This window comes from Rattus norvegicus, chromosome 11 (assembly GCF_036323735.1).
Source record: "Rattus norvegicus strain BN/NHsdMcwi chromosome 11, GRCr8, whole genome shotgun sequence".
In the NCBI taxonomy this organism is placed as follows: Eukaryota; Metazoa; Chordata; class Mammalia; order Rodentia; family Muridae; genus Rattus; species Rattus norvegicus.
The window spans coordinates 1,671,995-1,744,083 of record NC_086029.1 but is presented as its reverse complement, the minus strand read 5'-3'; the positions used below and the strand labels follow the sequence as shown (position 1 = coordinate 1,744,083).

The 72,089-nt window shown below is 41.3% G+C and overlaps 1 protein-coding gene and 1 long non-coding RNA gene across 2 annotated transcripts; one reads left to right on the top strand and one right to left on the bottom strand.

Moving 5' to 3' along the window:
• Positions 1-20,018: 20,018 nt before the first annotated feature.
• On the bottom strand, positions 20,019-22,011 carry LOC134481112 (Y-linked testis-specific protein 1-like). The gene is made up of 2 exons (XM_063270955.1): positions 21,876-22,011; positions 20,019-21,162 (listed from the first exon to the last, which is right to left on the bottom strand). Exon 2 carries the CDS (start codon positions 20,680-20,682, stop codon positions 20,323-20,325), a length of 360 nt encoding a protein of 119 aa, XP_063127025.1. The 5' UTR covers positions 20,683-21,162; positions 21,876-22,011; the 3' UTR covers positions 20,019-20,322.
• On the top strand, positions 20,217-37,578 carry LOC134481113 (uncharacterized). Its single transcript, XR_010056342.1, has 2 exons — positions 20,217-20,444; positions 37,308-37,578. It is a non-coding gene; the product is annotated as an uncharacterized LOC134481113 (long non-coding RNA).
• Positions 37,579-72,089: the final 34,511 nt, after the last annotated feature.

Here is a 72,089-nt window from a genome sequence, read left to right as displayed (position 1 = left end):
CCTGTAGGATAGGGAATGAACATTTGAAACTCCTTTGGACACTCTGTGGGAGAGAAAGCTGATCACCCAGAAGAGTGGGCAATACTGAGACCTCAGTCCTGCACCTAGATCTGAACTGGTTCAAACAGTATTCTACACCCAAATCTCATGTGGGGTGGGTAAGTCTTAGACCATCAGAGGGGCAGAATCCCCTGAAAACTCTGCTCACATTCCTGACTCAAGAAAAAAACACCTAGCTCCACCTGGGCCTCCTGTGCATAGGGACCTAGGAGCAGTAGGGGCAGGACATTTCTGGTTGCCGCCCTCATGGAAAGCTGAAAGTCAGCCCAAAAAGCAAGTTCAGGCCTGAGACCAGAGGTGAATCCAACTTTTCTGCTCGAAGTGAGCTGACTGGTGGACTCAGGACACGCAAAGGCAGAACTCCTCTGGGACCAGGCACTTCCAGCTTCTAGCTGACTCCTGAACCTCCCTGATCCCGGCCCAGAGCTCCCTGATCCTAGACGCTGTGGGAGAGAGAGCTGATCACCCAGGAGTGTGGGCAATACAGAGTGTACAATGCACAGAGACTGACACTGCTGCCCAGCATTGCCAACATCTCTGGCCCAAGACAAAATTGCATAGTGTCTCTGGACACAGGAATATAGGAGGAATAAAGCTGCAGGACCACCATGTTCCAGACTTTGCCTGGATCTGAACTGAACTGGTCAAACAGCTCCCTGTACCCATATCCTGAGAGTGGGGGAAATAGACCTTCAGAGAAGCAGACACTCCTGGGAAACCAGAGGAGACTACTCTCTGCTCAGATTCCTGACACAAGAGGAAAACAGTTTTTTGCCATCTGTGCACCCTCCCCCCAATAGAGAGACCTAGGAGAGGTATGGGAATTTCCTTCTGGTTCCTGCCCACAGGGACAGCTGAAAGCCCGTGAACAGGATAACCTACATGCATGAAATTCTCTGTTCCCATAACTGGGTAAAGAAAACATGAAAACAGGTCTACAGTGGTCCTGACACACAGGCCTACAGGACGGTCAAGCCACTGTCAGAAAGAGCAAGACAAGCTAACTCCAAAGACAACCTGATGGCTGGAGGCAAGCACAGGAACACAAGCAACAAAAATCAAGACTACTTGGGCTAATCAGAACCCAATTCTCCCATCACAACAAACACTGGATATCTAAACAAATCAGAAAAGCAAGCTCTAGGTTTAAATTCACATTTCATCATGAGGATGGAGGATGTTAAGAAGGTCATAAATGACTTCCTTATGAAAATACAGGACAACAGAAAATACAGAAGTAAACAAGTAGAATCCCATAAACTGGGAACAAAAAGGAAACTTAAAGAACTACTGAAAAAACAACAAAACAGGAGAAGGAAATGAACAAAACCATCCAGGAGTTAAAAATGGAAATAGAAACAATAAAGAAAGCACAAAGGAAGACAACCCTGGAGATGGAAAACCTAGGAAAGAGACCAGGAGTCATAGATGTGAGCGTCATCAACAGGGTAAAAGAGATAGAAGATATAACCTAAGGAGCAGAAGATTCCATAGAAAACATTGACACAAATGTCAAAGATAATGGAAAACAGAAGAAGCTCCTAGCCCAAAACAGGAAATCAAGGATACAATAAGAAGATCAAACCAAGGATAACAGATATAGAAGAGATTAAAGACTGCCAACATCAAGGGACAGTAATATCTTCAACAAAATTAAGGAAGAAAACTTCCCTAATCTGAAGAAAGAGGTGCCCATAAACATACACAAACCCTATAGAACTCCAAATAGATTGGACCAGAAAAGAAAATCCTCCCATCACATAATAGTCAAAACACACAATGCACAAAACAAATAAAAAATATTAACAACAGTAAGGGAAAAGGTTAAATAACATATAATGGCAAACTAATCAGAATTACACCAGAATTCTCACCAGAGACTAAGAAAGCCAGAAGATCCTGGACAGATGTCATACAGACACTAAGAGAACACAAATGCCAGCCCAGGTTACTGTATCCAGCAAAACTCTCAATTAACATAGATGGAGAAACTAAGATATCCCATGACAAAAAAAAATTTACACAATATCTTTCTACATATCCAGTAATACAAAGGACCTTGAAGATAAACACACAGCTAGTGTTTCGCAAATTAAATTGCCATTACTTGTCGAATAAGCTTAGTTTTAAGTGGTTATAGAGGGTAAAACATATACTTTTCTATACAGACAAAGCATGTCTTTCCCAGTTTGAATCTCACATTCTTTGGCGAATTCTGTACAAGTGGGAAAAGATTGTCGGAAGTTTCCTTTGAAGATAAACACACAGCTTGTGTTTTGCAAAGTGAATTGCTGTTACTTGGCAAGTAACCTTACTTTTAAGTGGATCCAGATGGAAAAAGCATACTTTTCTATACAGACAAAGATGCGTATCCCAGTCTGAATCAGACATTCTTTGGCAAATTCTGTTCGACCCAAGCAGGAAAAGCTGGTCAGAAGTTTAGTTTCAAGATAAACACACACTTAGTGTTTTGCAAAGTGAATTGCTGTTACTTGGCGAACAAGCTTAGTTTTCATTGGTTCAAGAAGGTAAAAAGCACACTTTTCTTTATAGATAAAACTGCGTCTCCCAGTCTGATTTGTACATTCTTTTGTGAATTCTGTTCCTTCCAAGCGGGAAAAGCTTGAAGGAAGTTTACTTTGAAAATAAACACACAGCTAGTGATTTGCAAAGTGAATTGCTGTTAATTCGCGAATAAGCTTAGTTTTAAGTGGTTCTAGACGGTAAAAAGTATACTTTTCTATATAAACAAACCATGCGATTCCCAGTCTGAATCAAATATTCTTAGGTGAATTCTGTTCGTTCCAAGCGGGAAAAGCTTGTAGGAAGTTGACTTTGAAGATAAACACACAGCTAGTGTTTTGAAAAATGAATTGCTCTTATTTGGCAAATAAGCTTAGTTTTAAGTGGTTCTAGACTGTAAAATGCAGACTTTTCTACATAGACAAACCATGTGTTTCCCAGTCTAGATCACACATTCTTTGGCGAATTCTGTTCCTTCCAAGCGGGAAAAATATGTAGGAAGTTTAATTTGCAGATAAACACACAGCTAGTGTTTTGCACAGTGAATTGCTGTTACTTAGCAAATAAGCTTAGTTTTAAGTGGTTCTAGACGGTAAAAAGCATACTTTTCTATATAGACAAAACATCTTTTTCCCAGTCTGAATCACACATTCTTTGGCAAATTCTGTTCGTTCTAAGAAGGAAAAGCTTGTAGGACGTTGACTTTGAAGATAAACACACAGCTAGTGTTTTGCAATGTGAATTGCTGTTACTTCGCGAATAAGCTTAGTTTTAAGTGGTTCTAGACGGTATAAAGCAGACTTTTCTATATAGACAAAACATGCATTTTCCATTCTGAATCAAACATTCTTTGGTGAATTCTGTTTGTTCCAAGCAGGAAAAGCTTGTAGGAAGTTGACATTGAAGATGAACACACAGCTAGTGTTTTGCAAAGTGAATTGCTGTTACTTGGCCAATAAGCTTAGTTTTAATTAGTTGTAGAGTCTAAAAAGCTTACTTTTCTTTTGTGGTTTGCCTTGGATTTCTCTCTGAATTTGTAAAATAAAGGCAAGAGTGAGAGCTTTGGGCAGATGGAGGAGTCGGGAGCGAGAGGGAAAGAGGTTCAGAGAATAGGGTGAGAGATGACAGTTGGTGACAGTTGAGCCAGTAGAACCTGAGGAGGGGGGAGAGGATTGGACAGTTGAGAGTGTTGGGAGAGGAGGAATGAAGATAGGTGGGAGAGCGAGAGTTTAGAGACATGATGGGGAACTGAGAAAAAGTTAGAGGAGTCAGGGGAGGAAAAGGAAAGGAGCGAGGAGAGAGTCGTCATGGGAGAAGGAGAAGCTGGAGACCTGGCAAATAAAAGGTGCAAGGGATGAGGGATTTGGGAGCTAGGAATAGGACAGTGTAGGGTGGATCTGCCCAATCTAGACGCTGGATTGTTTTCACATTAATTGAGTTGCGTTTTCTTTGTACGGGCCGATTCGTGTTGGAGAGGAAACTGCAAAAACTGGCACCCAACGTATCCATTAGAACTCAACTAATCTGAGATAAAAGTTTACTTCCCTCTCACCCCCAGAATAGGGCTCTCATAGAGATCTAGGCAGGAGTACTGGTGGATTAGAAGTTGAAGACTGGGTCTGAGGGGTCTAGGAAAAATTGAGAGGTCTGCACGTGTTCTGAAGTGGAGGGAGAAAAAGGTACAAACGGCTTCGGATCAGGTACTACTTTGATGTAAGAGAGATATATAACTTTTTGATACTTAAAGATGAGAAACACAATGAATATCTTTTGGGCCTTATGGAATGATATTTTGAATGGTCTGACGGTTGTGAATTTTGAGGAAAAAGACACTTTATCATTTATTCATTCTTTTGATTTACTATATCTTCTCAAAAGACAGCGCCCTAAATAGCAAATTTCTAGCCTTAGGAAAGAAATTACAAGTAATCCTAGAACAGAAATTTCTGAGATATATAGATGACTCAGAACAACAGAGAGATAAGCTTAAGTTTTGGCAACAGGAGCTAGAAGAGACACTAGAAAAAAGAATTCGACAATTCAAAGATCAAATTGAACAGCAGGAAAATAGAGATAGAATCTGGAAACAAAGTCTAGAGGATAACTTACTAAAACAAGCAAATCAAAATAAGGCAGAGGCTGCAATATCAGAATTACAACATAAAGAGAAGCTAAAATTATGGAAGCAGGGCTTAGAACAGAAGATACAGGTAATTATGGAACGACATGAAAAACAGAAAGAGAAAATTAAATCTTGGCAAAGTAGCCTAGAAGAAACACTAGAACTGAAGACACAGGAAATTATAGATCAGAATAAGAGACAGAAAGATGAAAATAAAAGTGGTAGACAGGAACTAGAAAGGATGTTAGAACCGAACATACAACAGCTCACAAGTCATACTGAACAGCAGAGAGAAAGTAATGCGGTTTTGAAGCAAGACTTGGAGAATTACTTTTTAAAATTAATCAATCAAAAGATAATGGATAACAAATTATTAGAAGTACAATATAAAGAAAAATTCAAAGTGTGGAAGCAAAGCCTTGAACAGAGAATTCAGGAACTCAAGGAACAGGGGGGAAGACAGAAGGAGAAATATGAAGCATGGGTACAGACTTTAAGAGAGGAATTTAAAATTACAACTAAAGAAAAAACTCAAGTAGAGACAGAAGATAAAATTAGGGAAAGCCAACCTAAGGTTATTAGGAAACAAACTTTAGTCTATCCAGTTAGTGTACAACAAAAGCCTCCAAACGATGATCATCCACAGGGTTATGAAGAATTTGAATGGCAACTCATGGATGTGTTAGAATTAAGGAATTTTAAGGAAAGCGTAACTAATTTTGGAATGCATTAACCATTTTTAAAACAAATCTTGATTTCTTGGGCTATTAAAAATAGAGTAATCCCCAAAGACTGGAAAGATATGGTAAGAGCAATTCTAGAGCCTGCTGAAAATTTACAATGGATTTCGTAGTGGAGAGAAGAAGTGAGGGAGATAGCACGACAAAATAGTGCTAGGGGCAGAGAGATTTCCACAGATCAACTGCTTGGTGAAGGCCGCTTTGCTGAAGTAGAGGTGCAGGCTGTATGTGATGAAGAAACTCTGGCATGGTGTCGATTGTCAGCCTTAAAGGAATGGGACAAAGTCGCAGAATCAGGGAAAAGACTTGAAACATTCACTCAAGTCATACAAGGTCCTAAAGAAACCTCACCTGACTTTTTACAAAGTCTTACCTCAGGTGTGGAAAGGAGTGTATCACATTGAGCAGCAAGAAAGGTGATAATTGAGTCTTTAGCCTTTGAAAATGCAAATACAGAATGCAGGGAAGTAATCAGACCACTGAAGGCGAGGTCCGCACCAATAGATGAGTGGATTAGATATACAGCTATTGTTGGATCTTGTTCTCCTGATATGACTGTGATAGGAGAAGCTACCACTGGGCAGCTAGAGATGACCCAAGATTTCAAATGTTTTAATTGTGGTGAGCAGGGTCATCTCTGATATTACAGAAAGAAAAACCAAAGTAATACCAAAAGGGGGACGATGCCTCCTGGAATGTGTCAAAAATGTGGCAGAGGTGGACATTCGACTAAGGCATGTAGAGCAATAACAGACAGATGGGGCCGCATCCTGCCAAAAAACTCCTAGGGGGGCCTCTTGCAGGCCCCAATGCCAGGCAGGAAGAGTTCTCTTCCTCAGAACAATTAAATGGCATGACTTCAAAAATAGATGTTCTGGGACCAGAGGAGGCTGAGGGAAGTCCTATGGACAATCCCAAAAGCCTCAAAGGGAGTGAAAAACGAATATTTTGGCAAACGTCTATAGAGGACCAAAGGTCAAAATGAACAATACTGGTAAACAATATTGAAAGTGAAGGAATGATTGACACTGGAGCAGATGTAACCATCATCTCTCCAAAATCTTGGCCCACTAGTTGGCCACTTCAAGGAGTGGATATGCAGCTTCAAGGTGTTGGCACTTTATCCCAAATAAAACAAAGCAGAAGGTGGCTTAAATGTATGTGACCAGAAGGTCAGGTAGGAAAATTAAGGCCATACGTGGCTGATATAGCCATTAACTTATGGGGAAGAGACCTACTACAGCAGTGGAAAACCCAAATTAATATCCCCTCAGTTTCAGGGTCTGGCCCTGAAATTCATCAGGCTCCTAATAAAAACTTTAAATCAGTCAGGTAATGTTATCAAGGATAGTTAGAGACGGTCCAAGCTGTCCATAAGCAAGATACAGCAGAGGCTGACAATTTAGTGCTACCACAAGGAGCCACTGCTGTTAAGTCAACAACAGCCTTGCCACTAAGGTGGCTGACTGACCAACCCATCTGGATTGATCAGTGGTCTATGACAAAAGACAAACTACAGGCATTAGAACAGCTAGTCCAGGAGCAGCTGGAGGCTCAGCATATAGAGGAGTCCACCAGCCCTTGGAATTCTCCAGTATTTGTCATTAAAAAAGGTCTGGCAAATGGAGGGTGTTGACAGATCTCAGAGCAATTAATAAGATTATTCAGCTGATGGGTTCCCTGCAGCCTGGGATCCCACTGCCTTCTTTGTTGCCTAAGGAATGGCCTATTATAGTGATTGACTTAAAAGATTGTTTTTTCACTATTCCTCTACATGAAGACGATAAGGAAAGGTTTGCCTTTTCAGTGCCTTCCCTCAATAGAGGTCAGCCCATAAAAAGATATCAATGGAAAGTCCTGCCGCAGGGAATGTTGACTAGCCCTACCTTGTGTCAATATTTTGTACAACAGTCATTGGAGAAGATTCGCAAACAATTTCCCCAGTCTATTATTTATCATTACATGGATGATATTTTATTGTCTGATTCAGATATAAATATCCTGGAAAGAATGTGTGATGAAGTGAAAAAAACCTTATCTTGCTGGGGATTACGAATCGCTTCTGAGAAAATACAAAGAGGGGATTCTATTAATTATCTAGCGTATAAAATAAGTCTACAAAGGATTAGGCCACAAAAGGTGCAAATCAAAAGAAAGCAATTAAGGACACTTAATGATTTTTCAGAAAATACTGGGAGATGTTAACTGGTTGAGGCATGTGATTGGTTTGACCAGTCAAGAGTAGAGCAATTTATTTCAAACGTTACAAGGTGATAAAGATTTAAATAGCCCAAGGAAACTATCACCTGAGGCTGAGAAAGAGCTAGCTTTGGTAGAAAGGAAATTGCAGGACACACATCTAGATCGTATTGATCCAAAGGTGGCCTGCATATTAGTCATCTTACCCTCTACTCATTCCTCTACAGGAATTCTCATGCAGAGGGAAGATTATATCTTAGAATGGATATTTTTAGCACATAAACAGAGTAAGAAACTGAAAACCTACATTGAGAAGGTCTCTGAATTGATACTTAAAGGAAAATTGAGATTTCGACAATTAGTTGGAATGGATCCGGCTGAAATTGTGGTACCTTTTACTAATGCAGAAATTGCCTCTTTGTGGGTACAAGTTGAACATTTGCAAAGAGCATGCAGTAAGTTCTTAGGAGAGATTAACAACAGATACCCTAAAAGCAAGCGACTTCAGTTCATAAAACGAACTAACTGGATCCTCCCTCGTATAATAAAGGGAACCCCAATATCTGGAGCCCCTACATTTTACACTGATGCCAGTGAGTCAGGAAAGGCAGGATGTAAATCAGAAAATGTAAGCAAGGTGTCTGAGAGTCCCTATAAGTCAGTTCAAAAATCTGAATTATATGCAATACTCATGGTGTTGTCAGATTTTCAAGAGCCTCTTAATATAGTAACTGACTCTCAATATGCAGAAAGGGTCGTTTTACACATAGAGACTGCAGAACTTATTCAGGATTATTCTGAATTGACATCACTATTTATTCAGCTACAACAAAAGATCAGAAATAGGAGTTACCCACTATATATAACACACATAAGATCCCATACAGGTCTGCCAGGCCCCCTGGCGCAAAGTAATAATGAAATTGACCAGCTCCTGATAGGAAGTGCACTAGAGGCTTCAGAATTCCATAAAAAACACCATGTCAACAGCAAAGGCTTAAAGAAGAATTCTCTATCACTTGGTAACAAGCCAAGGAGATTGTGAGGCAATGTCCTACTTGCTCGTTATATAATCAAACTCCATTGCCTACAGGAACTAACCCTAAAGGCACCCAAAGAAATGAAATTTGGCAAATGGATGTTCGCCATTTTACAGAGTTTGGTAAGCTGAAATACATACACCGTACTATAGATACATACTCAGGATTTCAATGGGCAACTGCCTTAGCGTCAGAAAAGGCCGATTCTGTAATTACATATTTGTTAGAAGTTATGGCTATAATGGAAACACCCATACAAATTAAAACGGACAATGTTCCAGCATATATCTGTAACAAGATTGAGCTCTTCTTTGAATATTATAATATAAAACATGTTACAGGTATACCACACAATCCTACGGGACAAGCGATAGTGGAGAGATCTAATTGAAGTCTAAAGGTGATGCTTAACAGGCAAAAAGGGGCAACAAAAACTACCAGAGGTAGGCTACATAGTGCTTTATTAACCTTAAATTTTGTAAATGCTGATGAACAAAACAGCACAGCTACTGAAAGACATTGGATTGTGGAAAAGACTACTGAACTAAACCAGCCTGTTTATATTAAGGATATTCTGACATCAGAATGGAAAATGGGAAATGTGTTACGCTGGGGAAGGGGTTATGCCTATGTTTGTACAGGAGGAGAAAAGCTGTGGGTTCCCTCCAAGCTGATAAAAATCAGACATGACATGGGGAGACCTCCTGAAGTCCTCGGCAACACAGAAGAAAAGGGAGACTACGACAATCAACAAATAGGTGATGTATATATGAGGATGTTTAGGTCTCCATGTATGAACTGGCTGAGACTAAATGACTATAAACAGCCAGTAACATTTTGAGTACGAATTTCTCAAATAATTACTTGTTATTACATGAATCCTGTAAAATGGCATGTATTACAAAATTATGTTACGGTTTGATTATATGATCCAACTAACCTGAAGAAAGGCAGTCACCTTTCTTTGTTGATCTTTATTAACTAAGCTGTGCACCCTGCTTACTCCATGTGGATGCGCTCACAGAACTATATGATGCTTGTAAAGTTTTGTGTGCTGCAGGAGGAAAGAAGAGAAAGACAGCCCTGAAATGACACACACTCTGGAATGCTGAGATTCCGGGACCTTCCAGTCCAACTTCGTGTTTGATTCTCCCTCCATTACACTGAAGCTTCTTCATTTAAAGGCCTGCTTTCAGGACTTTTCCAGAATGGCCATCTTACTTATCCAGCCCTTCAGACTGTCTTAGTCAAGAGGTCAGCTAAGAGATGAACTTTCTCAGCACAGAGTGACTGGCAGGCAAATCCCAGCTACATCTACTCCAACAAAGCCAACTCTTCCTAATTCCCCTTGGGCCCCAGAAGGGAATTCTTCACCCCAATTCAGCTGGAAGAAGACAAGGAAGATTATCTTCCCAGTTCCTTATGTTGGGGTGGATGGTTCTGGTTATCCTAAGAACTATAGATACGTTTTCTTTTAAGGGATAGTAACAAATGTAGCTTTGGGCAGGGGGAACTAGAGAATTTAAACTCAGGGATTGCTATCTTTCCTTCCTCTTTTTTATTCTTCTCAGTTTAAAAAAAGGGGGGGGTGATATAGTAATACATAGAAGTTCGAGAAATAGACAAACAGGGATAGATTAGCAAACTTACTCTTAAACAAAATTTTAAAACTATATCTTACATTGATAGAAATGTTTGTAATTGATAAAAAGTTGAAGCTGCAATCTTTTCATTGGTATAGAATGCATTATACACAAATGCGAGGTTTTCATTGGTATACTTTCTTATTGATTTATAATTGAGATTAATATTGCTACTTTAACATAAGCATTGTGCCTCCACTATGCATCTAAGAATACAAGTCTTAGATACAGTCCTATAACTGCTATTATACATTATTTTTAGTTGATTAACCAGAACCAGCTAAAGACCAGGTTGCAAAGTCCTGGTTCTGAGTCAGTTTAGATGGGTTTTGGAAATACTTCGATTAGAGAGGGCCAACGGTAGTCTATGCTTAACAGTTCAGAAACACCTATGTAGATAGGAAATCTTCAAGGGCGTCAGAAGTCCATATAATAACCCATTTATGGACATTTCTTTGCCTAGATCATTTGACAAGAGACCTGTCTGCCCTTGACAGGACCCCTTAGACTCAAAGAAGAAATTGAGCATCAATGGTGTTGCTCAAATCGTGGTGACACAGTCACTGAGCAAATTGCTTCAATTCATCTACAGACAAAACACTGTCCAGAAAAGGACAAATTATGCAGAAGAGTCGATTGATAATCTCTGCCAAGGCAGGGTGATCAGCCCTTGAAAATCTGCATTGCAAAGTCTGTCAGATGATCCTGAGCCAGAAGGCTGAAGACTGATGCTTCGACATATTGAGGAATAGGGGGACTGTCCAGGTGATCAGCAGTCTGTATAAATTGGCTAAGCTTGGAAGCCATGTTTTGTGCTTCCCATATTTTCAGGTAATATTAATCATTCTTGGATTTCTGATGTGGTTGGAGACTGGTAGTCTCATAGACAACCCAAGCGGTTTAGTATTGAGAAAGATGATAAATCTGTTAAGGTGGTTTTCAGGTGACATAGGATCTAGAACCAGGATATACTCAGGTATAGTTTTTAGTATAGATGACATGGTTAATGAACAAAATTGTTGCACTGGGTGATGAGTGTATTGTTGGTTTTATAAATTGCAGAATGGTAATACTTAGTTCACATATATATAGGGAAAAGGTATTTTAAGTGGAGAAAAGGGGGAAATATTGTGGTTGGCCTTGAAATTTTCTCTGAATTTGTTAAATAAAGGCAAGAGCGTGAGATTTGTACAGAGGGAAAAGTTGGGAGTGAGAGGGGGATTAGAATCAGAGAATAGGGTGAGAGAAAACAGTTTGTGACAGTTGAGCCAGTAGAACCTGAGGAAGGGGGAGGGATTAAACAGGGGCGGGGAGAGTTGGGAGAGGAGTAAGGAAGAGAGGTGAAAAAGGGACTGTTTAGCACAAGATGGGGAACTGAGAAAAGTAAGAGGAATCAGGGGAGGAGAAAGAGAAGAAGCGAGGAGAGAGTCGTCGTGGCAGAAGAAGAAGCTGGAGACTTGGACAATAAAAGGTGCAAAGGATGAGAGATTTTGGAGCTAGGAATAGGATAGTGTAGGGTGGATCTGCCAAATCTAGAGGCTGGATTGTTTTCTCATTAATTGAGTTGCTTTTTCATTGTATGGGCCTATTCGGGTTGGAGAGGAAACTGCAACATATTAACATCAAGGCTGGAGCACGACAGCATCTTGGCAGGCATGTGCAGGAGGAGCTGAGCGTTCTACATCTTCCTCTGAAGGCTGTTAGAAGACTGAATTCCAGGCAGCTAGGGTGAGTGTCTTAAAGCCCATGCCCACAGTGACACACCTACTCCAACAAGGCCACACCCACTCCAACAAGGCCACACCCCCTAGCAGTGCCACTCCTATTTGGCACTATTGTCTTCAAACTTGAAACTTATCCATAAATCTGTTCAATGGACAACAGGTAACTTTAATGAAATAAATACAGAAGTATTAGAAAAATAGACAGAAAGATGTGTGCCTTAGTTACTGTTCTATTGCTGTGAATAGACACCCCGACCAATCCAATTCATGACAGGAAACATTTAATTGCAGTCTTACAGTTTCAGAGGGTGAGTCCGTGGACCATCGTGGTAGACACCATGACAGAAGGCTGGCAGGCAGGCAGGCCTGGCTGGAGTAGATCCTGAGAACTCACATCCTGCTCCCCAGAAGAGAGAGAGAGAGATAGATAGAGAGACAGAGAGTGAGAGATAGATAGAGAGACAGAGAAAGAGAGAGAGGGGGAGATGGAGAGGGAGAGAGAGAGGGAGAGGGAGGGAGGGAGAGAAAGAGAAGCCTGGTGGGCTTTTGAAATCACAAGGCCCCCACCTCCCATTGACACATCTCTTTTAACAAAAACACAACTCCTAATCCTTTCTAAACAATCCACCAACTGGAAACCAAACACATTCAAGTATTTAAACCTGAGGGTCACACTTATTCAAAATCCTAAAGTATGTTTTTTTATTTTTTTTCTTTTAAAGAAGTCAAGTAATGAGTGTCCATCCAATTTGATAGTATATTTTATCGTTACATTTCTTTACTCAGAGGATAGGGTTATTTGCATAAGAGGTTTACAATCAAGCCATCACTCCCTCATTAGCCAAAGGCATCATACCCCCCCCCCCCTTTCTACTTGATTATACACATTGGCGTTACTTCTCTACATGGAAACAAATCACCTCATCCTGATTTAGTTCAAAGAATGGGGAGCAATTGATGTGCAATTAATTGCTATTCATAATGGTATAAAACAGAAGCCAACATGATTGAATTTATTTTTTCTGGAACTGAAGATTTCCCTCCATTTAATAAAACGTGATAAATATGATTTTAACGCAAGCCTAGAAACCCCAATGAAGCCTTTAGTTTATATTTTTTTTCAGTATTTCCAGATCATTCTCTGTGATACACAGAAACCTAGAGGAGGAGAACTGTGTGGACTCACTGACAAACACTCAAAAAGCATTCGTTTGCACAATAAGGAGATATACTGTGTACTCTGAGAGTTGGCCCCAGGATTCCCAATGATCTAAAAGTCCTCAGGATCCTTGGATAAAACGACACTGCATTTGCATATAACCTCTGCAAGCGTCTCGTATACTCTAGTCATATTTATATGTGTGTGTGTGTGTGTGTGTGTGTGCATAGAGACATGTAAGTGCAGAGGCTGGGGAAGGGTAGAGGGTGTTCTGCTCCTTCACTCCCTACTGTATTCCCTTGTGACAGGGTCCCCTGCTGAACCTGAGGTGAGTCTCACTGCCAGGAAGCCCCGGTCATCCTCCTGTTTCTATACCACACACTGGTGTTTGCATGTGTGACCACACACTTGGCTTTACCCCTCTCCCGTCTCCCCAGATCCTCCAACATTTTAAATAAACTCTGAATTACTTTTGTACTTAATGAAATGAAATCATGAGGGGCTGTTATTTAGGAGATGACAAGAAAAATGGTTTGTATGTGTTCAGTACAGATGTGGTATTTATAAACCACTTTTATTAGTTCGTTGAGAACTTTGTACATTTTATAATGATAGAATTTACTTCTCACGTCTCTTCCTAACTCCTCCCAGATCCATCCCCACCTAATCCCTTCTCCCAACTTCAAGCTCTCTTTCTGCCCTCTGTAATAACCCACTCAAGTCATTTATGCTGCCCATAAATTCATGGGCCTTGGGCAAGCCCCTGGAGCCTGGCCAGCTTGTCACCAGCTATATCTTTGTAGGAAACTGACTCTCCCTTTCCTGTCAGCTAGGGCTGAGGGATAGTGGTCCTGTCGTGTATAGAAGACACTGCTTTGTTCTGGTTCTCGCTGACAGCTGTATCTTATATTTCCACTCCCTCTTCCTTGAGGGTTCCTAAGACTCAACTCCTTCCCTTTTTGCCTCTCTCTGTGAGTCTGTGTATATCCATGTGTGTCTATATGATAGATTTCCCATTTTACATTCAAGCCAATGCATGGTGGGGCGTCTTTACAATTGACTGCCGACGGTATCTCACCCCAGACAAAATGCTGCAATGCAGACATGGTGTAGCTCAGTCCCAGAAAGAAATAGGGGATGTTGAGAAACCTACCCAGCTGTTTCTAGTGTGAGGTGACGTTTAGACCTCTGACACAACCTTCTGGCCTACCCTATGGGTTTAAGATACACATTGTCCCAGTACAATGTTCAAAGGTGGGACTATGAAAGGCGATTGGACCCTGTGGGCTGTAATCAATGAGTTCATCTGTTGATGGATGTGTATGAAGGTGGCAGGAAACTAGGAGATAGGAAATTAAGGGACGTGGTCATTTGGGGCATGTCTTGGAGGGTGTTTTTTTGTCCTTGGTCTCTTCCTTTGTTGATGCTTCTTGGATGCCAGTGAGGTTAGCAGTTGAGCTCTATCATGCCCCTTTCATGGTCATGTGACCATGGACCGAAACCTATGAAACCATGAACCAAAATAAGTTTGTTAACTATGGGAGTTGCTAGGCAACGTGTAAAAGTGATGAATGGATTAACATGAAAGTAGCAAAAAGTGATGCTGACCATACCAGGTCAGGTCTGGATTTGATGTAGGAGGATCCATGACTTAACCCTTTAAACTCTTTGTCTGGAGGCTGCACGCTAAGAGAAGACCCAATGTTTCCCAAGTGGTTTTATCCAGACGATTCTGCCAATGAATCTGTCGTCTTAGCAAATCAAGAACCTCCTGCTTCCCGCGCTGGTCCTTCTCCTGACTTCACTTCTGTGTTTTTAATAGACTTCGATATCGTATGAACTAGTGGGAAATGAGTATTAAAAAGGGATGGAAGTTATAAATTTTGCTGTAAAATCATTAAATTACACACTTAAAATTAATGGATTTTTTAAGTATGTAAATTATACTTCAATAAAGCTGCAGAAAAGGCTTGGCCAACTGTGATGCTTGTCAGGTGATTTGCTATTTGTCATAATTCCTGTGACTTTGCTATTAATAGTAGTTGGTTTTATTACAGATGACTCAGACACCAGGGTAACCATGCAGGGAGAACACTCCATTCCTTCAGGGAAAAAAATCAAGTCAAATTCATTGGCTTTTTTGATGAGGGTTTTTCTGGTCACAGCTGAGTTGGCTGGAAGTTGGACAGCGATTTGCTGAGAGCAAAGATGGAGAGAGCACAATGTTTATGGGGATAACTGAAGGTTGTGCTCACTAAAGGGGCTGAGTTTCACAGAGTGCAATTGCAGAAGCTCCAGTGGCTGATGGAGTTGAGGCCTAGGAGCCTTGCAAGACGGCCATTATATGTTTTGTGATGTCATGGCGGAATGTGAGATAAGGCTAGATGAAGTGGGAAATTTTTGGTTTCTTTGGAAACTCACTTGTGTCACAGGATGTTTTTCTGGAAGCTATGTTAGGAGAGGATGTTTTGCTGAAGCAGACACCTGAGAAGGCATGTGATATTTAGCTGTAGCACACGCTTGAAGGGGGACAGGATGTTTATGGAGAACATAAATGTAATCCCACAGAGCGGGAGAGGACTTTTTTACATTGCTACTCCTTGCAAGGCTTCGATGGTCTTTGCTGGTCTTCGTTCCGTAATGAGAAATGCACAAATGAACCTGTGCTATTCGGGCTGCTTCTGGCTGCTTCTGCTGCTTCTTGTTGGTTAGAGCCTTGTGGTCTAAGCCAGGTCAAGGCACTCCTACTTATTCATGTTTTTCGTATGCTATTGGACCGTACTGCACAATGAAGTTTGAGGTTGCCCCAAAGAATTACTTCTAAATAGGTCCACAACTCTCTCCCTTTTCCTATTAACTTTCTCTCTCTGCTACCTCTGGTTGGTGGGCTAGAAGGGTGGTTGAAGTGTGTAAGAACCCTAAATAAAGTAGATTTTGAAAAAATCTAAGTCTACAGATAGATTCATGGGTTTTGAGAAAGGGCTTTGTCTCCTGCTGGGAGGAGATGATATGTAGGTTGTGACTTTTTGGTTCTGTTGTCTACTCTGACCCATTAAATGGCCAGTGACTGACAGTCTCCCAGTAAGTGCAGCACACACTAAAATGCTTTTGCTTGACGTTGGGAGCTGTCGAATGTATTCATTTCTTGTCACATATCCTCGAGTATTCATGTTGGTGACAGTAGTTACTCTTCAGTTCTGCCATACAGGGAAGTAGGTCTGTACACTGAGAGAAGAGAGTGGCTGGTGGTGAGTATGTAACATGGAGTAAGAGAATCATTATGGTGCTGGGTCTCTCTTTCCTTTTTTTTCCCCAACTTGACAATCTGGAGCCAACTGAGAAGAGAGAACAATTCAAGAACTGCCTCCATTAGATAGACTTTCGGCAAGTCTATGGAACATTTTCTTGATTAATGATTGTTGTGGGAGGGCCCACCATTGTGGGCAAGTTCATCAGTAGTCATGTGTAAAAAGAACAGCCTTTTAGGCTGTAAGAAATAGTAATGGAGCAAGCCATGGGGAGTGTGGCGGTTTGAATAAGAAAGGCTCCCGCAGTCATATATTTGAGTATTTAGTTAACAGGGAATGACAGTATTTTCAAGGACTAGAAGGATTAAGAGGTGTGGCCTCACTGGAGGAAGTGGGGGTGTCGACAAGGGTGGGGTTTGAGTTTTCAAGAACCCCATGCTTTCCCATAGTTTCTCTCTCCCTCTCTCTCTCTCTGTCTCTCTCTTTTTGTCTCTCTCTGTCTCTCTCTCCCTCTCTGTCTCTCTCTCTGTCTCTCTCTCCCTCCCTCCCTCCCTCTCTCTCTCCCTCTCTCTCTCTCCCTACTTCCCTCCCTCCTTCTCTCTCTCTCCCTCCCTCCCTCTCTCTCTCCCTCTCTCTCTCCCTACTTCCCTCCCTCCTTCTCTCTCTCTCCCTCCCTCCCTCTCTCTCTCTCCCTCTCTCTCTCTCTTTCTATCTCTGTCTCTCTCTATCTCTGTCTCTGTCTCTCTTTATCTCTCTCTGTCTCTTTCTCTGTCTCTCTCTGTCTCTCTGTCTCTCTGTCTCTCTGTCTCTCTCTCTCTCTCTCTCTCTCTCTCTCTCTCTGCTTACAGAGCAGTAGCTCTCTATTGATCCTGTGTTATGCTCCCTACCATGATGATGGACCAGACGTCTGAAACTGTAAGTTATCCTCCAATTACATGCTTTCATTATAGTAGTAGCCTTCACCATGATTTCTCTTCACAACAACAGAACAGTGACTGAGACAGGGAGCAGGCCAACAAGCAGAGCTCCTTGTTACGGCTTCAAGCTCCTGCTCTGGTCTCCCTCAGTGATGGTCTGTAAACTGAAATGCAAATAACCCTTTCCTCGCCAAGTTAGTTTTGATCATGGCATTCATCACGGAGAGAAGGAAACAAACTAGAAAGTCACAGGTCAGTACATGAGCAAGGCTTACCTTTAAATTAAAACAAAGTGTCTATACGTCTCTATTTGTGGTTATGAGGTAAGCGTCTGTGGCTCTACTAGACTTACCGTTTCTATAAGAAATTGTCTTACTTAGGGTTCCTATTGTTGTAAGGAAACAGGGTGACCAAAGAGCAAGTTAGGGAGAAAAGGTTTATTCAGCTTACACTTCTAAGTTGCTGCTCATCAGCAAAGGAAGTTGGGACAGGAACTCAAACAGGACAGGATCCTGGAGACAGGAACTGAGGCATTGGCTATGGAGGGGCACTGCTTACCATCTTGTTCCTCATGTCTTGCTTAGCTTGCTGTCTTATAGAACCCAGGACCACCAGCCTAGGAATGGTGCCGCTCACAGTGGGCTGGTCCCTCCCCACCAATCACTAAGAAAATGCCCTCCAGCTGGATATTATGGACGCATGTTCTCAACGGAGGCGCCCTCTTCTCTAGCTTGTCTCCAGTTGGCATAAAATCAGGGTGGTGGTTAGAATGTGATTGTCCCATGGGAAGTGTGGCACAAGTAGGAGGTGTGGCCTTGTGGAAATAGGTGTGGCGTTGTTGGAGGAAGTATATCACTGTGGGGGTGATATGCTTCTTCTCCAACACCATGTCTGCCTAGATGCTTCCATGATTCCTGCCTTGATGAAAATGGACTGAACTTCTGAACCTGAAATCCAGCCCTAATTAATTGTTGCCCCTTGGGGTTGGGGATTTACCTCAGTGGTAGAGCGCTTGCCTAGGAAGTGCAAGGCCCTGGGTTCGTTCCCCAGCTCCAAAAAAAATAAAAGAACCCCCAAAAAATGTTGTCCCTTATAAATTGCCTTGGTCATGGTGTCTTTTCACAGCAATGAAACCGTCAGACAACCAGCCAGTATAAAAACCCCCAAATAGCAGAATTAATCCACGATAGAAAGTTTTTTCAAGTCCTGCAGTGAGAAACTTATTCCTGAGAGAAGAAACAGCAATGAATGAGTCCAATATAAGGTTGTCTCCAAAGAAACTCTTGGAGTGTAGATGTGGCTCAGGGAGACCCCATGGGGTGCACAGGGGCTTCTCAGGAGGAGAGAGGCACATGGTCAGGAACCACAAAGCATTTTAAAGTCACAGCAAATGGCATAGGAAAGGGCTCAGCACCTCTGCACTGGAGGCACCGTCAAGAGTTTTCTGAGGATAAGCTTACATGTGAGTAAAAGATGGGAAATTCATGGGGATAGATACGGTAACAGGGCCCACAGGTGTGCAGGAAGCCATCCAGTCGAAGAAGAGCCAGGCAAGACAAGCCAGTGCAGGAGCTCTTTGTGGTCATCTAGGGGCATTGAGCAGAGACCTCTAAAAATATTACAGGATGCAATAGAGTCTAACGTGCTCAGGGAAGCTAAACACAGGATCCACGTAACACCTGACAGAAGCTCACGGCATCCTCATCTTCCCTTTTAAATTACTTTTTACTGATCATACAAAATAATGGGCTTTATGATACTTTCAGGAATCGATAGATATAAACTGAGTTTGGCATTCACTACTCTTGATTTATCCTCATCAAAATGTCCTCCGGGGAATCCTCCACCTCACATCCACCTTCTGTAGTGATGTCTTGGCTGTTCTTTAAGGAACCAAAGAGACCAATATGGATGCGGCCCAAGTTCAACTCATTCTAGACCCTTTCTGTTCTTCCTGGTCTCCTGCTTCACTTTTTGAGAACTCCATTTGGAATTCCTTCATGCCTCAGTGTCCTCTACTCCCTCATGTGTTTTTTAGTCTTTCTTCAACATCACCATCAATTTAATCTTTCTTACCCTCATCCTGGTCTCTTCTCTGCATGTGAAGGTTGGATGTATTTAAAAAGATGACTTTAGGGGCCTGGAGAGATAACCAATGGATCAAGAGCTCATCTGCTTTGAAAGAGGACGTGGATTTGTTCTTTGAGCTCATGTCCAATGGCTCCCAACCACCTTTAATTCCAGCTCCAGGGGACCTGACTATTCTTATCTCTGTGGTCTCCTGTGTTCATTCCCTGCACCCACCCACATAATTAAAAATAATACATCTGCAGATGAGATACAGGTTTCATTAGGTTTCGTTAGTCAAACAATCCCCGACCTTCTCTGATTCTGAGTCTGCTTGGATCAGTTTATTGGGTTTCCCCTTGAGTTCCAAGACCACCTCCCTGTTCCCTGCCCCTCTTTCCCCAACAGTCTGTCTCTCCCTCAAACTTCACCTCAGAGAGTCTATCTATGTCTGGCCCCTCTCCATTGCTCCCTAAACATCCGTCATTTTCCCCCCGTGCCATCCCTGCTCCTCTAAGCCTCATCAACAGTTCTTTTCTCTCCCTAAAGACCAGACCAGCTCAGTCCTATTTGTTTTAGTCTACGTGACATCAGAATTACTGTTCACAGCCTTGACCTTTCCGGCTTCCTCTCCATGTTCCATCCACCAAAGCCCGTCTCCTCCACCAAAGTGTTCACATACAACACGTCACATCGCACATTTTAATTTTTAGAGCAAAAACAAATTCCATTGGAAAAGATACTGGGGTTGTCAAAGGCCCTTGTGTATCTGAAACACATAAAAACAAACATTTTCTCCCAAATCCTATAAATTACCCATCTATGTCCCCCACACTTTGCGAATTTCACCTTAACGTATCTTTTCCACCAGATTATAGACTTAGATGTGGACGTCGCCATAAAACTTGATGAAGTACACAGAAGGCTTGGCTAGAACTTGGTAAATGACTTTGCCGATCTTTTTGGACCCGTCGCTTCTGATGAACTGCACACATTGACCTGGTAAGATGTCGCTGTTAACGTCTGACTTCACCTCTGCTGGAGGAGTCTCTGGAATGATACGGAGGTTACCTTCTGTGTAATCATCCAGGAGCTGGTAGATGTAAAGGACTGTATCTTTCTCGTAGGTGATAGAAAACCAGTTCTTCATGATTGGCACCTGGGATGGGACCACCCCCCTCCAGTTGTCCTTAGAGGCATGTTTGCCCTCAAATTTATGCTCCACTGCTCGGCCAACCATGGCACTTGCGAGATGGGCGTCTTTCACTTGAGGAAACACTACTTTGTGAGGCAAGACCTTAAGCTTTAAAATCCTCTCATCGCTGTGAAGTCCCAGTCTGTAGACACAGTCAATTCCATCATACTTGACAAGATAGAGAGAGGGATTTGTTGGCAGTTGATCTAGAATGATGGCCTTCCACTGGGTGACAGGCTCATCACCTTCCTTCCATCCGTGAGAAATTCTGCAGCCCACAATGTTCCCCAGGGCCTGGGAGAAGGCCTCCTCCTCCTCTGCTTCTGGAAGGATTGTGTGCTCATCCTCCTCAGAGACATCCTCTTCTTCTTGGCTGTATACCTAGTGTGGTAGGCCACGGCATCCTAGTCCACTGTCTTGTGGCTATCGTTCTGTGTTCAGGCTTCATACTTGCCCGTGGCCTGGGTTTGAAGAGCTCGCCTACTTAAACCAGACACAATGCTGTTGCCTCTGTCATGTGAGTGCCTGCAAGAACAATGGGGGTGGGATGGGGAGAGGACTGGACCAGGGCTCTTGTCCAGGACCTCACCTTTGGAGCAGGTGAGGAACGCGATGGTAAACAGGGTTGAGCATCTGAATCTAATTCTGTCGTAATCAGAAGTTCGTAGGAGGGGTGGGCAATGGTGGAGCACACCTTTAATTCCTGCACTCAAGAGGCAGATGGAGGCAGAATTCTGTGAGATCAAGGCCAGCCTGGTCTACAGAGTTAGTTCCAGGATAGCCAAATCTACCCACAGAACAACCCTGTCTCAAAAATCAAAATCTAACGTTCAAAGTGAAATGAAAAAATGGTCCTCTACAGCTCAGAATAACATATTCAGACAAAGGGGCTGGGGATTTAGCTCAGTGGTAGAGCGCTTACCTAGGAATCACAAGGCCCTGGGTTTGGTCCTCAGCTCCGAAAAAAAAAAAAAAAAAAAAAAAAACAACAACAACATCAAAAAGAAATATTATCTCCTAAAATGCACAGGCACAGAGAGGAGCTTTGGCATTTTAGTAGGATTATGAATTAGATATTGTTAGCAAAGGATAATAAACTCTTAGACTGACTAGCCTAGACCGTCCGCCGAGCTCTCAAACGTGGAAGACATCAGAACATACGGTTACTCGCTGTACGAGGGAGAACTTTTAGCTTTCTGGGCTAAATGGGTCCCAGTTAACTTCATAAACGTATTTACCGATAGAAAAATGTCCTAGTCGTCCAGATTCTGTCTTCGGACACCGGTCAGGCTCCAAAAGCCTGTTGAACAATTGTGGGGTTCAGGAGCTGAACTGGCTTTCACAGCCCGCTGGGAAGATAGTGAACCCACCTTCAAGGAGTCTAGTGCCTCCAAGTGGAAGAGAAGCACAACCTCCGCCCAGTGCTCTGTGACATCATCCAGGCTCTGCTTACATCATAGAAGCCCTCTCAGGCCAGTTCCTTCCCTAGTTACGCTTAGAAACTTCCAGCATCTAGGTTTTAGCTTCTCCTGTAGCCTCTTGGAGACCCAAAATAAAGTCCCCACCCAAATATTCTGATGACTCAAGTCACAGTCTGCCCAAGTAGCTCTTTTCATGCATTTTTTTTTCTGAAAAAGTCTTTGGTTTCTGAGTCACCAACATCCTTGGTGGTTATTTTCCCAGCTCCTATCTTTCCTTTGGTTAACTTTAAGTCATTCTCCGTATCAGAAATATTGCTAGCCTCTCTCTCCGAGGCAGCCCACTGGATAGCACCGCAAAATTAGCTTTATCAAAACCCACAATTAGAGGAGGGCCATTTTTATTCAAACAAAGCTGTTATTTGACAAGATTAAATACCTTGTACTGAAGTCAATGGCAATCATGAATTATGGATTCTTTGCAAAGAGCGAGGAAAAATTAGCTCCAGGACCTGCTTCCAAAGTCGGGATAAACATGACAAACCGGATATCGACCAGTAATATTTTACATGTCTTTAAAATTTACCAGCACTTCTTGTTACAAGGAATTTATTAGATCAAATGCAGCAAAACAGGATGAAATAGATGACATAATTTTGTTTTTGAAATATGGGTAGACAGAATACTGGATGCAGGTAAGTATGGAATTTACCTGTAAATTACAGGGTACTTTAATTGTTTATGTCACATAGTTCTTCAGATCTTCAAAAGGATCCTTTTCAGAACCTTCCCCTGTCCCCACCACACTCTGACCCTCCCTTCCCTCTCCCTAGTAATTCCCTTCCACATTAACATTATAATTTTTTCATATGTACTTAGAGCTTAACAACTTATGGCAGCTTTTTAAAATCTGTCCACTTTTCTAAGCGCACCGTCTTCTTTTTCTCCCTTCTATCCTAGTTTTAAGCACATTTTCCTTCACACTTTGAGTTTTCCTCTCTGTATGCTCTCATGACTCCTCTGCCATTATGTAACTGTTGTCCACTATGTGGCTGACCTCAATGTGGTGTTAACTCACATGACATGATTTTTCCCCCTTTTCTCCCCTTCATCTTCCTTCTCTAGGCACCTGCTGAGATTTACAGTCTTGGGCATTTTTTTAAGCCTGGAAAGCGCACACACACACACACACACACAGGCACACGCACACTCAAACATACACACATACACACAGAAACACTCATACATACCCAAACACACACATACATACACACACAAACACACACACATGCACACCCAAACACACACACAAACATACACATATACACACTCAAACACACAAATACAGTGAGAGACAGAGACAGAGAGAGACATTGTGAGAGACAGAGAGCCCATGAGGAAACATGTAATATCATCTTTCTAAGAACAATAAACAGAGACAACTTTCAAAAAAGGGAAGAACAGGTAGGCAACAAGAAGAACAATCACGTCATAGCCGTCAACTTGAGGAGGAAAGAGTTTGTCTCACTCTATCTTCTAGGTACTAGTCTGTTACTGAGCGACGTTGGGGCAGGAACTCAGGCAGGACTCTAGAGGCAGGAAAGGAAGCAGAGACAACTTAGAAATGCTGGGCACTGGATTGCTATCCATGACCTACTCAGCTTTCTCTCCTCCTACAACCCAGGGCCACCTTCATAGGGGATGACACTCCCCATAGTGGGCTACATCCTTCCACATCAACCATCAAAAAAAATTCCTTACAGATGAGGCCAAAGGACATTCTGATAGAGGCAATTCTTCAGCTGAGGCTCCTTCTTCCCAGGTTGAGTCAAACTGATAATAAAAACTAACCAGGACCCTGCACATACTTTCTGATTGCCACACTGTGTTCAATAGACAAGCCTTTGGAATAAACTTAGCTGTTGATCACTGGATGAATGGCTTAAAAATGTGATGTACATTGATGTGATTTTCATCTATGTGGAAGAGGAAAGGGTTTTGTTTTCAGAAAAACGGATCAGAGTGTAAAACACAATATGTTAAGTGAAACAAGCCAGATTCAAACAGACGATTGTGGAATTTAGATGTTAATAAAGAATATTAAGTGAAAGGGGGCATTTAGGAAGCGGACAGGGAGTAGCAGGGTGTGTGTGTGTGTGTGTGTGTGTGTGTGTGTGTGTGTGTGTGTGTGTGCAGGTGGAAATGGAGGTGATTTGTGAGGATGAAGATGGCTAATGTACAGTATAAACCTGTACAAGGAGTCACAAGCAAGCCCACTGACTTGTACATTTAAAGCACATCGATATAAGAGAACTGAGTTTAAACAATGTTTTGATTAAATTGGGGGTTTATAGTTTAGAGATACCATAAAGTTTATTCGTATTTTCCTTCCCACAGGTGGCTCTTTCTGTTTCGAGCTTGATACTGGTGACAGGATATGGCAATGAGCTTTGGTGTCTGTACCTTATTAATCACCCGGAATTCATGTCATTCAGTGAGGCTACCATGGGGAAGGAGGTAGTTAGAAATCTTACGGGTACACGACCTGGGAAGAATAATGCCCACACCCACTATAGATATCCAAATATTCACCCTCATCTCTGGTTTGAATGTGTTCACCCAAAAGTAATTTTCTGAAGATTAATCACCAGTGGGAATATAGTTTTGAAGAATTTATTAGGTCAAGAGGGATGCGACGTACAAATAAAGATCCATTAATGATGCTATTGTGGAAAAGGTTAAATTATGAAAGGGAGTTTGCTCCCTCTCTTGCCTTCCTAGCCCATTGCATCCCTTCTGTGGTGACAACAACCCACATGAACTCCTTCCTCTGCCGATGGTCTCTTCATCTTGGATTTACAGGCTTCTGAATCAGAATCATACAGAATCTGCATCATTATAGACTAGCCAATCGGTGCCATTCTGTTTGTCCATACATGCGTGAATATGACTCAGAATTGTGAGCAACCGTGTCATATGGGAAAACGAAACTGGCATAGAGTAATAGGTTGTTAGTGCTGACTGAAGGCAACATGGGTTCAGGGTTAGCGTGTGTGCTCTTCGTGAAAGAAACACCAAAGAGGAAGAGTGTAGATTGGAAAGGTGCAGCTTGGGAGGGACTCAGACATCTACCGTAGGGCTTGTGCGGAGAAGGAGCCATTAGGGAAGGGGAAAGATCACCAGGGATATCTTCAGCCACTGCTTTTGGCTAGCAGAACCTTTTTTGAATCCTCATCTTCGATGATGTAAAAGAAAACTGCCTGGAGTCAGTTGATCCATCAGTAACCATCAAGAGTGTGTCCACTATTCCAGAGGGACCCAGGAAAAAGCCTGATCGTGGAATATACTTTGCCTTCCAGAGATGGAGACTCCTCCCCAGCAACACTGGGCAACCCATCTACGTCGGTAAGGGGATCCCACTAAGTCCAGATCAGAGGTCCTTAACCCTTGGATGGAGACCCCTTTGGGAGCTCAAATGGCCCTTGCACAGGAGTCACATATCATATATCCCGTACATCAGACATTTACATTACAATTCATAACTATATCAAAATTAAAGTTATGAAGTAGCAATGACATAATTTTAAAGTTGGTGGAGCTGTATGAAAAGGTTACGTTAGGAAGGTTGAGAACCACTCTTCCTGACCCCTCTAAGATATGCCTGTTGGTGTGGATTGGAGGTATAATCCCTTTTATTCAATCAGGCAAACCCAGAAAAACCAAAACACCACCAAAAGGTTATGAAGGATAAACAGCCACTGCACACACAGTGTCAGGACTGCTGACATCTTAGACAAACGATGTTAAAATGGAAATCATGTCACACCATGACCATCCCCCTAAATGAAAAGCAGAGGAGAAAAACCAGTTCCCTGGTGGTGGCACCAAGAGAAAACCATTGTCAGAATTGTCAGCAAGCATTTTAAAGCCAGGATTCAAGCGTCGTCAATGAGAAACTTCCAAAAGAAAATATACACATCATCTTGGTGATGTAATAGAAGAAACAAGAGAAAATCGAATAGGAACTCACTGAATTAAAACAAACACTAACAGGAGGAATTAAAGGAATGTCTGGGCAAGATGAACAATGAAGTGGAGTTTAGAGCAGGCAGAAGGGGCTGGGGAGATGGCTCACTGCTTAGGAACACTGGATGCTCTTGCAGAGGATCGGGGCTCAGAGGATCTGATGGACTGTTTCGTCAAAACACACACACACACACGCATAAACACACACACACTCACATATACACACATACACACACAAACACACACACACACTCACATACACACACATACACACACACAAACACAAACACACACACATACACACACACAAACACACAAACACACACACACACACACACACTATAGAGATAAATTTAAAAAAAAATTAAAAAAAGAAGGAGCCAGGTATGCCCCTTTAATCCCAGCACTCAGAAGCAAGCTGATCTCTGTGAGTTCAATTCCGACCTGGTTTATACAGTGACTTTCAGGCCAGTCCTACCTACATAATGAAACCCAGTGTCAAAATAAAACAGAAAAGAGTGTTATATTTATGTCTGATAATGTAGGCAACAGAGAAACTATTTCTACAGAGAAAGAACTTATTGTTGAGAGAATCAGTGGGCTGGAAGGAGACCCCAATTATCTGTGTCACTAACTCCATCACGGTCTCAGCAGGAAGCAAGAATGAGTACAGCTAAAAGGAAGCAGGGCGATCATGAGTAAAGCCGTGGACACGCATCAGCCCATCAGCAACAGAAACAGGCGGAAAACCAGCTGGGATGAGATGGCTTCACCAGCCAATGTCTCTGACTGACAGTCCCTAGTAGTACCAGGATGTTCTTTTCCTTCAAGTACCCTGGACTTTTCAGACACTCAGAAACCACAGAACAAAGTGAGGCCAATGCCTAAGAAAGGATGTCTTGTGGGAAATATTTGTTTATACAGGTTTCATGTAGCCCAGGCTGGCCTCAAACACACTATGCACCCGAGGATGATGTTGAACTCCTGGTTCTCCTCCTGGTAATGGGACTCTGGGCATGGACCACCACACCAGGCTGATGAGGTAGTGTAGGTGGAGCCCAGAGCTGTGTGAGAGCCAAGTGAGCACTCTGTCCACTGAGCTGCATCTCCAGCCCATCGGGATGTGTTCTGCTAATACAACAAAACTAAAATAGACGTCTTCAATGAGAGACAACAGGAGTCTCCCAGTCCAGAAACATTAAATCACACATTCACAAGTAATACAGATGTCAAGAAATAATGAAAATATGTAACAGTAAGAAAAAAAGAAGAAGATAGGAAACATACTATCAAAATGTGTGAGACATAACTATGATGGTGCTAAGAGGAAACTTTATTTACAACACTAATTCTTAGATTAGAAACAAAGACCAGCAACCTAAATTTTTATCTACACTAGAAAATAAGAAAATAATTAATTCAATGAAAAAATAATTGTTAAAATGAACCCCAAAACACAAAACAATAAAAATAAGAAATTAACAAAAAAAAGCCAATGAAACATAATTAGTTTTTTTTTTAAAGCAAAGAATTTATTTTTACGTCTCGATTACACCTAGATAGAAAAATATAAGATCCATTCTGTTTGGCGATTTAAAAAAAAAAAAGAAAGAAATTGCCGTGTTTTATAGTTTATGCAGAACACTGAACCTGGTACCACAGACAAAAATTAAAAAAAAAATATTTATCGTTTAAACCCTTTTTTTTTTATTAACTTGAGTATTTCTTATTTACATTTCGAGTGTTACTCCCTTTCCCAGTTTCCGGGCAAACATCCCCCTAATCCCTCCCCCTCCCCTTCTTTATGGGTGTTCCCCTCCCCATCCTCCCCCCATTGCCGCCCTCCCCCCAACAATCACGTTCACTGGGGATTCAGTCTTAGCAGGACCCAGGGCTTTCCCTTCCACTGGTGCTCTTACTAGGATATTCATTGGTACCTATGAGGTCAGAGTCCAGGGTCAGTCCATGTATAGTCTTTGGGTCGTGGCTTAGTTCCTGGAAGCTCTGGTTGCTTGGCATTGTTATACATATGGGGTCTCGAGCCCCTTCAAGCTCTTCCAGTTCTTTCTCTGATTCCTTCAACGGGGGTCCTATTCTTAGTTCAGTGGTTTGCTGCTGGCATTCGCCTCTGTATTTGCTGTATTCTGGCTGTGTCTCTCAGGAGCGATCTACATCCGGCTCCTGTCGGCCTGCACTTCTTTGCTTCATCCATCTTGTCTAATTGGATGGCTGTAATATATTATTTTAATGGTTGTGAATTTATACTGTGTTTTATATGGAATCTCTTCTTTTTCTAAAAACATTTTGACTATTGGGTATTTCTCACAGATTAACTTTAAAATTAGCTTGTCGTTTCTATCAAATATGCTATTAGAATTTTGACGCAAATCGTGCCACATTTATTACTTGATTTGGAGAGTATTAATAGATTTACAGCAGTGGATGTTTTGTCAGGAATATCTTTTATGGTCATCAAGAATGTGTTGTTTTCTTCAGAAACTTCCGTATTTAATTTTTTTCCTTAAGGAGCTCAAAATTTCATAGGAATTAAATATAGCTTTCTTCTACATTATATTTTAAAATTGATTTACAAGTCTTTTATTATTGTTTTTTGATCTTCTGAAAGACAAGTTCTCTCTCTCTTTTTTTTTATTAACTTGAGTATTTCTTATATACATTTCAAGTGTTATTCCCTTTCCCGGTTTCCGGGCAAACATCCCCCTCCCACCTCCCCTTCCTTATTGGTGTTCCCCTCCAAACCCTCCCCCCATTGCCACCCTCCCCCCATAGTCTAGTTCACTGGGGGTTCAGTCTTAGCAGGACCCAGGGCTTCCCCTTCCACTGGTGCTCTTACAAGGATATTCGTTGCTACCTATGGGGTCAGAGTCCAGGGTCAGTCCATGTATAGTCTTTAGGTGGTGGCTTAGTCCCTGGAAGCTCTGGTTGCTTGACATTGTTGTACTTTGGGGGTCTCGAGCCCCTTCAAGCTCTTCCAGTTCTTTCTCTGATTCCTTCAACGGGGGACCTATACTCAGTTCAGTGGTTTGCTGCTGGCATTCGCCTCTGTATTTGCTGTACTCTGGCTGTGTCTCTCAGGAGCGATCTACATCCGGCTCCTGTCGGTCTGCACTTCTTTGCTTCATCCATCTTGTCGAATTGGGTGGCTGTATATGTATGGGCCACATGTGGGGCAGGCTCTGAATGGGTGTTCCTTCAGTCTCTGTTTTAATCTTTGCCTCTCCCTTCCCTGCCAAGGGTATTCTTGTTCCTCATTTAAAGAAGGACTGAAGCATTCACAGTTTGATCATCCGTCTTGAGTTCGTTTGTTCTAGGGATATAGGGTAATTCAATCATTTGGGCTAATAGCCACTTATCAATGAGTGCATACCATGTATGTCTTTCTGTGATTGGGTTAGCTCACTCAGGATGATATTTTCCAGTTCCAACCATTTGCCTACGAATTTCATAAACTCGTTGTTTTTGATAGCTGAGTAATATTCCATTGTGTAGATGTACCACATTTTCTGTATCCATTCCTCTGTTGAAGGGCATCTGGGTTCTTTCCAGTTTCTGGCTGTTATAAATAAGGCTGTGATGAACATAGTGGAGCATGTGTCTCTTTTATATGTTGAGGCATCTTTTGGGTATATGCCCAAGAGAGTTATAGCTGGATACTCAGGCAGTTCAATGTCCAATTTTCTGAGGAACCTCCAGACTGATTTCCAGAATGGTTTTACCAGTCTGCAATCCCACCAACAATGGAGGAGTGTTCCTCTTTCTCCAGTGTATATACTCAACTTGTCTCTCCTATAATCTGTTTAATATCAGACAAGATTTCCAGGGTTTCCATATGGAGATTATGCAGTGTTGAAATGGAAACACAGCATTGTACTCCCAACACAGACTCTGGTTGAGAACATCATTGTTTTTCTCAGGAGGAAACTAACACAAGATCCAAGCCCAGTCTCCCGAGGCATTGTCCCATCTTAGAGCCATTTCCTCAGACAGCACTTCCCATGTGTCATATTATTCTTCAACCATCGCAACAGACTTTGCTGCACTGTTTGGTTTGCCATGCTCCTTGGGAGATCCTGGACCATCAGACATGATGAAACTTCTCGCCCACACCCCCAAACTACAGCACTGGTATCAGTGTAGAGGAAATAGGAGAGACAGAAACCAAAAAGGGAAAAAAAACTGTTGTTGTTTGGAGAAGAGTCAAGTAAGTAGGCCAAGCAGACCTTGGACTGCCTATGTAGCCCAGGTTGGCCTTGGACTTACTATGTAGCCCAGGCTGGATTTGAACTTGTGATCTTCGCGAGTATTGAGAATATAGGTATGCACTACCGCACTCAGCTTTGTATCTGTTATTATGAGTGACTCAGCTGTGACCCTCATTTGACAGCCTCCCTCAACATCAGCAACAGCATCCACAATCACCCACTAGGATAATCACATCCTTTAACTGATGTGTTAAGGTCAGACTTTACAGGACAGAGAGTCAGCAAGGTCCTCCTCCTTATTAGAACACATTTGTGTGGAGAGATTTAAGTGATTGTTTGAGTGAGCCAGTCATACCTTAACCTGGTTCTCATATTATGACCAAGATGGAAAAAAAAAGAATAAGAAAACAAAAGTAAAGGAGATGGATCCAACACCGGGACTTGAACCTTAGCAGTTGAGGAGATGGCCCACAGGTCTCAGGTAAATGATGGACAGGCTTTGTGGCCCACACGGAATCCCAGTCCAGGGAGGTAGAGATAGGGCAGATCCCCAGGGCAAGACAGCTGTCAAGACTAGTCATATTGGGGAACTCTGGGTATGACTGAGAAATGCTGCTTCAATGAATAAGGTAGAAGAGAAAATGGATTAGTCCCTATATTATACACTGCACATGCACATATGTACACACAAACACACACACACACACACACACACACACACACACACACACATACACGAACAAAACCAAAAACCTTGGACTTAAGGCATTGCCTCCACTGTAGTAGCACATAGTAGGAGGTGGGGATCTAAATAAGTGTTCCTTTCCACCCCCACAAAGACCAACATACTTATGAACCCTCAGCCCTTGATCTGTACAATCTGCTGAGGACTCCCAGATGTTTAGTTTAGTCTCCTAGCTCTTTAACATATTCTGGTGTTCTGTTTCAGGAATCCTGAGCTGGGGCTGAGCTGACTTGAGCCTCACTCCCACTCTTGCATCCAAGACAACTTTCAGCTGCCATGTAATGATCCTTGGAATTCCCTGCCAAAGTACCCTGACATGCATTTCTCACGAGGCCATGCCATGAAGCCAGAGAAAGTGCGGCTGTCTTACTCTGCCATTTATTAGCTTAGAGTATTGGGAAATTGGCTCGACGTTTAAACCTCACTTCCCTCATGTATAAATGAGCAGGCGAACAATTCCACTTCATCAGATGTACATTAGGAGTGAGTTAGAAAAACACATCAAAACGATTAGTGCCAATGTGTTTTATGAATGATAAGCAGTATTATTTATATGATTTGTAACATTGGAAATTATGGTACCTGGAATGTAATGGTTTTCATTGTCTTTGCTCAGATGGTGCGAGGAAAGCATCTAGGATGCAGAAATGCTTCCTTTTTTCTTTTATTTCCAAGAAGCATTTCTTTGTGCTCCAATTATTTTCTTAAAACTTACTTTCCACTCCATCTCCCCTTAGGTGATTGGGTTAGAACAGGGTTTGGTGAGAGGGATTATAAAACATGTTACAGAATATATCTACAAGAACAACTGTTGAGTTCAAATGGAGGCACCCTCCATCGGTAAGCCATGCTCTCCCTGAAGCTATTGATTTCTTTTCTTTTTTTATTTTCATTGATTTCTTGTGATGGCTAGTCTTGGAGGAAAGAACCTCCCTCGAGGAACTTCCTCCATCAGATTGGCCTTGACTATGTTCAGGTGGCATTTCCTTGACTGTTCACTGATGTTGGAGGGCCTGGTCTACTTTGGGCAGAACCGCCCTATGCGGGTGGGTCTGGACTCTGTAAAGGTAGTTGAATGTGACCTTAGAAGCAAGCCAGTGAGCAGTCTCTGTAGTTTCTGTTTCACAATCCTGTCTTGGATTTCCTTGATGACGGGCTGGAACAGATAAGATGAAATAAAGTTTTCCCTTCCCAAGCTGGCTTTGGTGAGTGTATTCATCAGAGCAAGAGAAAACCAAAATTACGGAAAGATCACAGTGCCAGATGTGGGATGTCTTCCTGAAAGTTGCTGACCAGCGAGATCCCAAAAGCCCTCACTACTTTATAGGTTGTTGCTATTGTTCTTCGTACCCCTCCAGAACTTGATGGTAAGACCCTATTGCTGAGGACACTGAATCGTTTGGGTCACAGGTCACAGAAGGGTCAATGTAAAGTTGAGGTGGAAGCATCCTTTTAATGGCTAGCCTTCATGGTTCAAGAAAGTTCTATGTAGGCTTCCAGGGAAGAAAATCATCTACAACCTTACTCGGGGATGAACCATTCAATCTAAAATGTCAGGCAAGGTGTGCCCCTAATGTGTTAGTGACATCGCAGTCATGGGAGTAACCAGTGGCTTTCCAATTGGATACAAGTCATATTCCACAGGAGGGAACACACACCAGGTTCTGTAAAGTCATCAAGAACCGCTGGTTAGGGTGATATAGTCCCTATGAAAGAACCTAATGCTAAATACATTGTCAAACTTCCTTCCAAACATCCATATTTGTATCTATAGATCAGCGTTGCACTCAGCTCTCATGAGAGAAGAAGCCTCTGACTACCACGGGCAGAGACGTACAGCTGGACAAAGTGCTGGGAATCAGTGGTGTTGGACAGTTCAGGTGGAAATAGGACAGCTAAGTCTTCTCCTCCACAGCTCAGAGAACATCATGAAAGAGTGGGTGGAAGGAATATAAGAACCAGAAGATGGGGAAGTGGACAGCAAAACGATATCTTTTAGATTGGACCTAGTCATTGAACTCTTAAACTGATGGCGGCTATGGTCATGGGCAAAAGACTGGGCCCCTCAACACTTCATTCCAGATGGGAGAGGCCATAAAGATCCTGCCCACCCTTGGCAACCAGCATTTATTGGAGGAGGGTTCTATACTCCAATCTTAGATTTTTCAAGAACTACTTTATTAAGAGTTGTTAAACCGTTTAACCTTCCTCTAGCCCACCACCCACCAGAGGTAGTGGAAAGGAAAGGACAATAGGGCAAACAAAGGACGACGTGGACCTGCTTAGAAATAGTTCTCTGGGGCGATTTCAATCTGCATCATCAGGATATCAGTTCAGTTGACATGAATCAGCAGAGGTAGGTCGATCTACTTGCAAACACCATTCACGAATCACCAAGGACATTTCAACCCAGAAGAAATTGAGCTCTTCCAATTGGCCTGGGTTTGAGGAGGCAGCAAGAAGCCACCGCAATGTCACCACAAGAAGTTCTCTGGAGCTTTTCTCTCTACAAAGTCATGACAAACAATGGTCAGTGAAGAAGGAAAGGTGAACCAATACCACAGCATGGTCCATGAAGACCAGAGTCATCAAAGTCCATTGAGCATCAGTGAAGAGTTTCAAGGCAAGCCAATGCCGTGGTGTTGCCCACTGTTGTCCAGGGTTATACTCGTACCCTTTCTAAACATCACATGCCCTTTTCCCAGGAAGCTACCAGAAACACCATGTGTTTGTTCTCAGCAAAACATCCTCTCCTAAGACAGTTTCCAGAACAACATCCATGACACAGTTGAGTCTCCAAAGAAACGAGAAATGTCTGCTTCACTCCCTTCTTCATTCCTGTACCCGTAGATAAGTTGTTCTGTCGAATTCCTCTGTACTCATGTAATTAATTAAACTTAGGGAGTACACGCAGAAAGGAGACATGAAATAGGAGGAAGGACTTATTCAGAATATCGGTGCCAATTGGAGAGGGAATGGCGTGAGAGAAGGGGTTGACCGAGGGGATGACGGAGGAGGATGAGGAAGGAAGCAAAAGGGAACTGAAGGATGGGATGGGAGAATGAGGGAGGGGGATGAGGGAGGGGAATTGGAGAAAGGAAAGCTCTAAAACTCATTACATAAGTATAGGAAATTGTTAAACAAAAACATCAAAATCATCATTTAAAAAAAAATTTTAATGTTTCTCTTTATAGAGGGTCAATCATTACAACTAAGGGCTTATTTTATTGGATCAATTTTGTCTTTAAGGTTTTTTATTTCCTTCTAGCAAATTGTCAGATGTGAAGTTTTAGTTCGACTCAGTGCCGACCAGGGTTCTGTGTGACTGAAAAATCAAGTCAGTAAACACTTTGTATTAATCGTAAAAATCCCAGTGAGTTCTCTCCAGTAATTTTCCTTTTATCACACTCCACCCACAGCCCTTCTCAAAATGCTGGCTGAATTAAGTACCTGCCAATGAATGGGACACAAGTTCAAACCAGTGGAATTGGGAAAAAGCAACTAAAAGCAAACGAAGTAACAAACAGCAAAACCTCTTCCCTCTGCATCTGGGATTCCATTTTATGGTTTTGGAGAGTCTACTACACTGAACAAAATGAAAGAGTAGAGTCTGAGGTGGTGTTTACCTTAGTGAAGAAAGGCAGGCATAGCTGCAAATGGGGGGGAGGCCGGGGTAGGCTGTCAGGGCGGTTTCTCTCTTGAAGATGTATGTAAACACCAAAGCTGAGAATGAAGAGAACCTCCAAGGGAAAACGGCTTTGCCAAAATTTATGAACACAAGAGCGTTTTTATCACACTGACTGAACATTCACACAAATAAATCACACCGCACGTCTAGTATGCGTGTTTATACCCATCAAGTGGTGCTGTCTTTGGGGGGCTGTATAAACAATGATTGTGTGTGACTGGAGTGGTGTCTTGGTAGTTGTGAACCGTTACTGCTCTTGCAGAGGACCTGAGTTCAGACCCTGGCACCAACATGGTGGCTCACAAGCATTGATTACTCTTGTTCAGTTCTGTGCCCTGCTACTGTCTCCTGTCATGATGAATACACATGTGGTCGTCAGGGAAACCGACTTGTGCCCTGTGGCCTCCCATGTCTTATTGACAGCTATACCTGCTTTTCTCCCCTAAGTTTCTTGTGGCTTTTGTATATGTATCTTTTATACAGATACATAAAACAAGGGAAACACCCATATATGGAATTTAAAACAAGGAAACAAAGAAAGAAAGAAACAAAGAAAGAAACAAAGGAACAAAGAAACAAAGAAAAAAGAAACAAAGAAAGAAGGAAAGAAAGCTGAACACCCTCCATGTCTGCAATGTGACCATCACACTTGAGTTGCTCTGCTTTCCCCATCATGATGGATGGTACCAGCTCAAACAATGGGTCAAAATAAACACTTCCTGTCTCTTTTTTTATTGGAATTTTATGTATTTAAATTAAAAATGTTATCCCCTTTCCTGGATCCCCTCTCTCCCATTCTCTCTCCCCCTGCTTCAGTCATGATGCTTTTCTTCCCACCCACTCCCACCTCAACACCCTGGCATTCCCCCACTTTGGGGAAATGAGCCTTCAGAGGACCAAGGTATTCTCCTACTATTGGTGACAGACATGCCATCCTCTGCTATATATGTGGCTGTAGCCAGGGACCCTCCATGTGTACCCTTCAGTTGGTGGTTTAGTCTCTGGGAGCTCCGGGGGGGTCTGGTTGGTTGATATTGTTGCTCTTCCTATGGGGTTGCAACCCCATTCAGCTCCTCCAGTCCATTCTTTAACTCCTCCTCCATTGGGGTCTAGGTGCTCAGTGGAATGATTAGCTGTAAGCATCCTCATCTGTATCAGTCAGGCTCTGGCGGAGCCTCTCAGGAGACATCCATATCAGACTCCTGTCGACAAGCATTCCTGTCTTCGTTAAGTTTTTGCTTTGTATTTTGTCATAGCAACAACAAGAAGAATCAATATGCGCCCTCTTCATGTCAGGGCCATGTGAGTTAGAGTCAGTGCTTCACTGAGCCCTGTAGGGTTCTCTTGGCTCCATCCACAGAGCCTTGAGAGGGTGTGGACCCTCACACGGACCTGGTGTGGCCATGGTCAGCATAGACGCTTGATGATCTATTCTCTTTGTGAGAAACAAAACTTCATGTCATTGATGAATACAATCAAGGAGAGTGTCACATGTAGCTATCCTAGAGTCTATTTTTTATACTTATTCTCAGGAGCCCTCATTGGGAGTCAGGGACACTGCGAGGCACCGAAAACATCTCAGTTCTATGGACCACCTTCTGTATTCCGTGACATCATAGACCTCGGCCCTGGAATGCAAATTCTTAGCTCAAATATCTAGATCTTCCTTCCAGGTGTAGCTGTGTCTTGGGTCTATGACTTCTAACACGAATCAAAACCTATATGTTTGGGAGAAAAATGGCATCATGTTATTGGGAAATGTATCTGACGTGCATGCCTTCGATATCGTCATCCAAGTGAAATTTATGGAAGGAAAGATGTGATCAGACACCCAAAAGACAACCTAAATCCTAAATTCAAATTCTTTGAGTGTTTGTCCTAATGCAGCTCTGTGTGTGTGTGTGTGTGTGTGTGTGTGTGTGTGTGTGTGTGCACAGATTTCTGTGTATGTGCATGAGGAGAACAGAGGGAGAACTTGCATGTCTCTTCATTCATCTTCCTCTTCTTTAGTTTTTGAGACAACGTCTCTTACTTAACTCAAAACTCACTGACCCTGGCTATCATAGCATCCCACACATGTTATCCCCTTTCCTGGTTCTCCCCTTTCCCATTTCCCTCTCCCCCTGCTTCTGTGAAGATGCTCTTCCTCCCACCCTCTCCCACCTCAACACCCTGGCATCCCCACACTGGGGAACTGACCCTTCACATGAACAAGGTATTCTCCTCCTATTGATGCAGACAATGCCATCCTCTGCTATATATGAGGCTGGAGCCATGGGACCCTCCATGTGTCCTGTCATTATCCCTCCAATCATGGGTTATGGCTGTCATGCACGTGCTGGTAATTTCACAGCAGGCACTGCTTCCCACAAAACTATCTCCCCAGCTTGCATTTTATCCATGTTACTGGCATGCTGGAAATCCTGTATTTTGTTTATTTGGCCCATAGCTAGATGCTCTTTCTTGGATTATAAGTCAGTGATCTACCTTCCTAATGCTGCCCCCTTTAACACAGTTCCTATTTTGTTACGACCCTTGATGACACAATTATTCTTGTTGCTTCTTCATAGTTGTGATTTTCCTTCTGTTATGGATGGTAGTCGGGAATCATGTTGGAGACTGAAGTTTGTCAAAGGGATAGTGACCCACACACAGGTTGTGAATCGCAGCTATAACCGGTTGGCGGCAAGATATATTAGAAGGACAACCTGGGGAAGACAACCACCAGCCCTGGGTCCTGAGGCCATCGTTTTATGGACCTAGCTCACCTCTTCACCTCCTTCAATATGGAGTCATGGGAGGAGCGTTTGTCACTTTGAATAAAACAAACCTTAACAGAGACACACGATGGATCGTTGCTGCTACCATGTTGTAATTTCCTGCCCCCAAACACGACATTTTAAACATCATAGAAAGCAAATAAAATAGGCATAAAGATCTGTCTGTGTGCGGTACTGCCCACAATTCATTTCGTTCACCTGGGCCTCAACTTTAGAAGACTGCAAGCATGAGCCATTTGAGACATCCACTTCCTGCTCATGTTTAGTTGAAGAAAAAAAAATCAAGCTAAATAGAACAAAAGAGATGGAGTGTACGGGACGGGTTGGGTGGTTAGAGCTCTTAAGGAAAGCTCGCACACAGTGAGGTATGTCAACACACCTCAGCTGACTCAGAAGCAAAGAGGTGAGGACCATAGGAAGCCTTGGGCATGAGCAACAGGGATGAAGGTGTCTTTCCAAGGCAGCGAGACAGAGCAGAGTATCCTTCCTTGGTCTAGTTGAAGTGAGGAAGCTAGTGGTTCTCCACCTAAGTCATCGCACGCTGAGCCGACTCGTGAAGTTCTGGACCCATCACTCTCCAGTGCCTGAGGTTGAAATGCAGCCGCCCCCCCAACCCCCAAAGAATAAGCACTTGTTCCAAGGAGAGGTGCTTGGAGACTCCATTCTTTGAAGCCATCTTCTCTGAAGGGCAGGTCCCCAATTCCTTAGTAAGAAAGGCATCACGTCTTCAACCTTGCCGTCTTTCCAAATCTGCCATCTCTGTGAAGCCCCATCTCGAAGGCCTAGACCAGGGCATCTGGCTTCCTGAACTGATGTCTCCAACAGGTTTCCTAAAGTCTCACCTTAGCAGTTTTCGACGGATTACCTGTGCCTTATCTAGAGTGGAAACAGGGAATGAATTCTGGCTTATCTGAGTCCCTGGAGGTAGTAGATGCTTATAGAGAGCAGGTGAAGGAATTATAGACATGAAAGTGCTAATCCATTCTTCGGGTGCGAACTTCTCTATTTTTTATACATTTTTAATCATTTAATAAAGTAAGTCAGTATCCCAGACAGGTTGAGTGTCTGGCTTATGCACCAGCCTCTCTTTTCATCCTAACTCCTGGCTGCTCAGGCTGTGATATCCATTGGAAGTAGAGTCATTGCAGATGTAAGTGCTTATGATGAAGGCAACCCTGGAGTGTGCTGGGCCCCTAATCCAATATGATCATCGACCCTATCAGTATAGAAGCGTTAGTGGGATGAATGGCAGGCAGGATGGATGGGACCTGATGTCAGGCTGTGGTGGACTGGGAGCTGGTTTTATTTCCCAATCAGGTGTTTGGGCTTTAGACTGAGGTTCTAGTCAGCACTGGAGAATTTTTATCAGGGATTTCCCTTCAGGGATCCCTCAGGATGATCCCCTGGGGATGTACAGAGGAGGACCTAGAGGAGGCTGCAAGGGCTGTCAGCTCAGGCAACATGGAAAGCTGTTGGCTTTGCAGGAGGCACATGCTGCAGAGTGCAGGCCAGCAGAGACAGTGACTGAGCAGTTAGTGCAATGTCCCTCTTTGCATCAGAGCACACCCCCCTACGCTATCCTTTTGCCATGCCACTATTACATGTTCAACAGACCGTCAAAACCCAGTCTGAGTTAAGGGACACCATTGCACTAGGAACGAACACTGCATAGTACAAGACACAATGGATGGTAAGATGTTTCTCAAATGATGGGAAACTGAAATAATCTCAGTTAAGAGGGTTTGCATTCCTCTCAGAGGACCCGGGTTCAGTTCCCAGCAACTATATCAGATGGTGCCCCAACTCTAGGGAGTCTGTTGCCCTCTTCTGACCTCCCTGGGTCACTGCACTTGGGTGTACATACATACATAGATACATACGTACATACAAATGTAATACATATATACACATATATTACACACATACATACTATACACATACTACATACATACGACATATATATTACACCAGTGGGTTACTCAGTGATCTGCTATTCTTGGTCAGTGGATTACTCATGCCCTCAGGAACCCTCAGAGGAAGTGGAACTGTCCATTTCTTCTTCTCTGTCAGTTTATTTCAGGGGTCTAGGGCCCTCTTACTGACTGAAGCCTTTATATGATCTTTGAGTTTCTGCAGCATTTCTGTAACACGAGCATCAGGTTTTTGAATCTCTGGTTTTCACAGGGTTTTGAGCATCTGAACTTGGGCCGAGTCCGTCTAAGTAGTCCCGGAGGTGGAAAGTCGCTCGGGTCTCTGCTGTTCAAGTGCTTCCCCCATTGGAGTCCGGTGTTATAATCCGGTTGGGGTACCCTGAAGGCGGTCTCAGGGGGCGGAGGCTGGGAACCCTTCTAGTGCTTCCCCCATTGGAGTCCGGTGTTATAATCCGCTTGGGGGACACTGAATGGGCTTCAAGTCTGAGGAGGCTGGGAATCCTTCCATTGATTCCCCTGCTGCACTCCGGGGTTATAATCATCTCGGGGGACTCTGAAGGGGACCCCAGGCCATGGAGGCTGGGAAATCTCTGGTGCATTGTCAGAGGGTAAAGTCCGGGATGAGGCTCTCTGTCCTCTCTAAACACTACCCCGTGAAGGGGCAGTGAAAGGACTCGGCAGTGGTGAGTCATGGTGAGCATCAGTCGAGCTGTATCCTTTGAGTATTTCTCTCTCTCCCGAGAACTGTGGAAAAGTCCGGAAGGCAAAGCAGGGAAATCTCGAGTGACCATTGATCTCAGGAAACAACCAAACCTCGAGAGTGGCTGTCCTCGAGTTTGCACGGGGCAGTAGCGAGGTCTGCACGGGGCAGTCTCAAGCTCTGCACGGGGCAGTCGCCAGGTCTGCACGTGGTAGTCGCCAGGTCTGCGCGGGGCAGTCTCGAGGTTTGCACGGGGCAGTTGCGAGGTCTGAATGGGACAGTCACGAAGTCTGCACAGGGCAGTCTCGAGGTCTGAATGGGGCAGCTGCGAGGTCTGCTTGGGACAGTCACGAGGTATGCACAGGGCAGTCTCGAGGTCTGCACGGGGCAATAGCGAGGTCTGCACGGGGCAGTCACCAGGTCTGAATGGGGCAGTAGCAAGGTCTGCACGGGGCAGTCGCCAGGTCTGAATGGGGCAGTCGCCAGGTCTGCACGGGGCAGTTGCGAGGTCTGAATGGTGCAGTCTCGAGGTCTGCACCAGGCAGTTGCGAGGTCTGAATGGGACAGTTGCCAGGGCTGCACAAGGCAGTTGCGAGGTCTGCACGGGGCAGTTGCGAGGTCTGAATGGGACAGTCACGAGGTCTGCACGGGGCAGTCGGGAGGTCTGCACGGCCCAGCCAGGAGATGCCTCACTTGTCAGTTCTGCTTGTAGTAGGGGGGCGACCATCCAAGCTTTCTGAATGAGGAGGATCCCTGTCGACTCTCTTCCTTTGAGTCCGGAGTGCTACCTGTTTTGTGCACACTGTCAGGGGTCGTGACAAGTGACTCCTGAAGGAGCAACATAAATGGAAAGGGCAAAGGGCGCTTCGGAGACTGTGCTGTCAAGCGCCTCTTACACCAGCTTTGGTGCACGGATGTGTCTTGGAGCCTCATAACCGAATGGGAAAGGCTGATCCAGACCCTTGCTCCTCAGAAACTGCAGGGACTAGAAAATCACTGGTGGACTGTGTTAGGGAATGAGCATGTGATAGGATGTGAATAGAGCACAGAATGCATGGGATTGATATTAGAATTCCATGTGAGTTCCAGGTTTTACTGTGATGCTTCTACCTTGACTAACTATTTTTTCTTGTTCTAAACCTCTTAATATTCTTTCCGTAATGATATTTTTGAAATATTGAGAATGCTACACAATGGAAAGTATTTTCTCTAGTCACATATATTGAAATTCTTAATGCCTCTTGACATCGTATGCAGTTGCCTGGCCAGAGGTCCTGGGATGCTTTCAATACTGTAAGTTGATTGAACAAAACAGTTTGTGTTACATGCTTTGCCTGTAAATAATTCTTTTGGTGACCCCCAATTAGATTGTACAAATGCCTCTTACCGTTTACAGACATATCTACAATCACCCTTGCTTGGAGAAAGGAGTTAAGTGTTATGCCTTCTTTGAATGAAGAGGAAGATCTAAGGCTACACTCCTCAGAGAAAGAAGATATCAGGTACTGTAGGAAGAAATACGCATCTAGGCAACAAGAAATGTTCCAAGCTAACCTGTGCAGTAAAATAATGTAAGGAAAATACCACTCCTTTATTAGTAGTATTATTAACCATTTTATTTGTTTATATTTCAAATATTACCCCCTTTCCATAAACCCCACCTCCACATATTCCTCCTCTTTGTCTCTAAGAGAGTGACTCCGCAAGCCCCATTCATTCTTTCCTCACCCTCTAGAATCACTCTTCTCTGGGACATCAAGCATCCAAAGGACCAAGTGCTTCCCCTTCCACTGGTGTGAGATGAGGCCGTCCTCAGCTACATACGTAGGGTACCAGACCATGTATAATCTATGGTTGGTGGTTAGGGCCATGGGAGTCCTGAGGGGTCTGGTTAATGGATATTGATGTTAATTACAGTCTCCTTCAGCTCCCTCATCCCTTCCCCTATATCGTCCATTGGGATCTCTAGGCTCAGTTCAATGGTTGTCTGTGAATATCTGCATCTGTGTCAGTCAGGTGCTGGCAGAGCCTCTCAGAGGACAGCCACACCAGACTCATTTTTGCAAGCACATCTCAACATCAGCAACAGTATCCAGTTTGGTGTCTGCAGATCTCTGGATGGCCTTTCCTTCAGCCTCTGCTCCATATTTACCCTGCATTTCAATAGACACGGATAACTCTGATTTAATAAGAGATGGGTGAGTGGTCCCATCCTTACACTGTGGTCATGTCTATCTACTGCAGGTGGTGTCTTCAGGTTCAATCTCACTGTTGTTTTGTATGTTGGCCAATGTCATCAGTGTTGGGTCCAGGGAACCTGTCGCATCCCTAGTATCTGGGACATTCTAGAGGTTACACCGTCCTCCACTGTTCCTTCTTTCTATACTCATTCTCCTTGTCCTCTGTGCTTCTCTCCTGTCTCTTTCCACATCTGATCCTGCTCTCCTGTATTTCCATTTCACTCCCCTCTCCCACACAGGGTCCTTCCTCCATCTGCCTCCCATGATAATTTTCTTCCCCCTTCTAATTGGGATTGAAGCCGTCCCTCCTTGTCCTTTCTTGTTGAGCTGCAGAGTGTATATGAGTTTATTGTGGATATTCTGAGCTCTTGGGCTAATTTCCACTTACCAGTGAGTGCATGATATTTGCATTTATTTGTGTTTGGGTTACTTCACTCAGGATGATATTTTCTAGTTTCATCCATTTGCCTATGAATTTCATGAAGTCATTCTATTTAATAGCTGAGTCCCACACCATCGTGTAAATGGACCCCATTATATGAATCTGTGTCTCTTTTGAGGGATATCTGGGTTCTTTCCAGCTTCTGTCTGTTATAAATAAGGCTGCTATGAACATAGTGGAGCACGTGTCCTTGTTGTAGGTTGCAGCAAGTTTTGGGTATGTGCCATCGAATGGTACACCTGGGTCCTCAGGTAGTAAATACTATGTTCAATTCTCTGAGGAACCTCCACCCTGGTTTCCAAAGTGGTTTTAAAAACTTGAAATTTCAACAAAACAGAGTGTTCCTTACTCTCCACACCCTTGCCAGAGTCTGTTGTCACTTGACTTTGTATCTTAGCCATTCTGACTGGTATGAGGTAGGATCTCAGGATTGTTTTGATTTGAATTTCCCCAAAGACTAAGGATGGTGAACATTTCTTTAGGTGCTTCTCAGCCATTCAGTATTCATCAGCTGAGAATGTTTGTTTAGAACTGTAGCCCACTATTAAATAGGATTATTTGATTCTCTGGAGTAAATCTTCTTGAGTTTTTTGTAAATATTGGATGTTAGCTCTCTATTGGATGTAGGATTGGGAAAAATCTTTTCCCAATCTGTTAGTTGCTGTATGAAACAAATGACAATGTCCCTTGCTTTACAGAAACTTTGAAATTTTGTGAAGTTCCATTTTTCAATATTTGATCTTAGAACAAAAGCCTTTGCTGTTCTATTCAGGAAATTTTCCCGAGTACCAATGTGTTCAAGGCTTTTCCCTGCTTTTTCATCAGTTAGTTTTAGTGTATCTGGTTTTATTTGGAGGTCTTTTTTTACTTTTTTTTTATTTACTTGAGTATTTCTTATCTACATTTCGAGTTTATTCCCTTTCCCGGTTTCTGGGCAAACATCCCCCTAGTCCCTTCCCCTCCCCTTCTTTATGGTGTTCGCATCCCCACCCTCCCCACATTGCCGCCCTCCCCCCAACAATCACGTTCACTGGGGGTTCAGTCATAGCAGGACCCAGGGCTTCCCCTTCCACTGGTGATCTTTATGTGGAGAACTTTAATCCACTTTTACTTGACATTTGGACAAGGAGATAGGAATGGTTTGATTTGCATTCTTCTACATTCTGCCCTTCAGATGAAACAGCATAATTTTGTAAAAAATGCTATCTTTTTATCCACTGGATGGTTGTAGATTCTTTATCAATTTTCAAGTGGCCATAGCTGTGTGGGTTCATTTCTGCGTCTTCAATTCTATTCCATTGATCTACCTGCCTGTCTCAATACCAATACAATACAGTTTTTCATCACCATTGCTCTGTAATACAACTTGAGCTCAGGGATGGTGATTTCCCCAAAATGCTTTTATTTTTCAGAATAGTTTTCTCTATCCTGGGATTCATTTCCAAATAAATTTGCAAACTGCCATTTCTATGACTGTGAATAATTGAGTCGGAATATTGATGGGGATTGCATTGAATTTGTAGGTTGCATTTGGCAAAATGGCCATTTATACAATATTGATCCTGCCAAAACACGAACATGGGAGATCTTTCTAATTTCTGAGATCTTCAATTTGTTTCTACAGAGACATGTGTTCTTGTCAAATGTATCTTTCACTTGCTTGGATAGAGTCACACTGAGGTATTTTATATGCTTTCTGACTATTGTCAAGGGTGTCATTTCTGTAATTTCTTTCTCAGCCTGTTTCTCTTTTGATAGAGGAAGGCTCCTGATTTGTTTGAATCAATTTTATGCTCTGCCACTTAGCTAAAGTTGTTTATCAGGCTTAGAAATTCACTTGTGGCATTTGTGGGGTCACTTAAAAATACTACCACATCATGTGCATATAGTGACATTTTGAATACTTCCTTTGCAATATGTATCTCTTTACCTACATTTGTTTTTTAATTACTCTGTCTAGGATTTTGAATGCTATATTGAAAAGGGAGAGGGTGGGTATCCTTGTCTAGTTTCTGATTTTACTGGGATTGCATTAAGTTTCTCTTCATTTAGTTTGATGTTGGCTACTGGTTTGCTGTATATTGCGTTTACTGTGCTTCAGTATGGCCCTTGAATTTCTGATATTTCCAAGACTTTTAACATGAAGGGGTAAGTTAAGAAAAATGCTTTCTGGGGATTTAATGAGATGATTGCTTGGATATTTTTTCTTTGAATTTGTTTTTATAGTGGGATTAGGTTGATTAATGACCAGTGGAATGGGATGAGGAACTGTGGGAGGGGACCTGGAGAGGGAACAATGGCAGGAATGTAATTAAATAAAATAATTTTTATAGTAGTTTTAGTCATAAATTGAAATGCTCATTTCTTTTTAACATCTATGTTGCAATTCAGTCGAGAAGTTTATCGTTTTATGCTTACTGAACTGTGTTAGCATTAATTCTAACTCTTTATGCTATTTGTGAATTTTCTCCATTCTTATTACTTGCATCAATTGTGTTTGCATACGTAGAAGGCTTACTATTAATTTGTGCAGAAAATACATTCATGAATCTTTTTATTTTAATGATCTGTTATGTGTGAACGTCTATGTATAGATTTGTTCACATGGACACAGGCATCTGGGGAGACCAGGAGATGTCAGATGCCCTGGAGCTTCCTTAACAGATGGTTGCAAGTGGCATCATGGGTGTTGGAAACTGAACGTGTTTGCTCTTAAGAGAAGTAAATGCTCTTAACCACTAAGCTAATACTACATTACTTATTCCATAATATAATCAACCTATTTATCATTTTCTCATGTATTTCAGGGTATCTTTGAAATTGAGACATCTTGCCACATTCTACGTGCTGAGACCACATTCAGGCATTTTTTTCCAGTTTTCTTTCCTTTATCATCTTAAGATGTGTTGGATTAAATATGTTAATATTATGCAGTAAATCCTCCAAATGTTTACTTATAGAACCTTGGGTTAGTGTCTGTTTCTTTCCTCTGCAATGACTATATTAATATTACAGTTTACAGTTCTCTCTTTTTTTACAAAATCCATCTCATGTGTTTTTGCTTTCATACAGAATGAAGTAAAAGCCTTTTAGTTTTTCTTTGAATAGTTAATGTACTAAAAAATGTGTTGAATTTCCTATTTTAAGGCCAATACAATACATTATTTCTTTAAAATGTTCCTAGAGTTTTGTTTTTACTTTTTCTTATTATTATTGTTCTCGTTAGTAGCATTGTTAATATTCTGTATAAGCTTTTATGTGTTCTGGTCATGTAGTGAATATAGAAGTCTTCCAAACATATATGTGTAGGTATCAAATTTAGGTTCTTGGTTTTTCATGGCATGAAGTTTTATCTGCTAAACCACCTCACTGGAACACACTATGACATTTTAAGGTGACATTTAGCTCCAGGCTGCTTTTATATATAAAATGTTTTCATCATTTGGCTTTTAATAAACATTTTTTGATTATTATAATATATTTTCCATGTCCACTTGGTAACTCTACTATGCTTATTTTAATATTTAATTAATAATTTAGTCATAATTATTGTGCATTTGACACCTAGCTAATATGAAACTATCCTAGATACAATTGAATACATGCAATTAGTTACATAAAGCATGAAGTTTGGTACATAATTTTGTTCATTATTCCTATGCATTTGCATAAAACAGAGAATATTTCATCGTCACAATCCTGATGCCTATTTTACACAGTATGACAGCTACCAACTATCTGTGACTTTTAATCACTTAAAAGGAGTTAGAATTATATTGTTAAATGATATTTCCCCACCATCAAGTAAATAGATTTTATTTTGCTTCAATTACTTAAACATGCTGTAGCAGGAGAATTTTAATTTTCTCTTTTTGTTTAAGACTAAATTTAACTTTTAAATCCTCCTGCCTATCAGAAAGTCAATATTCTTATACAGGAAGATGTGCCAGGCACTGGTCGAATTTCTAGTATAACCTGTAATTACAATCATCAGTCTTGTCAGTTTCAATTGTTGTTCACATCATGCCTGTAAAACACAATGATCAACATGGCAGGATAACCATAAGGGCAGTGCAGTGGCATAAATATCTTGGTGATAGCCAACAGCTCTGTAATTTTGCTTAAGTCCTGTTCAATGAACATGGATGGTCCTGTTAATTTACCCACGTATATAAGGCTATTGAAGCTGAGGGTATGGGGGAGAATGTACAGTGCAGTACTTACTTACTTAAGCCAGTATCTTACCTAACAACAATCATAGCCATGTGTCCTTATATACAGAATTAATTACAGTCTCTGCAACAAACATCACAGTGAAAATCCCAGCCATTCAAAATCCAGGATAGAAACTTCACGTCCAGTCTCGATGGCTCTATCTACAAAACGTCACTTGATTCAAGGCTGAGGAACATTACAGAAGAGGGGCAAGAAGATTGTAAGAGACTAAAGTTTACTATGAGATGGTGTCTCAAAGTAACACCAGAAATTACACTCATAACGTCTCACTAACACGACTGCCTAAACAACAGCTGAGGACAACAGGGAATGGGGAGAATGAAAGTTTAGTTTTCTTTCTGTTTCAATTCCCTCTTCTTCTTCTTCTTCTTCTTCTTCTTCTTCTTCTTCTTCTTCTTCTTCTTCTTCTTCTTCTTCTATCTTTCTCCTCTTTTTCTTCCTCCTCCTCCTCCTTCTCCTCCTCCTCCCTCTCTCTCTCTCTCTCTCTCTCTCTCTCTCTCTCTCTCTCTCTCTCTCTGAATCTCTCTGAATCTCTCTGTCTCATTTTTGGGCATTTCCTGTATACATTTCAAACATTGTTCCCTTTTCCAGGTTTCCAGTCCGTAAGCCCCTTAACCCTTCCCCCTACCCTTCTATAAGAGAGTTCATATCCCCACACGGCCTCCCCTCACCTCCCCACATTCCCCTTCACTGGGGCACAAACCATGTCAAAAAAATTGTTTCTCATTCCATTGTTTCCAGCAAGACCATCCTTTGCTCCATGCAGTAGGAACCATGAGTCAGTCCATGTACAGTCTTTCTGTTGTGGTTTGGTCCCTGAACGCTCTGGGTTGTTGACATTGTTACTATTATGGGGTTGAAAATCCCTTCAGCTCTTTCAATCCTTTCTCTAATTCCTCCAACTGGGGTCTGGTTCTTGGTGCAGTGGTTTGCTGATGGCGTTTGCCTCTGTATTTGACATTTTCTGGCTGTGGCTCTCCGGATGGATCAATATCCAGTTATTGTCAGCCTGCACTTCTTAGCTTCATACATCTTATCTAGTTTTGGTGTCTGTATATGTCTGGGCTACATGTGGTCCAGGCTCTGGACGGCAGGTCCTTCAGTCTCTGCTATAATGTTTGCCCCTTATCCCCTCCTGTGGGTATTTTGATTCCCCTTTAAAGAAGGAGTGAAGCACCTGCATTTTACTCATCCTTCTTGAGTTTCATTTTGTCTGGGCATTGCATGATGGGTAATTAAAGCTTTTTGGATAATATCTGCTTATCAATGAATGGATACTGATTGTGTTTTTCTGTGATTGAATAACCTCACTCAGGATGGTATTTTCTAGTTCATTCTATTTGCCTAGAATTTCATGAAGTCATTGTTTTTACCGCTGAGTAGTATTCTACTGTGTAGATGTACCACATTTCTGTATCCATTCCTCTGTTGAAGGGCATCTGGGTTCTTTACAAATTCTGGCTATTATAAGTAAGGCTGCTATGATCAGAGTCGAATATATTTCTCTGTTGTATGTTGGACTGACTTTTGGGTATATGCCAAGAGAGTTATAGTAGGGTCCTAAGGTAATGGAATGTCCTAATTTCAGAGGGATCTTCAGACTGATTTTCACAAGGGATGTTCAAGTCTGCAATCCCACCAACGATGGAGGAGTGTTCCTCTTTCCCCACATCTTCGACAGCATCTGCTGTCACCCGAGATGTTTATCTTTGCCATTCTGACTGATGTGAGGTGGAATCAAGATTGTTTTGATTTGAATTTCCCTGATGACTAAGGATGTTGAATATTTATTTAGGTGCAACTGTTGGTTGCAGTTTTGTCCAAATGACAGTATCTTTTGCCTTACAGAAGCTTTTCCATTTCATGAGGTCCTATTTGTCAATTCATGATCTTAGAGGATAAATCATTGGTGTTTTGTTCAGGAAATTTTCTCCAGTGCCCATGTGTTCAAGACTGTTCACAACCTTTTCTTCTTTCGTTTGAGTGTATCAGGTTTGATGTGTAGGTCCTTGATTAGCTTGGACTTAACCTTTGTACATGGTCATAAGTATGGGATAATTTGCATTCATCTACATGCTGGCTTCCAGTTGAACCAGCCGTCTATTTGGAAAATGCTATGTTTCTTCCTTTGGATGGTTTTATCTCCTTTGCCAAAGATCAAGTTATAGGTGTGTGGGTTCATTTCTGGGTCTTCAATTCATTTCCACTTGTCAATCTGTCTGACACTGTACCAACACCATGCATTTTTTATCACTGTTGCTCTCTAATACTGCTTAAGTTCTGCGTTGATGATTCCCGCAGAGGTCCTTTTATTGTTGAGGATAGTTTTCACTATCCTGGCTTTTTCTTAATCCAAATGAAGTTACACATTGCTCTTTCATCATCTATTAAAGAATTGAGTTGGAATTCTGATGGAGATTGCATTGAATGTGTGGATTGTTTTTGGCTAAATGGTCATCTTGACTATATTAATACTGTCAACCCATGAACACATATGCTCTTTCTATCTTCTGAGACCTTTTTCAATTTCTTTCTTCAGATTCTTGAACTTCTTGTCATACAGATCATTCACTTCCTTGGTTAATCTAACACCAAGATAATATCTTTATTTGGGACTATTGTGAAATGTGTGAATTCATTATGTTCTTTCTCAGCCTGTTCATTGATACATTGAGGAGAGGAAGGCTCCTGGTATATTTGAGTTAATTTTATACCCTGACATTTTTCTGATGTTGTTTATCAGGTTAAGAAGTTCTCTGGTGTAACTTTTGGGATCACTTACGTATACTATCATATCATCTGCAAATAGTGATATTTTGATTTCTTCCCTGTCAATTTGTATCCCTTTGTCTTCCATTTGTTCTCTGATTGCTTCAGCTATGACATGGAGAACTGTATTGAATAAGTAAGGAGAGAGTGGTCTGCCTAGTCTAGTCCCTGATTTTAGTGAGATTGCTTCAAGTTTCTCTCCATTTAGTTTGATCTTAGCTAGAGGTGTGCTGTATATTTCTGTCACTATGTTGAGATATGGGCCTTCAATTGCTGATCTTTCCATGACTTTTATCCTGAATCGTTGCTGAATTTTGTCAAATGCTTTCTCCGCATCTAATGAAATGATCATGCGTCCTTATCTTTGAGTTTGTTTGCATGTTGGATCACATTAATTGTATGTCTAAGTGGGCAATTATATCTAATCAACTGGATCAAAGATTATTGTGTTGTGTATTCTTTATGTGAGGGTTTGTGTATAGGAAAGTGTGGTCGACACGAAACATTGGGTATCCGACGAGTGGGTATGTGTTTCTGCCAATATATCTAGCAGAGAAATTCAGACACTTCACTGCCAGAGTTAGCAGGGTAAAAGACAACTTTACTTTTTTTATTTTTATATTTTTACAACGACACATTCACTTCTGTATTTGATATGCTCTAGCTGTGTCTCTCAGGAAATATCTATATCCTTGTTCCTGACAGAATGCACTTCTTAGCTTCATCAATCTTATATCGTTTTGGTGAGTGATGTGTGAATGTGTGTGTGTGTGTGTGTGTGTGTGTGTGTGTGTGTGTGTGTATATATATATATATATATATATATATATATATATATATATATACATACATGGGTGGCTCGTACAGTTATGAGGATAGGTGGAATTTTCACATGGTTCCTGTGAAAGAAGTCAAGAATGGAGAATCAACAAATGAAAATGTCACAGATTCCCTCCTGTTCTTATGAACATACTGAACTTGAGGTTTCACTACACCTCAACTTCCTGCACCTCAACCATTCCTCTCCCTGCCCTTCCTCCTGTATCGTATTATTCCCCTAGAAAGAATCATGGTAAAACACCCAAAACCCTCATGTCTGGCCCTGGGAACACAGTGTGGTAGATAATGCAGAACTGATATCAAATGGGACTAGAGAATTGAATTCTATAGTCCATGTTGTCCTTTGGTTTACTGATGACTGGCAATTTTTACCTAAAATAAGTACTTGGGACTGTATCTGTTCAAGTAGGTACAGAATATTTACACTCTTATATTCACTGTATGGCTGGGCCACATTTGTTGCCAAAATCATTGCAGAAAATGAAATTGGAAAACAGAATTTTTGAGTACTCATTCAGCAAGATTTACCATGTCCTGTACTGAGAAATTTACAATGAGAAAGTGAAATACAATATTCATTCAATTTAAGGTCTGAAGGGAAAATACTGTCCTTTGGGAAACAGAGAAAATCTAGAAAATTGAACTCTATTTCACGAAATGTACCTGAGAGTAAAATTATTATCCAGAAGAATCTCCTCCACTCCATGTTACAATATCTTTTCTACCCATTCCAAACTCTTGACTACATTTTTCAATTCAAAGCATGTAACCACTAATGAAGCAAAGAAAAGTCTGTAGCTTTAGAGAGATGGAGTGTGTATCACAGGACACACACCTGGAAAGTGCATCCTTGAATATGGTCAATGCAAGGAAAGCTGTTTAGCTGGCAGGCCATGGCACGTCTCAGTGACATCATCCTTAAGCCCTCTCTGAAAAATCTCATGTAACCCGGAGATTACTAGCTTCTTCTGTGATGTCACAAGTGTTGTTGTGACTGCAGATGCCTCTCAGATATTCCTTCTGTACCTCTAAGGTTTACTAATTGGCATCTAATTCAGTGTAATCAGACATTTGGGAGGGAGAACAAAGATGATTAAGAGATCAGAGATGGGGATAAAGAAGCTGCCCTTCTGTCTTGGTATAAAAAATGGAAGAAATACGTGGTCCTTAGGAAAGCTCAGTGAGTTCTTGTTAGGGTTGAGTGGTATCGCTGAACAGATAGCACAGATCTGAGCCTTCCACATATGGGAAGCAGGAGCTGGGAGCCTGTCAGAAGCATCTGGACTTCCCCGTTCTTATACTTCCTGGATGTCAGAGAGTTTATATCATTCATTTCTTCATTCCAAAGCCAAGTGATGGGAATGGCACAGTTGTTTTCCTGAGAGCACATGGCCTTTATTCTTTTTCACAAGACAATGGACCTAAAGGAGACAGGAAGGACAAGTATTGGATCCCTAGCTCTGTGTAAACGCCTCCGTGCTTTGGATATCTATAGTGCAGTTTGTGTCTGACACTGATATTATGGAGAGAGAAGTGCTTCTAATTGAGACATCACCATCTCGCTCTTTTAACTATTATTTCTCTGACTACCATTACCTGAGAGTGACTCATTAGAATTCTGAGCCAATAGCTGTGATTAGCTGGTAGTTTTCTTTTCTTTTATTTCTTATATTTTTTTAAATTTTTACAAATTGTATTTATTTTTTAAAAATGTATATTTATATATGTACATTTAAAATAGTTTCCTTTAAGAATTTCCTAACATAATATCCCTAACAGGTCCCTCTCCAATTCTTCTGTATCCCCCACCCTTACTTTCCCTTCACATTCCCTTTAAATGCAACTCAAACCAAGAGAGGACCAAGGACTTCTCCTTCCATTGGTGCCCAACAAGGCCATCCTCTACTACATATGCAGTTGGAGCCATAGGTATTTCCATTTTCCATCTTTGAATATTGGTCGCGTACAAGAAAGCTCTGTTTCATTGGCATTGTTCTTATGGGTTGAAAGGGTTTTCAGCTCTTGTTATCCTTTCTCAGAATCTACCAATAGGAAGTCCATTTCCAGTTTACTTTTTAGTTTACTTTTTAGTTTGACATGCTCTAGCTTTGTCTCTCAGGAAATATCTATATCCGTTTCCTGGCAGAATACACTTCTTAGCTTCATCAATCTTATCCAGTTTTGGTGGTTGAATATATAAACATATATATTTACAAATATATATATACATATATATGTATATATATATTTACATATATATATGTATATATATTTTTTTTCATGCTTCCTACACCTATTAGGTTACGTAGAATGTTTACATTGATTCTGTGCAACTAGGTCAAGAATGTAGAATTTACAAATGACAATATCAAATAGATTCCCTCCTCTACTTATGAAGGTATTGAAATTGAGGTTTCAGTGTTCCTCAAGCCTTTTTATTGCCCTGCCCATCTCCTGTTTCTTATATTTGGCCTTAAGAAAGAATCATGGTAAAACATATAAAACCTATCAAGTCTGGCCATGGGAACACAGGAAGGTAGCCATATCTGGATTTCCCTCCTTCTAGTGGTTCCTGTAAGTCAGAGAGTTTATATCATTAATATCTTCATCCTAAAAGCCAGGTGTTGGGAAAGACACTATTCTTTTCCTTTGAGCTCATGGCTCTTATTTTTTTGCCCAGGTCCTAAGGAAGAAGTGAAAGAAAAGTATTGTGTCCTCAGCTCAGAGTAAACTCCTCAATTATTTGGATACCTATAGTGCAGTTTGTGTCTGATACTGGTATTTGGGAGAGAGACGTAATTCTAGTTCATCATATCAGTCTTTCCACTAGTATTACTCTGACTCCCATTGCCTGATAGTTACCCTTTAGATTTCTCATTCAATATGTCGGATTAGCTGGCAGTTTTCTCATTTTTAACTTATTAATTTTTTTATTTTTTAGCAATTTTTTTGCTTTTTTAATTTGATTTATCCATATTTACATTTCAAATATTTTGGCTTTTCTCTGTTTCCTGTCCATAAGATCGCTATCTGGTCTCGCTACACTTCTTGTATTATCCCCCTTACTGCCTTTTACATTCCCTTCAATTGGTAATAAAATCTAGTTTACACCAAGGTCATCTCCTTCTATAGGTGCCCAACAAGGCCATTCTCTGCTACATATGCAGTTGGAGCCATAGGTTTACAATGTACAATCTTTGAATATTTGTATAGGACCAAAACCTCTGGTTTGCTTCTTATCGGATTGAAAGCTCCTTCAGCTCTTGTAATCCTTTCACAAAATCTACCAACAAGAGGTCTGTTTTCAGTACACTGCTTTGCCACTACCATTCACTTCTGTATTTGACATGCTCTAGCTGTGTCTCTCAGGAAAGAAATATATACGTTTCTTCTAATCATGCAATTCCAAGGTTCATCAATCTTATCTAGTTTTGGTAGCTGATTATCTATCTATCTATCTATCTATCTATCTATCTATCTATCTATCATCTATCTATCTATCGCTATCTCTCTCTCTCTCTCTCTCTATATATATATATATATATATATATATATATATATATATCCTACAGCTATGAGGTTATTTGGAATTTTAACAAGGATTCTGGGAAACATGGTCAGGAAAGTAGAATCCACAAATGGCAGTGCCACATAGACTCTCTCCTCTTCTTATGCACCTAATGAAGCTGATGTTTCACTGGACCTCAAGCCATTCCTCATCCTGCACATCCTCCTGAAACTTATGTTTGGCCTGAAGAAAGAATCATGATAAAACATCCAATACCCTCAAGTTTCTTCCTGGGAACACATTAAGGTAGATAATGCAGAACTGATATCAAATGGGGCTAGAGAAATGAATTCTATAGTCCATATTTATCTTTGCTTTATGCATGTCTGGTAATTTTGGGATAAAATAAGGATTTGGGACTTTATCATTTCAAGTATGTTCACAATATGAACACTGTTATACTCATTCTATAGCCTGGCCACTTTTGTTACCAAAATCATTGCAGAAAATGGAATTGAAAACAGAATTTTTGAGTACACATTCAGCAATATTTATTAAGTCCCATATCGAGGAATGTACAATAAGAAAGTGAAGTACAATATTCATTCCATTGAAGGTCTGTAGGGATAATGTTGGCCTTTGGGAAACTGAGAAAAACTCCAAAATTGATCTATATTTCATGAAATGTCCCTGGTAATAAAATTAATATCCAGAAGAATCTCTTCCACTCCATGTTACAAGAACTTTTCTACCCATTCCAAGCCCTTGACTAACTTTCTCCATTCAGAGCATGTAAAAACTAATAAAGGAAAGAGAAGTCTCTAGCTTTAGAGAGATTGAGTACACAAAGGTTTCACTGTATCACAGGACACATACCTGGAAAGAGCACCCTCAAATCTGGTCAAAATGTAAGGAAAGCTGCTTAGCAGGTAGGCCATGGTAGTTCTCAGTGACGTCATCATCAGGCCCTTTCTGAAAAATCTCTTATAACCTTGAGAGCTTTATCTCTGTGATGTCCCAAGTGTTGTTATTACTGCATCTGCCTCTCAGGTATTCCTTCAATACCTCTAAGGTCTAGTAATTGGCATCTAATTCAGAGTAAACAGCAATTTGGGAGTGAGAACAATGAGGATGAAGAGATCAGAAATGGGGAGAAGGAAGATGCCCTTCTGTCTTGGTCTAAAAAAACGAAGAAATATGTGTTCTTGGGAAAGCTCACTGACTCCTTGGTAGGGTTGAGTGGTATTGCTCAACAGAAAGCCTTGATCTGAGCCTTCCACATATGGGAAGCAGGAGCTCGGGTCCTCTCAGAGCATCTGGACTTCTCTGTTCTTATGGTTCCTGGAAATCAGAGAGTTTATACCATTCATTTCTTTATTCCAAAAGCTAAGTGGTAGAAGAAGGAGATACTTGAGCATCTTGGGACAATATGGAATATCCAGCATTCCCTTGTAAGGATTGGCAACTTTCCACAAACCCTTCGTCATTTTTGGAAGATTCCAAGGCCCTTTGTACAGATGGAGAAGGGGTGGGCCTCACCTGAGAGTAGTTGTAGCTTTTCGTGTATCTTAGGCAGCAGAAGATGGCACAAGATCCCTTTTGGCAGAAGGGAGAATGTTGAAACTCTCTTCCTTATAGGAGAAATTCTGAAGACTCCATCAGAAGGATCAAATCTTAACCCTGTGTTTCTAGAAACTGGATGCCTGTGGTCCATTTTGGTAGAGGGAGAATGTCGACTATTTCTCCCCAGAGTGGACATGTGAAATAAATCGTCTTGGGTAGATGGGGATAGTTGTAAAGCATGCTGTTCAGATGCAGTAGATCCCAAGAAATCCTTCTCAGATGAGGAAGGTCTTAATGTACCGTGTATATGTGTAGAAAGTCTGATGGTTACGTCAGAATGGGGCGGGTAGGTATTAGAGCTACCTCTGAAGATGTGACCTCTCCTAGAGCATCATGGACATATGTGAGAGGTCTGAGAGCCTCATGAGCAGATAAGGATGTTTCTAGATATCGTTGTATAATTGTGGAAGTTCAAAGAAAAATTTCTTCTGCTAGAGAATTGGAAACAGACTTTCGTATAAAAGTGTCAGGTTCCCTAGTCTGCTTGATAGGCAAAAGGGCTTCCAAGCCCCCTTCAGGAGATAAAGTAAAATCCAGAGCTTTTGAGGTATTTGGCAGATGTTCTGGGTCTGCTTGTGGATATAAAGAAGGACTGGAAATGCTTTGTGCATATTTGGAAGAGTGTGTAGATTCTTCTGTAATTGGGGAAGATTTCTGATCTTGAGGAGATCAGGAAGTTCCCATAATCTCCTGTGAAGTTTACGGAGGTCATATGCTTTCTTTTGCACAAATGGAATCCATGGAATCCCTTTCCTCAGATGTCGAGGATGCTACAGACACTGGTGTTTGCATATCATGTACCCCTACTCCTCGTTCACATATGGCTGTATCCGTAAACTTCTCTACAGATGGAATATGTCCTAGAACATCTTTTGTACATGTAACACATCCTCAAGCCATCTCTATAGATGTGGCTGTGGGTAGAAGTCCTTTTGTAGATGTTTCTTGTCCCACAGCCTCTTTATGAAATAGAGTACTACTCAGAGAAACCTGCTCACTTTTGGGAAATTCTAGCATCTCTGATGTATATGTGGAAAATTTGGAGACTCTCCTTTCAGGACAGAATGAGGTAGGGTTCCCTGAGGAGATAGAAGATGTTTTATCTTCTCTACACATTGTAAATATATGGAGTCTACATGGATCATTGACTGTGTGTTGTGAACAACTTGGCTCTTTTGACGATAGTAGAGGATATTTGAATAATTCTCTGTTGTATACGGCCATTGGAAGTCCTGGGCGACATGGTGAGGGTGGTAGACAACAATTTTTATGTGCAGAAGGCCCAAGAATCCCTTGGGTAGACTCAGAATTTTCTACCACATCTTGCATGGGTGTGGACCTCTCAAGAGCCTCTTCTGAAACCGGCAGTGGTACTTGATCTAATGGTGTACATGCAGAAAGTTTTGTCTGTTCTTGGGCTGGTATGTGTGTTATGAGATTCACCTGGGGATTTGTGACTGTGTTTTGTCACAAATATACCCTTGTACCATAGTGATGATTTAAGCCCATTTTTAACAGTGGAGGGCTTTGAAGGCCCTCTTCGTTTAATAGGGAAGTTCTGAAATCCCCTTTATCAGCAGAATCAGTTTTCAAACTCATTTTACCCAAAGCAGATTGCACAAAGTGCTGTGGTTTAGATGGGGGACTTCTTTGACTGTCTTTGTGAGTGTACATATCTCTCTGCCCTGCTTTAGCAGCTGGCGAAGTTATTATAGTCTCATGTGGGGAGGGGGCAGGAATGTGTGGAATATGAGAAATCACTGAGATTACCTTTAATAGAAGAAGTTTTGCAGCCCTCTTTGTCTGATGGGGCCTGTTGTACATCCCCTTTACCAGAGAGGTCTTCACCAACGATTTGGAGGAGAATTGGAAAGATTTGAGAATTGTAGGATAGGGAATGAACATTTGAAACTCCTTTGAAACTCTGTGTGCCAGAGAGCTGAACATCCAGAAGACTGGGCAATACTGGGACCTCAGTGAAGGAGAGACTGACACTTCTGCCCACCTGTGCCTACATCCCTAGCCCAAGAGGAAACTGCATAGTGCCTCTGGACACATGAATATAGTAGCAGTCAAGCTGCAGGTACCCTGAAGTCCAAACTGCACCTGGATCCGAAATGGTTCAAACAGTATTCTACACCCAAACCTCGTGTGGGGTGGGGATGTCTCAGACCTTCAGAGGGGCAAAAATCCCTGAGAACTCTGCTCACATTCCTGATTCAAGAAAAAAATATACCTAGCTCCATCTGGGCCTCCTGTGCGTAGGGACCTAGGAGCAGTAGGGTCAGGACATTTCTGCTTGCAGCTCTCATGGAATGGTGAAAGTCAGCCCAACAAGCAAAGTTAGGCCTGAGAAAAGAGGTGAATCAAACTTTTCTGCTGGATGTGACCTGACTGGAGGACTCAGGACATGCAAAAGCACAAAGGCAGAACTCCTCTGGGACCAAGCACTATGAGTATCTAGCTGGCTCCTGAACCTCCCTATTCCAGACCAAGAGCTCCCATCTCCTAGACGCTGTGGGAGAGAGAGCTGATCACCCAGGAGTGTGGGTAATACTGAGCATAAAAGGCACAGAGACTGCCACTTCTGCACACCATTGCCCACATCTTTGGCCCAAGACAGAACTGTATAGTGCCTCTGGACACAGGAATATAGGAGGAGTAAAGCTTCAGGAGCACCATGTTCCAGACTGGGCCTGGATCTGAACTGAACTGGTCAAACAGCTCCCTGTACCCACATCCTGAGGATGGGAGAACTAGACCTTCAGAGGTGCAGACACTCCTGGGAAACCAGAGAAGACTGCTCTCTGCCCAGAGTCCTCACTCAAGAGGTAAACACCTTGTGCCTTCTGTGCCCCCTCCCCCCACAGAGAGACCTAGGAGAAGTATGGGAATTTCCTTCTGGTTCCCACCCACAGGGACAGCAGAAAGCCCATGAACAGGAGAAACTACATGCCTGAGAGCAAAATACTCTGTTCCCATAACTGGGAAACAGAGAACATAAAGAAAACAGAAAACAGGTTTACAGCGGTCCTGACACACGGGCCTACAGGACGACCAAGTCACTGTCAGAAAGATAACTCCAGAGACAACCTGATGGCTAGTCAGGAACACAAGCAACAGAAATCAAGACTACTTGGGTTCATCAGAACCCAATTCTCCCATCAAAATAAAGACTGGATATCTAAACACACCAGAAAAGCAAGATCTATATTTAAATTCACATTTTGTCATGAGGATGGATGATGTTAAGAAGGTCATAAATAACCCCCTTAAGAAAATACAGGACAACAGAAAATACAGAGGTAAACAAATAAAATCCAAGAATGAGGGAACGAAAAACTACCTTAAAGTACTACTGGAAAAACAGCAAAACACGGGAAGGGAATAAACAAAACCATCCAGGAGTTAAAAATGGAAAGAGAAACAATGAAGAAAGCACAAGGATGACAACCCTGGAAATTGAAAACCTAGGAAAGAGTCCTGGAGTCACAGATGTGAAAATCACCAACATGAAAAAAGAGATAGTAGACATAATCTAAGGAGCAGAAGATTCCATACAAATCATTGACACAACTGTCAAAGATAATGTAAAATGGAAAAGCACTAGACCAAAGCATAAAGGAAATACAGGACACAATGAGAAGATCTAATCTAAGGATTACAGGTATAGAAGAGAGTGAAGACTGTCAACATAAAAGGACAGTAATATCTTCAACAAAATTATAGAATAAAACCTCCCTAATCTAAAGAAAGAGATGCCCATAAACATACACAAAGCCTACAGAACTCCAAATAGATTGGACCAGAAAAGGAAATCCTCCCATCACACAATAGTCAAAACACCAAATGCACAAAACAAATAAAAATATTAAAAGCAGTAAGGGAAAAGGTAAATAACATATAATGGCAAAAATATCAGAATTATACAAGAATTCTCACCAGAGACTATGAAAGTCAGAAGATCCTGGACAGATGTCATACAGACCATAAGAGAACACAAACGCCAGCCCAGGCTACTGTATGCAAGAAAACTCTCAATTAACATAGATTGAGTAACTAAGATATTCCATGACAAAAACAATTTAAATAATATCTTTCTACACATCCTGTAATACATAGGACCTTGAAGGTAAACACACAGCTAGTGTTTCCCAAATTAAATTACTATTACTTGTCTAATTAGCTTAGTTTTATGTAGTTATAGACGGTAAAACACATACTTTTCTATATAGACAAAGCATGTGTTTCCCAGTCTTAATCTCAAATTCTTTGGCAAATTCTGTTTGTTCCAAGCGGGAAAAGTTTGTAGGAAGTTGACTTTAAAGATAAACACATAGCATGTGTTTCAAGAAGTGAATTGCTGTTACATGGAGAATAAGCTTAGTTTTAAGTGGTTCTAGAGGGTAAAAAGCATATATTTCTATATGGACAAAACATGCGTTTCCCATTCTGAATGTACCATTCTTTGGCGAATTCTGTTCCTTACAAGTAGGAAAAGTTTGCAGGAAGTTGACTTTGAAGATAAACACAGAGCTAGTGTTTTACAAAGTAAATTGTTGTTACTTGGTGAATAAGCTTAATTTTAAGTGGTTCTAGAGGGTAAAAAGCAGACTTTTCTATATAGACAAAACATGCTTTTCCCAGTCTGAATCTCTCATTATTTGGAGAATTATGTTTGTTACAAGCGGGAAAAGTTTGTAGGAAGTTTAATTTGAAGAAAAACACAGCTAGTGTTTTGCAAAGTGGATTGCTGTTACTTGGAAAATAAGTTTAGTTGTAAGTGGTTCTTGACGTTAATAGGCATACTTTTCTATATAAACAAAACATGGGTTTCCCAGTCTGAATCGAATATTCTTTGGCGAATTCTGTTCGTTCCAAGGGGGAAAAGTTTGTAGGAAGTTGACTTTCAGAAAATCACACAGCTAGTGTTTACAAAGTGAATTGCTGTTACTTGGTGAATAAGCTTAGTTTTAAGTGGTTCTAGATGTTAAAAAGCATACTTTTCTATATAGACTAAACATGCTTTTCCAAGTCTGAATCTCTCGTTCTATGGCCAATTCTGTTCGTTGCAAGTGGGAAAAGCTTGTAGGAAGTTGACATTTAAGATAAACACAAGGCAGGTGTTTTGCCAATTGAATTGCTGTTACTTGGCCAATAAGCTTAGTTGTAAGTGGTTCTGGACGTTAATAGGCAGACTTTTCTATATAAACATGCATTGCCCAGTCTGAGTCACACATTCTTTAGCGAATTCTGATCGATCCAAGGGGGCAAAGTTTGTAGAAAATTGACTTTGAGATAAACACACAGCTAGTGTTTACAAAGTGAATTGCTCTTACTTGGCGAATAAGCTTAGATTTAAGTGGTTCTCAACAGTAAAAGGCAAACTTTTCTATATAGACTAAACATGCTTTTCCCAATCTGAATCTCTCCTTCTGAGGCCAATTCTGTTCGTTCAAAGCAAGAAAAGTTTGCAGGAAGTTGACTTTGAAGAAAAACACAGAGGTAGTATTTTGCAAAGTGGATTGCTGTTATTTGGAAAATAAGCTTAGTTGTAAGTGGTTCTGGAGGGTAAAAAGCATACTTTTCTATAGACAAAACATGCTTTTCTCAGTCTGAATCTCTCATTATTTGGAAAATTCTGTTTGTAAGAAGCTGGAAAAGGTTGTAGGAAGTTTGCATTGAAGATAAACACACAGCTAGTGTTTTGCAAAGTGAATTGCTGTTACTTGGCGAATAAGCTTATTTTACCTGGTTCTGGACTTTAAGAGGCAGACTTTTCTACATAGAAAAAGCATGCGTTTCCCAGTCCTGATCACACATTCTTTGGCGAATTCTGTTCCTTCCAAGCAGGAAAAGCTTGTAAGAAGTTGACATTGAAGATAAACATACAGCTATTGATTTGCAAAGTGAATTGCTGTTACTTTGCCAATAAGCTTAGTTTCCAGTAGTTCTAATTGGTCAAAGGCAGACTTTTCTATATAGACAAAACCTGTGTTTCCCATTCTGAATCAAACATTCTTTGTGAATTCTGTTTGTTCCAAAAGCTAAAAGTTGGTAGGAAGTTGACTTTGTAGATAAACACATAGAATGTGTTTCGAAAATTTAATTGAAGTTACTAGGCGAATAAGCTTAGTTTTAACCAACCGGTTCTACACGATAAAAGCAGACTACTCTATAAAGACAAAACATGCATTTCCCTTCCTACCAAACATTCATTTTCAAATTCTGTCTGTTCCATTTGGGAAAAGCTGGTTGGACGTTTACTTTGAAGATAAACACACAGCTAGTGTTTTGCAAAGTGAATTGCTGTTACTTAGCCAATAAGCTTAATTTTAAGTGGTTTTCTACAGTAAAAGGCAAACTTTTGTATATAGATAAAACATGCATTTCCCAGACTGAATCTTACCTTCTTTGGTGAATTCTCTTCTTTCCAAAAGGGAGAAGTTTGTAGGAAGTTTACTTTGAATATAAACACACAGCTAGTGTTTTGCAAAGTGAATTGCTGTTACATGGCAAATAAGCTGAGTTTTAAGTGATTCTGGACGGTAAAAGGCGTACTTTTCTATATAGACAAAACCTGCGTTTCCCATTCTGAATTAAACATTCTTTGTGAATTCTGTTTATTCCAAGCGGTAAATGTTTGTAGGAAGTTGACTTTGAAGATAAACACACAGTTAGCATTTTACAAAGTGATTTGCTGTTACTTGGCAAATTAGCTTAGTTTTCAGTGGTTCTAGAGGGTAAAAAGCAGACTTTTTATATAGAGAAAACATGCTTTTTGCAGTCTGAATCTCACATTATTTGGAGAATTCTGTTTGTTCCAAGCAGGAAAAGTTTGTAGTAAGTTTACTTTGAAGATAAACACACACCTAGTGTTTGGCAAAGTGAATAGCTATTACTTGGCGAATAAGCTTATTTTACGTGGTTCTGGAGGGTAAAAGGCAGACTTTTCTCTATAGACAAAACATGTGTTTCACATTCTGAATCGAATATTCTTGGGCGAATCCTGTTCATTCCAAGGGGGAAAAGATTGTAGGAAGTTGACTTTGAGATAAACACACAGCTGGTGTTTACAAAGTGAATTGCTGTTACTTGTCGAATAAGCTTAGTTTTAAGTGGTTCTAGATTGCAAAAATTATAATTCTCTATATACACTAAACATGCTTTTCCCAGTCTGAATCTCTCGTTCTTTGGCCAATTCATTTGTTCCAAGCGGGAAAAGTTTGTATGAAGTTGACATTGAAGATAAACACACAGCCAGTGTTTTGTAAAGTGAATTGCTGTTACTTGGCAAAGAAGCCTCGTTTTAAGTGTTTCTTGATGGTAAAAAGCATACTTCTCTATAGACTAAAAATGCTTTTCCAATCTGAATCTCCGGTTCTTTGGCGAATTCTGTTCCTTCCAAGCGAGAAAAGCTTGTAGGAAGTTGACATTGAAAATACACAAACAGCTAGTGTTTTGCAAAGTTAATTGCTGTTACTTGGCCAATAAGCTTAGTTTTAAGTGGTTCTAGATGGTAAAAAGCATACTTTTCTCTATAGACATAACATGCATTTCCCAATCTGAATAGCACATTCTTTGGCAAATATGTTCCTTCCAAGTGGGAAAAGCTTAAAGAATTTGACCTTGAAGATAAACACACAGCTAGTGTTTTGCAAATTAAAATGCTGTTACTTGTCAAATAAGCTTAGTTTTAAGTGGTTATAGACGGTAAAATGCATACTTTACTATATAGACAAACCATGTGTTTCCCAGTCTGATTCTCACATTCTTTGGCGAATTCTGTTCGTTCCAAGCAGGAAAAGCTCGTAGGATGTTGACTTTCAAGATAAACACACAGCTAGTGGTTTGCAATGTGAATTGCTGTTACTTGGCCAATAAGCTTAGTTTTAATTGGTTGTAGAGTCTAAAAAGCTTACTTTTCTGTTGTGGTTTGCCTTGGATTTCTCTTTGAATTTGTAAAATAAAGGCAAGAGTGTGAGATTTGGGCAGATGGAGGAGTCGGGAGCGAGACGGAAAGAGGTTCAGAGAATAGGGTGAGAGACGACAGTTGGTGACAGTTGAGCCAGTAGAACCTGAGGAGGGGGGAGAGGATTGGACAGTTGAGAGTGTTGGGAGAGGAGGAATATAGGTGGGAGAGCGAGAGTTTACAGACATGATGGGGAACTGAGAAAAAGTTAGAGGAGTCAGGGGAGGAAAAGGAAAGAAGCAAGGAGAGAGTCGTCATGGGATAAGGAGAAGCTGGAGACCTGGCAAATAAAAGGTGCAAGGGATGAGGGATTTGGGAGCTAGGAATAGGACAGTGTAGGGTGGATCTGCCAAATCTAGACGCTGGATTGTTTTCACATTAACTGAGTTGCGTTTTCTTTGTACGGGCCGATTCGTGTTGGAGAGGAAACTGCAACAACTGGCGCCCAACGTATCCATTAGAACTCAACTAACGTGAGATAAAAGTTTACTTCCCTCTCACCCCCAGAATAGGGCTCTTATAGAGATCTAGGCAGGAGTACTGGTGGATTAGAAGTTGAAGACTGGGTCTGAGGGGTCTATGAAGAATCGAGAGGACAGCACGTGTTTTGAAGCAGAGAGAGAAAAAGGTACAAACGGCTTCGGATCAGATACTACTTTGATGTAAGAGAGATATATAACTTTTTGATACTTAAAGATGAGAAACACAATGAATATCTTTGGGCCTTATGGAATGATATTTTGAATGGTCTGCCAGTTGTGAATTTTGAGGAAAAAGACACTTTATCATTTACCGGTATTGCAATATTCATTCTTCTGACTTACTATATCTTCTCAAAAGACAGGGCCCTAAATTGCAAATTTCTAGCCTTAGGAAAGAAATTACAAGTAATGCTAGAACAGAAATTTCTCAGATATATAGATGACTCTGAACAACAGAGAGATAAGCTTAAGTTTTGGCAACAGGAGCTAGAAGAGACACTAGAAAAAAGAATTCGACAACTCAAAGATCAAATTGAACAGCAGGGAAATAGAGATAGAATCTGGAAACAAAGTCTAGAGGATAACTTACTAAAACAAGCAAATCAAAATAAGGCAGAGGATGCAATATCAGGATTACAACATAAATAGAAGCTAAAATTATGGAAGCAGGGCTTAGAAGAGAAGAAACAGGTAATTATGGAACAACATGAACAACAGAAAGAGAAAATTAAATCTTGGCAATGTAGCCTAGAAGGAACACTAGAATTGAAGACACAGGAAATTATAGATCAGAAGAAGAGACAGAAAAATGAAAATAAAAGTGTTAGACAGGAACTAGAAAGGATGTTAGAACAGAACATACTACAGCTCACAAGTCATACTGAACAGCAGAGAGAAAGTAATGCGGTTTTGAAGCAAGACTTGGAGAATTACTTTTTAAAATTAATCAATCAAAAGATAATGGATAACAAATTATTAGAAGTACAATATAAAGAAAAATTCAAAGTGTGGAAGCAAAGCCTTGAACAGAGAATTCAGGAACTCAAGGAACAGGGGGGAAGACAGAAGGAGAAATATGAAGCATGGGTACAGACTTTAAGAGAGGAATTTAAAATTACAACTAAAGAAAAAACTCAGGTAGAGACGGAAGATAAAATTAGGGAAAGTCAACCTAAGGTTATTAGGAAACAAACTTTAGTCTATCCAGTTAGTGTACAAAAAAAGCCTCCAAACGATGATCATCCACAGGGTTATGAAGAATTTGAATGGCAACCCATGGATGTGTTAGAATTAAGGAAATTTAAGGAAAGCGTATCTAATTTTGGAATGCATTCACCATTTGTAAAACAATTCTTGCTTTCTTGGGCTTTTAAAAATAGAGTAATCCCCCAAGACTGGAAAGATATGGTAAGAGCAATTCTAGAGCCTGCTGAAAATTTACAATGGATTTCGTGGTGGAGAGAAGAAGTGAGGGAGATAGCATGACAAAATAGAGCTAGGGGCAGAGAGATTTACACAGATCAACTGCTTGGTGAAGGCCGCTTTGCTGAAGTAGAGGTGCAGGCTGTATATGATGAAGAAACTCTGGAATGGTGGCGACTGTCAGCCTTAAAGGCCTGGGACAAAGTCGCAGAATCAGGGAAAAGCCTTGAAACATTCACTCAAGTCATACAAGGTCCCAAAGAAACCTTCCCTGACATTTTACAAAGTCTTACCTCAGCTGTGGAAAGGAGTGTATCAGATTCAGCAGCAAGAAAGGCGATAATTGAGTTAAAGCCTTTGAAAATGCAAATACCGAATGCAGGGAAGTAATCAGACCACTGAAGGTGAGGCCCGCACCAATAGATGAGTGGATTAGATATACAGCTATTGTTGGATCTTGTTCTACTGATACGACTGTGATAGGAGAAGCTGCCACTGGGCAGCTAGAGATGACCCAAGATTTCAAATGTTTTAATTGTGGTGAGCAGGGTCATCTCTGATATTACAGCAAGAAAAACCAAAATAATACCAAAAGGGGGACTATGCCTCCTGGAATGTGTCAAAAATGTGGCAGAGGTGGACATTCGACTCAGGAATGTAGAGCAATAACAGACAGATGGGGCCGCATCCTGCCATAAAACTCCCAGGGGGGGCCTCTTGCAGGCCCCAATGCCAGGCAGGAAGAGTTCTCTTCCTCAGAACAATTAAATGGCATGACTTCAAAAATAGATGTTCTGGGACCAGAGGAGGCTGAGGGAAGTCCTATGGACAATCCCAAAAGCCTCAAAGGGAGCGAAAAATGAATATTTTGGCAAACGTCTATAGAGGACCAAAGGTCAAAATGAACAATACTGGGAAACAATATTGAGATTGAAGGAATGGTTGACACTGGAGCAGATGTAACCATCATCTCTCCAAAATCTTGGCCCACTAGTTGGCCACTTCAAGGAGTGGATATGCAGCTTCAAGGTGTTGGCACTTTATCCCAAATAAAACAAAGCACCAGGTGGCTTAAATGTATAGGACCAGAAGGTCAGGTAGGAAAATTAAGGCCATACGTGGCTGATATAGCCTTTAAATTATGGGGAAGAGACCTACTACAGCAGTGGAAAACTCAAATTAATATCCCCTCAGTTTCAGGATCTGGCCCTGAAATTCATTCAGGCTCCTAATAAAAACTTTAAATCAGTCAGGGAATGTTATCAACGACAGTTAGAGACGGTCCAATATAAGCAAGATACAGCAGAGGCTGACAATTTAGTGCTACCCAAAGGAGCCACGGCTGTTCAGACAACAACAGCCTTGCCACTAAGGTGGCTGACTGACCAACCCATCTGGATTGATCAGTGGTCTATGACAAAAGACAAACTACAGGCATTAGAACAGCTAGTCCAGGAGCAGCTGGAGGCTCAGCATATAGAGGAGTCCACCAGCCCTTGGAATTCTCCAGTATTTGTCATTAAAAAAAGGTCTGGCAAATGGAGGGTGTTGACAGATCTCAGAGCAATTAATAAGATTATTCAGCTGATGGGTTCCATGCAGCCTGGGATCCCACTGCCTTCTTTGTTGCCTAAGGAATGGCCTATTATAGTGATTGACTTAAATGATTGTTTTTTCACTATTCCTCTACATGAAGGCAATAAGGAAAGGTTTGCCTTTTCAGTGCCTAACCTCAATAGAGGTCGCCCAATAAAAAGATATCAATGGAAAGTCCTGCCACAGGGAATGTTGAATAGCCCTACCTTGTGTCAATATTTTGTACAGCAGTCATTGGAGATGATTCGCAAACAATTTCCCCAGTCTATTATTTATCATTACATGGATGACATTTTATTGTCTGATTCAGATATAAATATCCTGGAAAGAATGTGTGATGAAGTGAAAAAAACCTTACCTTGCTGGGGATTACAAATCGCTTCTGAGAAAATACAAAGAGGGGATTCTATTAATTATTCAGGGTATAAAATAAGTCTACAAAGGATTAGGCCACAAAAGGTACAATTCAAATAAAGCAATTAAGGACACTAAATGATTTTTCAGAAACTACTGGGAGATATTAACTGGTTGAGGCCTGTGATTGGCTTGACCAGTCAAGAGTTGAGCAATTTATTTCAAACGTTACAACGCAATAAAGATTTAAATAGCCCAAGGAAACTGTCAGCTGAGGCTGAGAAAGAGCTAGCTTTGGCATAAAGGAAATTTCGGGACACACATCTAGATCGTATTGATCCAAAGATAGCCTGCATATTAGTCATCTTACCCTCTACTCATTCCCCTCCAGGAATTCTCATGCAGAGGGAAGATTATATCTTAGAATGGATATTTTTAGCACATAATCAAAGTAAGAAACTGGAAACCTACATTGAGAAGGTCTCTGAATTGATACTTTAAGGAAAATTGAGACATCGACAATTAGTTGGAATGGATCCGGCTGAAATTGTGGTACCTTTTACTAATACAGAAATTGCGTCTTTGTGGTTACAAATTGAACATTTCCAAAGAGCATGCAGTAAGTTCTTAGGAGAGATTAACAACAGATACCCTAAAATCAAGCGACTTAGTTCATTAAACGTACTAACTGAATCCTCCCTCGTATAATAAAGGGAATTCCAATATCTGGAGCCCCTACATTTTACACTGATGCAAGAAAGTCAGGAAAGGCAGGATATAAATCAGAAAAGGGGGTATTTAGCTCAGTGGTAAAGCGCTTGCCTAGGAAGCGCAAGGTCCTGGGTTCGATACTGAGCTCCGAAAATATAACCAAAAATAAATAAATAAATAAATTAATAAATAAATAAATACATACATACATACATACATACATAAATACATAAATAAATCAGAAAATGTAAGCCATGTGACTGAGAGTCCCTATAACTCAGTTCAAAAATCTGAATTGTATGCAATACTCATGATGCTGTCAGATTTTCAAGAGCCTCTTAATATAGTAAATGACGCTCAATATGCAGAAAGGGTTGCTTTGCACATAGAGACTGCAGAACTTATTCAGGATTATTCTGAATTGACAGAACTATTTATTCAGCTACAACAAAAGATCAGAAATAGGAGTTACCCACTATATATAACACACATAAGATCCCATACAAGTCTGCCAGGCCCTCTGGCACAAGGTAACAATGAAATTGACCAGCTACTGATAGGAAGTGCACTAGAGGCTTCAGAATTCCATAAAAAACACCATGTTAACAGCAAAGGCTTAAAGAAATAATTCTCTATCACTTGGCAACAAGCCAAGGAGATTGTGAGGCAATGTCCTACTCGCTCGTTATATAATCAAACTCCATTGCCTACAGGAACAAACCCTAAAGGCACCCAAAGAAATGAAATTTGGTAAATGGATGTTCTCCATTAAACAGAGTTTGGTAAGCTGAAATACATACACCATACTATAGATACATACTCAGGATTTCGATGGGCAATTGCCTTAGGGTCAGAAAAGGCCGATTCTGTAATTACACATGTGTTAGAAGTTATGGCTATAATGGGTATACCCATACAAATTAAAACGGACAATGGTCCAGCATATATCTCTAACAAGATTAAGCTCTTCTTTGAATATTATAGTATAAAACATGTTACAGGTATACCACACAATCCTACAGGACAAGCGATTGTGGAGAGATCTAATCGAAGTCTAAAGGAGATGCTTAACAGGCAAAAAGGGGCAACAAAAACTCCCAGAGGTAGGCTACATACTGCTTTATTAACTTTAAATTTTTTAAATGCTGATGAACAAAACAGCACAGCTACTGAAAGACATTGGATTGTGGAAAAGACTACTGAACTAAACCAGCCTGTTTATATTAAGGATATTCTGACATCAGAATGGAAAATGGGAAATGTGTTATGCTGGGGAAGGGGTTATGCCTATGTTTGTACAGGAGGAGAAAAGCTGTGGGTTCCCTCCAAGCTGATAAAGATCAGACATGACAAGGGGAGACCTCCTGAAGTCCTCGGCAACACAGAAGAAAAGGGAGACTATGACAATCAACAAATAGGTGATGTATATATGAGGATGTTTAGGTCTCCATGTATGAACTGGCTGAGACTAAATGACTATAAACAGCCAGTAACATTTTGAGTACGAATTTCTCATAACTTGTTATTACATGCATCCTGTAAAATGGCATGTATTACAAAATTATGTTACGGTTTGATTATATGATCCAACTAACCTGAAGAAAGGCAGTCACCTTTCTTTGTTGATCTTTATTAACTAAGCTGTGCACCCTGCTTACTCCATGTGGATGTGCTTACAGAACTATATGATGCTTGTAAAGTTTTGTGTGCTGCAGGAGGAAAGAAGAGAAAGACAGCCCTGAAATGACACACACTCTGGGATGCTGAGATTCGGGGACCTTCCAGTCCAACTTCGTGTTTGATTCTCCCTCCATTACACTGAAGCTACTTCATTTAAAGGCCTGCTTTCAGGACTTTTCCAGAATGGCCATCTTACTTATCCAGCCCTTCAGACTGTCTTAGTTAAGAGGTCAGCTAAGAGATGAACTTTCTCAGCACAGAGTGACTGGCAGGCAAATCCCAGCTACATCTACTCCAACAAAGCCAACTCTTCCTAATTCCCCTTGGGCCCCAGAAGGGAATTCTTCACCTCAATTCAGCTGGAAGAAGACGAGGAAGATTATCTTCCCAGTTCCTTATGTTGGGGTGGATGGTTCTGGTTATTCTAAGAACTATAGATACATTTTCTTTTAAGGGATAGTAACAAATGTAGCTTTGGGCAGGGGGAACTAGAGAATTTAAACTCAGGGATTGCTATCTTTCCTTCCTCTTTTTTATCCTTCTTAGTTTAAAAAAAAAGGGGGGTGATATAGTAATACATAGAAGTTAGAGAAATAGACAAACAGGGATAGATTAGCAAACTTAATCTTAAACAAAATTTTAAAGCTATATCTTACATTGATAGAAATGTTTGTAATTGATAAAAGTTGAAGCTGCAATCTTTTCATTGGTATAGAATGCATTATACACAAATGCGAGGTTTTCATTGGTATACTTTCTTATTGATTTATAATTGAGATTAATATTGCTACTTTAACATTAGCATTGTGCCTCCACTATGCATCTAAGAATACAAGTCTTAGACACAGTCCTATAACTGCTATTATACATTATTTTTAGTTGATTAACCAGAAACAGCTAAAGACCAGATTGCAAAGTCATGATTCTGAGTCAGTTTAGATGGGTTTTGGAAATACTTCGATTAGAGAGGGCCAACGGTAGTTTATGCTTAACAGTTCAGAAACACCTATGTAGATAGGAAATCTTCAAGGACGTCAGAAGTCCACTGAATATCCCATTTATGGACATTTCTTTGTCTAGATCATTTGACTAGAGACCTGTCTGCCCTTGACAGGACCCCTTAGACTCAAAGAAGAAATTGAGCATCAATGGAGTTGCTCAAATCGTGGTGACACAGTCACTGAGCAAATTGCTTCAATTCATCTACAGACAAAACACTGTCCAGAAAAGGACAAATTATGCAGAAGAGTCGACTGATAATCTCTGCCAAGGCAGGGTGATCAGCCCTTGAAAATCTGCATTACAAAAGTCTGCCAGATGATCCTGGGCCAGAAGGCTGAAGACTGATGCTCCGACATATTAAGGAATAGGGTGACTGTCCAGGTGATCAGCAGTCTCTATAAATTGGCTAAGCTTGGAAGCCATGCTTTGTGCTTCCCATATTTTCAGGTAATATTAATCATTCTTGGATTTCTGATGTGGTTGGAGACTGGTAGTCTCATAGACAACCCAAACGGTTTAGTATTGAGAAAGATGATAAATCTGTTAGGGTGGTTTTCAGGTGGCATAGGATCTAGAACCAGGATATGGTCAGGTATAGTTTTTAGTATAGATGACATGGTTAATGAACAAAATTGATGCACTGGGTGATGAGTGTATTGTTGGTTTTATAAATTGCAGAATGGTAATAAACTTAGTTCACATATGTGTAGGGAAAAGGTTTTTTAACTGTACAAAAAGGGGGAAATGTTGTGGTCTGCCTTGGAGTTCTCTCTGAATTAGTAAAATAAAGGCAAGAGCTCGAGATTTGGGCAGAGGGAGGAGTCAGGAGCGAGAGGGGAGGAGTCAGGAGAGGGGAGGAGTCAGGAGAGGGGAGGAGTCAGGAGAGGGGAGGAGTCAGGAGGGGGAGGAGTCAGGAGGGGGGAGTCAGAAGGGGGAGGAGTCGGGAAAAAAAAGGAAAGAAGTGAGGAGAGAGTTGTCATGGGAGAAGGAGAAGCTGGAGACCAGGCAAATAAAAGGTGCAAGGGATAAGGGATTTGGGAGCTAGGAATACGACAGTGTAGGGT

Bases quoted from the DNA above. Each gene is read 5' to 3' on its own strand.
- LOC134481112 (XM_063270955.1), bottom strand. From the start codon at position 20,682: ATGGTTGGCCGAGCAGTGGAGCATAAATTTGAGGGCAAACATGCCTCT.